Consider the following 72,089-nt stretch of genomic DNA (forward strand, 5'->3'; position numbering starts at 1 on the left):
CTTTTCCCCATTATGTAGATAGGGGAAAAATAGTTTGGTGAATTGGAAAGCGCGGAGTTAAAATTTCGCCTCACAACATAGCCTATGACGCTCTCAGGGTCCAGACGTGTGACTGTGCAAAATTTTGTTGCTGTACCTGCGACGCCTCCAACACTTTTCATTTCACTTTTTCCCCATTATGTAGATAGGGGCAAAATTGTTTGGTGAATTGGAAAGCGCGGGGTTAAAATTTCACCTCACAACGTAGCCTATGACGCTCTCAGGGTCCAGACGTGTGACTGTGCAAAATTTTGTTGCTGTAGCTGCGACGCCTCCAACACTTTTCCTTTCACTTTTTTCCCCATTATGTAGATAGGGGCAAAATTGTTTGGTGAATTGGAACGCGCGGGGTTAAAATTTCGCCTCACAATATAGCCTATGACGCTCTCGGGGTCCAGACGTGTGACTGTGCAAAATTTTGTGGCTGTAGCTGCGACGGTGCAGATGCCAATCCCGGACATACATACATACATACAGTACATACACACATACACACACACACACACACACACATACACACACACATACACACACACACACACACATACACACATTCAGCTTTATATAGTAGATATATAATGCATTAACTGCACATTCCAGAACTAAAATGCATGTTATAGACTCAGGATCAATACGGTGCACTAAATAGATGTGTGAAATCTATATTAAGTGGCAAAATGTGAAAAGTTTTGTCTCTCATGCAGATGTTCTTTTGTGATCTTGCTTCACACATAAGACTAAATGATTGAAGTTAATAATCTACAGTGACGTCTGTGGTTGTTTGTCTTCTTTAATGTCATCTTCCCGTCTTTCCTCTTCTCTTTCTTTCTTCGCTCTGTCAAGAGACAAAATATAAGCAAAGAAAAATTGAATCAATCTGTTGTCACACAATCTTGTCTGAATTATTTTTTGGGACCAGTAAAGAGATCAGAGAAAGTAATAAATGTCTGTCAGTAGATTGTACAGATGAACGCTGCGCTTAATATTCAAGTTAATTTACTCTGGAATAATGCTGTGGAAATCACATATAATGGATAGTCATAGATAGACACACAGATAGATAGATAGATAGATAGATAGATAGATAGATAGATATATAGATAGATGATAGACAGACAGACATGATAGACACACAGAAAGATGATAGATAGCAAGTAACATGTTTTTCTTATCTCATAAAACCATTTCACTTAAAATAAACTATGTACCAGAATAGCAAAGGGGTGTCCGTGTTCAGAGAACACTCAGGAGCTGAGCTCCCTCCACATGCTGTGGCTGCCGGCGATATTACATTACGGTATATACATTATATGTGGATGCTTCTGTGTCTAACAGTAGTAATCAATGCTGAGTTTTGATCACTGCTGTTAACTATTTACATGCTGCTGTCAGTGACAGCAGCATGTAAATAGTTAACAGCCTGTCAATCACTGACCAATGATTAAATGGAATTATTGCTCATTCACACTGGCTCCCATCAACCCTTAGAAACGTGATTGCTAGGCACCTAGGATTTATTATGGCTGTCAGGGATGGCGGCAGAGACAGAGATTCATTTTTAAAGAGGATCTATCAGTTGGATTTTGGACTCTAAATACAAGACTGTAATGGCGTTTAGAAGCTGATTAACATGATACATGACATTGAAGTTTTTTGCTTATGAGGCACAACTTTAGCAGGGCTTGGACCTTGCACTTGATCTTCTTCTGCCTGTCCAGATACTGTTCGCACTCCAGCTGTCTCTGGCTCTGGTTTATGACTAACAGGTTACTGCTTTTTCAGTCAACTGCATCTGACCAAATTTTGCACAGGCACCAGCATTGCCGTAGCTAAGAGAAAAATTGGTCCACCTCTATCAGATGCTAACAATCACATAGATGTATAGATGTGTGGATAGAGCCTTAGATTGCTTCCTTAACATGACATTTTCAGAATGACAGACTTGGTCTCTTAGTATCTATGGAAAAGAGCTATTTTGTACTAATCATAATCATTCCCAAGTTTCAATAATTCTTACCATCTTAAAAATACAAACAGATGCTGCTAAAATGGGAATTATGAGCACAACCTTTCTAACAGATTTTATTTTTTAGTATTTACCCTTTCTTCCTCTTCACGGCTGTGTATGGCACATAGAATAGGAAGATTAGCAGGAGCACTCCACATACCGAAGATAGCACAATCACTGCTATAAATATGGCGTCATCTGCAAAAGGACAAAGCATAAAACAGTTACAGTCAAGAAGAGATCTGTTATATCAGGGTACATGATATACATTTTAATTAAAAACAGTATTACTAAGAACTCTGTGTTATTTAAATGCACTTTTGCTTTTTACTTATTTAAGTTTTACTTATTTAGTTACAGCACGGTTTTTGCTCATTTTGCTTCTTGTAGGTTTTATATGTTTTATGGCCAATGTGAACATGCGTTTATGTGCTGCATGTATACCAACTCAAACCAAGCTCAGTTTTGGGTTTTTTTCTTTGTATTTTTGCATTCTATGCAAGCCGGGGTGTGGCCTCCCTTTCCTGAGCTGGAACTTACACTTAAAGGCTTCCCCAGACTGGTGTCCACTGGTTGGGACCCGGTCCTTTTGTCTGCCCTTATTCACACACTGAGGTCAACTCTGACACATGGTCAAGTTTTTAATATTAGGACCGTCCCGATCTGAGTCACCTTGTCGAGGAGGGATGGCTTTTATGCTATTTTTTTTTATCAAAAACAGCAGTATTACTAAGAAACCTGTGTTATTTAAATGCACTTTTGTTTTTTACTTATTTAGTTACAGCAGGGTTTTTGGTTCTTGTAGGTATTACATGTGTCACTGACAGTCGTTATACTGGAGGTAAAGCAAAGAGATAGTGAGAGAATTAAATAAGTTGTCAAATGCAAACTACACACCCAACAATGTAATGACTAAAAGTACAACTCAATAAAAGTAAAAACCATGTAAGTAAAATAATTGGACTTATTCTAAATTCACAAATATTGACAAGTAGGCCAAATTACTGTACTTAAAGATTACCTGACAGCTGATACATGCTGCATGTTCCACGGGTAGCATGTATCTGACCCTGGCTGTATGACTTCAGCCATGAGTCTTTGACTCTGAAACTCCTACCCCATACTTTAGGATTAAACTTTGTTAAAATTAACAAACCCTGATTTATTGCACCTTAGTTGGGAGTAGGTAAGATATATCAGGACTCTGTTCAGTATGGTTTGATACACCATGATTAAGGCTTTTTGCTGAAACGCATCAGCTTCTATGAATGCTACTCTCTAGGGGGCCAGCTTTTTTATTCCACATGCTGGTACAATAAAGGAGTTTCTTCATCCAACAAGAAAATCATTTTATTCACTGTAAGTTTGCCGCTGGAGAACATTTTCCTTTATCTTATGTGCTGAGAAAATCTTACAGCATGGGATCGCAAATAATTATTTCTGTAAGGCAGAACATTTCACTGGCTGTTTTTAGGAAATGTTTTACCTCACAGAAAGAATCAGCTGCGATCCCGCGCTGTCATGTCTGTATACTCTTTTGCTTCCCCCAGTGCCCAGGAGCTGTGGTATGATCAGACTATGTTCCTGTACGGTCAGACACAGGCATTACACAGTACACAGCGGTGAACATGTATAAGATTATCTCAGCACAGGAACAATTTCTTGAAATACATCCAATCGTGGAATGCATTATTAGTCAAAAATCTATTGATTAAAATGTTGATTAAAATGAACATTATTTGTGGGAAAACTGCTTTACTAATGTCACGTGAGCCCTTGGAGACCAAGTGCTAGAATAGCACCGGTACGGGATGTATCACTTAGTTTTATTTTACTAGAGGTACTCGACTTCCTGGGGCTTACCTGAGGTTTTTATGACATGTGAGCCCAGTGACGAATCTGCACTGTCCCTGCATTTGGAAAAATCGAAAGTCAAGAGGAAGTCAGGGATCAGCTGCAGTACTAACTTCCTGTTGATGTTCAATACATCCGAAGGTGGGGACAGTGTCGCCGGTGATGGTTGGGCGCAGGGCTCACATGACATAACAACCCTGCCGAGCACCGGAAATAATAAACATAATAGTCTAAAAGAAACCAATCTCTGTAGTCAAATGGGGGTAACACTCCACAAAAGCTGAAACATACTAGCCTCTAAAATATCTAATAGAGGACAAAGAAGTGCTTTTTTTCATAAAATGATATTGATAAAACTTTTCACTTTATTAATTCAATTAAATATAGTACAAAGTACTCACTAAAAGGGTGTCTATAGCCCAAAGGGGACACAGCTCCAAATCACTGTATAGATTCTAAATGCTTACAGCAGCAATAAATGCACATTCTTGAAAAAGATATACCAGATCAATAATTAAATGCCAAAAAATAAACATTAATCATGATAGCAAAATATGATAGGAAGTGTCTAGATCAACATTGCATGTATTGACTATGTCAGAAAGATTATACAAAATAAATGCCTGGTATACATTTGCAGTAATTTGCTGTTGATATAATTACATAAGGTAATACAAAATAAATTTGGGCTTTTTCATTATCATATATGTCTATCCGTCATGGCAGACTCTAGATCCAGACATTCAAGCCCTGGGAATGCAAGTGCCGACACCACAGGAAAGGTGAGTATAGGTGTTTTTATTTTACCTAGGCCAAACATGAGGAATGAAAAAGGATTGTCCAAGTGGTGAACAACCTTTTTAGGTCTTTCTGCTAAAGGCTTGGCTGCATATGGGAAAGACCCCGTATTTGCTGCTATTTGAGGATTCACCCTCAAATAAAAATATCAGGTGCAATAATAGTAACTGAGCATGGAGCAGTGTTCAGTATTCTGGATAATAGCTATATTCTATTGAACACATTTTTTTTGTTAAACACAAGTATTAAGTAAACCATGGTCTTGATGTTACTTACTATTTTGGTCATCATTGGTCTCCCCCGGCTCATCTGGCCCGTCTGTGTTACCTGTACTTAAAATCATGTCTTGAGTTACTGCAATCGAGCCGTTGTGTAGCTCTGGAATGACCCCCAAGAGTTTGCACATAAGGGGATATATGTGAATGCTGTCAAATGACTCTGAAATGTAATTCTTTTTAAAGTCGGGGCCAAAGGCGCGAAAAATCATCTTCATGTCCATTTCATTGTTGTCAAATCCATGATCTCCTTTATTAACATAAAATATATATCGCTGAAAAAACAAACAGTAAAAGTGTTATAAAAATGGGGTGGCAGAGAAAAGATAATTTGGAAGTAAATATAATACAAATAATTTCTATGGAAATGCAGTTTCACACTAAAGATATAATGTTTGTGAAATGAATATTGTCAAATGTATTAACATAACCTCATGACACCCTGGACTGAGGAAAGTGGCCTAGTTGCCCCTCCACCTATTTCCTGTCACATTTTCATGAATAAGAAATACAAATCCAGATGTTCCTTGGACTAAAACAGCTGATCATCAATGCAGTAAGTCAGAGGAGTCAAACAAATCTGCAGATTATTGGGCTATCTAAACAGGATTATTTTTGTGAGATTGCCCATTTATAGCACGTTTTGTTGTTCTAGGACTAAGTTGAATTAATAAAATAATAACTATAGATAGTTTGTTGTCAAAGGTTTCATTAAAGGGAACCTGTCAGCAGGATTGTGCTCAGTAACCGACAGACAGTGTCAGGTCGGCGCCATTATACTGATTACAATAATACCAGGTGATGAAATCTGTCTTGTGGTTGTTGTTTAATCTTTATTTTCAGTTTTGAGTTAATGATATGCTCGTGTTCTGGGGCGGCCTGTGAGGGTATTCATGTGGTGCTCTGATTAGCTATTCAGAATGCAGACTGCTGACAGGTCACTGATCCCTCACTGACCTGTCCCCTATTTTATATAATGAATTTTATATATCTTTAATGAAAAAATATCACCTTCTGCAGGAAAGCGCCACAGCCGCATTATCGCATCTATAATGTGCAGTTAATTATTTTTTTTTATGGTATGCATTAATTCATTAAAAATCGGTCTGAAAATGGCCCCGGCCTTGCCTGCTCAGTAGCAACTGTTGGTGCCATCTTGCTACAGAAAAATAAAATTTGCCTCTTCCAAGATGGTGCCGCAGGATCGCCGATAGATGCTACTGTGCAGGCTCGACCGGTGGCATTTTCAGACTGATTTTTTTTTAAAGAATTAATGTATACCATCAAAAAAGATAATTAACTGCACATATATGTAATATTCATTATGTAAAATAGGGGGCGGGTCAGTGAGGGATAAGTGACCTGTCAGAAGCCATACACATGAGTACCTCATCAGAGCACAACATGAAGACCCCCACACCTCCAGGCCCGCTCTGAAGCACAGCATATCATTAACTCAAAACTGAAAGATTATACAACAACCACAAGACGGATTTTATCTCCCAGGTATCATTGTAATCAGTCTAACAGCGCCGACCTGACTCTGTGTGTAGGTTACTGTGCACAATCCTGCTGACAGGTTCCCTTTAAGGCCTTAAGCCCATACTATCATACTCGGTGGCTTAAATATTAATATTTGCCACATTTGATTGTTTACCTTTCTTTGATATAATAAGTATGATAATTTTTTCTTCTGTTCAAAGGATTGCCCATTAATTGTTTCAGCAACAGATAAGTCTCGTACAGAGGTGTCTCCAAGTGGCTTATTTCCCATTATTTTTTAATTATGCTAGCTTATACAGCACCTTCCATATATTGTCCTCATATTCTAATTTTCTTATTAGTCTGTATTTGGAATTCTCGAAGGAGTACCCAGAGAAAACCAAGGCAAATTCATGTAGTTGTGTGTTATGGCTGGCAATCAGGCAACACAGCGTGCAGTAATCAGCGCACATACAGAGATCTGGCAATAACCAAAAACAATAGGACGAGCTCTGAGACGTGGAATCTCTGTAGACTGCAGAACCTGATCTATCCTCACACAACTATAAGCAGCAGTGGATTGCGCCTAACAACTACCTATGCAACTCGGCACTGCCTGAGGAGCTGACTAGCCTGAAGATAGAAATACAAGCCTGACTTACCTCAGAGAAATACCCCAAAGGAATAGGCAGCCCCCCACTTATAATGACTGTTAGCAAGATGAAAAGACAAACGTAGGAATGAAATAGATTCAGCAAAGTGAGGCCCGATATTCTAGACAGAGCGAGGATAGCAAGAGAACTATGCAGTCTACAAAAAACCCTAAAACGAAAACCACGCAAAGGGGCAAAAAGACCCACCGTGCCGAACTAACAGCACGGCGGTGCACCCCTCTGCTTCTCAGAGCTTCCAGCAAAAGACAATAGCAAGCTGGACAGAAAAAAACAGAAAACAAACTAGAAGCACTTATCTAGCAGAGCAGCAGGCCCAAGGAAAGATGCAGTAGCTCAGATCCAACACTGGAACATTGACAATGAGCAAGGAAGACAGACTCAGGTGGAGCTAAATAGCAAGGCAGCCAACGAGCTCACCAAAACACCTGAGGGAGGAAGCCCAGAGACTGCAATACCACTTGTGACCACAGAAGTGAACTCAGCCACAGAATTCACAACAGTACCCCCCCCTTGAGGAGGGGTCACCGAACCCTCACCAGAACCCCCAGGCCGACCAGGATGAGCCACATGAAAGGCACGAACAAGATCTGGGGCATGGACATCAGAGGCAAAAACCCAGGAATTATCTTCCTGAGCATAACCCTTCCATTTGACCAGATACTGGAGTTTCCATCTAGAGACACGAGAATCCAAAATCTTCTCCACAATATACTCCAATTCCCCCTCCACCAAAACAGGGGCAGGAGGCTCCACAGATGGAACCATAGGTGCCACGTATCTCCTCAACAACGACCTATGGAATACATTATGTATGGAAAAGGAGTCTGGGAGGGTCAGACGAAAAGACACCGGATTGAGAATCTCAGAAATCCTATACGGACCAATAAAACGAGGTTTAAATTTAGGAGAGGAAACCTTCATAGGAATATGACGAGAAGATAACCAAACCAAATCCCCAACACGAAGTCGGGGTCCCACACGGCGTCTGCGATTAGCGAAAAGCTGAGCCTTCTCCTGGGACAAGGTCAAATTGTCCACTACCTGAGTCCAGATCTGCTGCAACCTGTCCACCACAGAATCCACACCAGGACAGTCCGAAGACTCAACCTGTCCTGAAGAGAAACGAGGATGGAACCCAGAATTGCAGAAAAATGGAGAGACCAAGGTAGCCGAGCTGGCCCGATTATTAAGGGCGAACTCAGCCAACGGCAAAAATGACACCCAATCATCCTGGTCAGCGGAAACAAAACATCTCAGATATGTTTCCAAGGTCTGATTGGTTCGTTCGGTCTGGCCATTAGTCTGAGGATGGAAGGCCGAGGAGAAAGATAGGTCAATGCCCAACCTACCACAAAAGGCTCGCCAGAACCTCGAGACAAACTGGGAACCTCTGTCAGAAACAATATTCTCAGGAATGCCATGTAAACGAACCACATGCTGGAAGAACAAAGGCACCAAATCAGAGGAGGAAGGCAATTTAACCAAGGGCACCAGATGGACCATTTTAGAAAAGCGATCACAGACCACCCAAATGACCGACATTTTTTGAGAAACGGGAAGGTCAGAAATGAAATCCATCGAAATATGTGTCCAAGGCCTCTTCGGGACCGGCAAGGGCAAAAGCAACCCACTGGCACGTGAACAGCAGGGCTTAGCCCTAGCACAAATTCCACAGGACTGCACAAAAGCACGCACATCCCGTGACAGAGATGGCCACCAGAAGGATCTAGCAACCAACTCCCTGGTACCAAAGATTCCTGGATGACCGGCCAGCACCGAACAATGAAGTTCAGAGATAACTTTACTAGTCCACCTATCAGGGACGAACAGTTTCTCGGCCGGACAACGATCAGGTTTATTAGCCTGAAATTTCTGCAACACTCTCCGCAAATCAGGGGAGATGGCAGACACAATGACTCCTTCCTTGAGGATACTCGCCGGCTCAGATAACCCCGGAGAGTCGGGCACAAAACTCCTAGACAGAGCATCCGCCTTCACATTTTTAGAGCCCGGAAGGTATGAAATCACAAAATCAAAACGAGCAAAAAATAACGACCAACGGGCCTGTCTAGGATTCAAGCGCTTGGCAGACTCGAGATAAGTCAAGTTCTTATGATCAGTCAATACCACCACGCGATGCTTAGCACCCTCAAGCCAATGACGCCACTCCTCGAATGCCCACTTCATGGCCAGCAACTCTCGGTTGCCCACATCATAATTACGCTCAGCAGCAGAAAATTTCCTGGAAAAGAAAGCACATGGTTTGAACACTGAGCAACCAGAACCTCTCTGTGACAAAACCGCCCCTGCACCAATCTCAGAAGCATCAACCTCGACCTGGAACGGAAGAGAAACATCAGGTTGACACAACACAGGGGCACAGCAAAAACGACGCTTCAACTCCTGAAAAGCTTCCACGGCAGCAGAAGACCAATTAACCAAATCAGCACCCTTCTTGGTCAAATCGGTCAATGGTCTGGCAATGCTAGAAAAATTACAGATGAAGCGACGATAAAAATTAGCAAAGCCCAGGAATTTCTGCAGACTTTTTAGAGATGTCGGCTGAGTCCAATCCTGGATGGCCTGAACCTTAACCGGATCCATCTCGATAGTAGAAGGGGAAAAGATGAACCCCAAAAATGAAACTTTCTGCACACCGAAGAGACACTTTGATCCCTTCACGAACAAGGAATTAGCACGCAGTACCTGGAAAACCATTCTGACTTGCTTCACATGAGACTCCCAATCATCTGAGAAGATCAAAATGTCATCCAAGTAAACAATCAAGAATTTATCCAGATACTCACGGAAAATGTCATGCATAAAAGACTGAAAAACAGATGGAGCATTGGCAAGTCCGAACGGCATCACCAGATACTCAAAATGACCCTCGGGCGTATTAAATGCCGTTTTCCATTCATCTCCCTGCCTGATTCTCACCAGATTATACGCACCACGAAGATCAATCTTAGTAAACCAACTAGCCCCCTTAATCCGAGCAAACAAGTCAGAAATCAATGGCAAGGGATACTGAAACTTAACAGTGATCTTATTAAGAAGGCGGTAATCAATACACGGTCTTAGCGAACCATCCTTCTTGGCTACAAAAAAGAACCCTGCTCCCAATGGTGACGACGATGGGCGAATATGTCCCTTCTCCAGGGACTCCTTCACATAACTGCGCATAGCGGTGTGTTCAGGTACGGACAAATTAAATAAACGACCCTTAGGGAATTTACTACCAGGAATCAAATCGATAGCACAATCACAATTCCTATGCGGAGGTAGGGCATCAGACTTGGACTCTTCAAATACATCCTGAAAGTCCGACAAGAACTCTGGGATGTCAGAAGGAATGGATGACGAAATAGACAAAAATGGAACATCACCATGTACTCCCTGACAACCCCAGCTGGTTACCGACATAGAGTTCCAATCCAATACTGGATTATGGGTTTGTAGCCATGGCAACCCCAACACGACCACATCATGCAAATTATGCAGTACCAGAAAGCGAATAACTTCCTGATGTGCAGGAGCCATGCACATGGTCAGCTGGGCCCAGTACTGAGGCTTATTCTTGGCCAAAGGTGTAGCATCAATTCCTCTCAACGGAATAGGACACCGCAAAGGCTCCAAGAAAAATCCACAACGTTTAGCATAATCCAAATCCATCAGATTCAGGGCAGCGCCTGAATCCACAAACGCCATGACAGAATACGATGACAAAGAGCACATTAAGGTAATGGACAAAAGGAATTTGGACTGTACAGTACCAATAACGGCAGAGCTATCGAACCGCCTAGTGCGTTTAGGACAATTAGAAATAGCATGAGTAGAATCACCACAATAGAAACACAGTCTGTTCAGACGTCTGTGTTCTTGCCGTTCTACTTTAGTCATAGTCCTGTCGCACTGCATAGGCTCAGGTTTACTCTCAGGCAGTACCGCCAGATGGTGCACAGATTTACGCTCGCGCAAGCGACGACCGATCTGAATGGCCAAGGACATAGACTCATTCAAACCAGCAGGCATAGGAAATCCCACCATTACATCCTTAAGAGCTTCAGAGAGACCCTTTCTGAACAAAGCCGCTAGTGCAGATTCATTCCACAGAGTGAGTACTGACCATTTCCTAAATTTCTGACAATATACTTCTACATCATCCTGACCCTGGCATAAAGCCAGCAGATTTTTCTCAGCCTGATCCACTGAATTAGGCTCATTGTAAAGCAATCCGAGCGCCAGGAAAAATGCATCAACATTACTCAATGCAGAATCTCCTGGTGCAAGAGAAAACGCCCAGTCCTGTGGGTCGCCGCGCAAAAAAGAAATAATAATCAAAACCTGTTGAATAGGATTACCAGAAGAATGAGGTTTCAAGGCCAAAAATAGCTTACAATTATTTCTGAAGCTCAGGAACTTAGTTCTGTCACCAAAAAACAAATCAGGAATCGGAATTCTTGGTTCTAGCATCGATTTCTGATCAATAGTATCTTGAATCTTTTGTACATTTACAACGAGATTATCCATTGAGGAGCACAGAGCCTGAATATCCATGTCCACAGCTGTGTCCTGAAGCACTCTAATGTCTAGGGGAAAAAAAAGACTGAAGACAGAGCTAAGAAAAAAAAATGATGTCAGGATTTCTTTTTTCCCTCTATTGGGAATCATTGGTGTGGCTCCTTGTACTGTTATGGCTGGCAATCAGGCAACACAGCGTGCAGTAATCAGCGCACATACAGAGATCTGGCAATAACCAAAAACAATAGGACGAGCTCTGAGACGTGGAATCTCTGTAGACTGCAGAACCTGATCTATCCTCACACAACTATAAGCAGCAGTGGATTGCGCCTAACAACTACCTATGCAACTCGGCACTGCCTGAGGAGCTGACTAGCCTGAAGATAGAAATACAAGCCTGACTTACCTCAGAGAAATACCCCAAAGGAATAGGCAGCCCCCCACATATAATGACTGTTTGCAAGATGAAAAGACAAACGTAGGAATGAAATAGATTCAGCAAAGTGAGGCCCGATATTCTAGACAGAGCGAGGATAGCAAGAGAACTATGCAGTCTACAAAAAACCCTAAAACGAAAACCACGCAAAGGGGCAAAAAGACCCACCGTGCCGAACTAACAGCACGGCGGTGCACCCCTCTGCTTCTCAGAGCTTCCAGCAAAAGACAATAGCAAGCTGGACAGAAAAAAACAGAAAACAAACTAGAAGCACTTATCTAGCAGAGCAGCAGGCCCAAGGAAAGATGCAGTAGCTCAGATCCAACACTGGAACATTGACAAGGAGCAAGGAAGACAGACTCAGGTGGAGCTAAATAGCAAGGCAGCCAACGAGCTCACCAAAACACCTGAGGGAGGAAGCCCAGAGACTGCAATACCACTTGTGACCACAGAAGTGAACTCAGCCACAGAATTCACAACAGTTGTGCCCTTGGTGAGATGTGAACCCAGAACTCCAATGCTGCAAGTCAAGGATGCTAACTATTAAGCCACCATGCTGCTCATTGAAATAAATTAGCATACTTAAAGTGGTTTTTCACTTTCAGGAAAACAAACCGAAAAGACCAATGGCCTTGAGAAAATTTTAGAATTTGCTCTATGTCTTGTCGCATCTTTGCCTGCTAAAGGCGAAGTTGTTTCTTGTAGCAAATATTGGACCTTTTTTCATTAAGTGACACATGGCCTTCATCACTTACCAATGGTGGACATCAAGGTAACACAAGCTGAAGTTTCTATGTTACATAATATTACCTGTCTCGTCACAGTCACTACCTGATGTTGATCATACAGATGCTGCAATATTCAGTCGTGAATTCCATCACGCTGCAAATCAGCCATCGGCTCAGTAAGAAATGTTCTGTTGCTGTAAATCTGGTGGCTGTTCTTCAGGTAAGAATGGCCGAAGTACCCACAAACTCTTTTGATAATGAGCACAATCTTGTTTCAGTGAGTCCATTTTATTTTTTTGAATGTGCAATTAACCTGAGGGCATGCGCCATGCAGTGAGCAAGTGTTACTTTGCTTAATTGCATGGCAGCCATGATGCTTTTTCCATTGTCACTTACATGGCTGCTTGATTATAGTTGATAAGGAGATATCCAGTTATGGTGGGGATTAGGAGACGATCATTGAGGAGGATGTGAAAGAAGTCTATGAGAATTGCCTGGTGTGGAGCTATTAGTAAACAATGAGTCTGCTTTTAGTTGTGCAATACCATTGACTGCATGAGTCTGCCATTAGTTGTGCATTTACTCAAAAGGTTTTGGATGTGGATTAGCTACCAGAAACATGTTCATGACTAGAAGTAGGAGGATAGCTTGAGCCTTGCTCATCTGGCTGGCTAGTTTAATTTCCCCACATGTCGTTCCATGTGCTGACCGAGAAATGTAGTTCCTAGTCCATTTGTGCCAAGGTGTATCCTTTTTTACCTAAAAAAATGGAGCCTATATACTGGAATAGATTGGTCCTCATAGAATGTGGAAAATAATTCCGACACCTGAGGTGTCCGTATATTGCTAACACCAGAGCTGCCAGGCACTATTTAGCTTCTTATTGTCACGATCGTTGGTACTTACCTGTCCGGCTGACGCGCTCCCAATGTCCTTCCTCATTCTTCTCTGCCCGGCTTCTATGCTTCTCGGCGCGCCGGCGGTCCACGCATGCGCCGTAGTGTCTCCTCCGCCGCTCGGCTTTCTGGGAGGTCGTGACCCGGTGGCTCCGTCTCCAATATGGCAGCGCCCACCGGGTATTTCTGCTCGACGCTTCCTCAGGTAAAGCGCCTGTGTATCGTCGTTGTTGCTGTTCTGCTTGTCCAGCATCATATTCGGGCCATTCCCTTGTGCTAGTTCCCAGTGCTCCTTTCCTTCCGTGCCTGTTCTGTTTCCTCCGGTTTCCTTTGTTCTCCGCTGCCTTCATACTCCTAGTTCAGCCGTCACCTAATATTTGTATTTTTCTTTCAGCTCACTGCCTCATCATCCTCAACGTTCCTGTTCTGCTGCTTCACCCAGTCGTCCCTTTGGCTCCGGCAGTTGTGGCTCCACCCTCCTTGGGCCTGCTCCTAACACTCCCTGTATAAGGGGTGCGTCCATCAGGTTTGCTCGCCCTTGGGGGCTCTGGGACCGTGATTCAGAGGGTCCACTTTCGGGTTCATCTTTTTCTCTGTCTCACTCCCGTGTAGCGTGATAACTGTCACAATCATCGATACTTACCTGTCCGGCCAGCGCGCTCCCAACGTCCCTCCTCCTTCTTCTCTGCCTGGCTTCTATGCTTCTCGGCGCGTCGGTGGTCCACGCATGCGCAGTAGTGTCTCCTCCGCCGCTCGGATTTCTGGGAGGTCGTGACCCGATGGCTCCGCCTCCAATATGGCGGCGCCCACCGGGTATTTCTGCTCGGCGCTTCCTCAGGTAAAGTGCCTGCGTATCATCGTTGTTGCTGTTCTGCTTGTCCAGCGTCGTATTCAGGCCATTCCCTTGTGCTAGTTCCCAGTGCTCCTTTCCTTCCGTGCTTGTTCTGTTTCCTCCGGCTTCCTTGGTCCTCCGCTGCCTTCATACTCCTAGTTCAGCCGTCACCTAATATTTGTATTTTTCTTTCAGCTCACTGCCTCGTTATCCTCAACGTTCCTGTTCTGCTGCTTCACCCAGTCGTCCCTTTGGCTCCGGCAGTTGTGGTTCCATCCTCCTTGGGCCTGCTCCTAACACTCCCTGTATAGGGGGTGCTTCCATCAGGTTTGCTCGCCCTTGGAGGCTTTGGGACAGCGACCCAGAGGGTCCACTTTCGGGTTCACCTTTTTCTCTGTCTCTCCCGTGTAGCGTGATAACTGTCACGATCGTCGATACTTACCTGTCCGGCCAGCGCGCTCCCAACGTCCCTCCTCCTTCTTCTCTGCCTGGCTTCTATGCTTCTCGGCGCGTCGGTGGTCCACGCATGCGCCGTAGTGTCTCCTCCGCCGCTCGGCTTTCTGGGAGGTCATGACCCGGTTGCTCCGCTTCCAATATGGCGGCACCCACCGGGTATTTCTGCTCGGTGCTTCCTCAGGTAAAGCGCGTGCGTATAATCGTTGTTGCTGTTCTGCTTGTCCAGCGTCGAATTCGGGCCATTCCCTTGTGCTAGTTCCCAGTGCGCCTTAACTGCCGTGCTTGTTCTGTTTCCTCCGGTTTCCTTTGTCCTCCGTTGCCTTCATACTCCTAGTTCAGCCGTCACCTAATATTTGTATTTTTCTTTCAGCTCACTGCCTCGTCATCCTCAACGTTCCTGTTCTGCTGCTTCACCCAGTCATCCCTTTGGCTCCGGTAGTTGCGGTTCCATCCTCCTTGGGCCTGCTCCTAACACTCCCTGTATAAGGGGTGCGTCCATCAGGTTTGCTTGCCCTTGGGGGCTCTGGGACCGCGACCCAGAGGGTCCACTTTCGGGTTCACCTTTTTCTCTGTCTCACTCCCTGTAGCGTGATACCTATACTAACATCAGGCATGACTACACCTGCTCTTCAGCTTACCACAGAAGAAGGAATCTTCCCCTAGAAGATCTTTTTAGCTGGACATTGGCTCTGCTCTGTAATGCCAACTCCACCTACATGACACCATTCAACAGTATTATTAAAATCAGCAGCATTAGCAATAATTTGGCTGACAGTTTTCTCAGTGAGTGAAATGAGTTGAGTTTCTTGCACGAACATGTGATTTGCCCCTGTATATTTGCCCTGGAGTCTAAAATGGCACTGGCAGTAGTAGTAGATTCAGAGTGCCAATACCACTGCCAGTGCCCCTATCACCATGGCTGACAGAGCCAGCAACACCGTGAGGCATTTGAATTATGCACTCCATCTCATCCAGCCCCATGCCATTTCAGGACAAAGGATGGCTGTCATTCTCATCCAATAAATGAATAGGATTCAGTTGCTCTTCTGAAATATCTTCCTTAGCCCTGGGGTGCTGTGAACCAGTGGTCTAAGAGGCTGAATAAATAGAATTATAATTGCCCAAATTGAAAGTCTGTTATGTAAATGTGGTGTTTTGCTGTCAGATGAGGTTGACTGTACAGAATAATGACATAATCTGACTGTGTCGCTGTCAGAGGTAACATCTTCCAGCCGTTAATGAGTTGAATGATGTGCCATATATTCTATTACACGCTCCACTTCTTCCTCACTAATATGCTTCCCAGATGATAAAGAGGCTATTTGTGACCTTTGTTTGGTACCTTCACTTCTGCCATCCTGGCTAGTGACAGCAGTGTCGGTAGTGTTACTGCTAAATCTAGTGGCTCCAATATTTTTTTTAGCTCTTTTATGTTTTTGTTTTCTCTTACAGCATCAAATCCATTGTCAGTGACACTTTTTCGTTTACCATGCATTTTGGACATAAGTATAATGTTTACAAAAAATGCAACCAAACTTATACAACCCTAGAAAATATTTTGAACCAACCAAAAATGCTAATGCAACTATGGCGCTGTTGTGTTATTTGTGTGGCATGTATGTGTCTCCAATTTGCAACCTTACAGGGAACCTGTCACCAAGATTTCCCCATATAAGGTACGGCCAGCACCTGTAAGCCGTCTGTTACAGCATTATAGTGTAGTATGTTGTATACATGTACTCAATCCCCTCTCCAAGGCACAAAAAAGAGCTTTATTATAAAAGATGGTGGTGTCCAGTCTGACGGGCACCTCTGGTTTTGGTCTGGCGCCTCCTTTCTTCTTGTGATCACCAGCCTACTTCCCTGCTTCATGTGAATGACGTGTCCTACACTATCCACACAGTGCGCCCCACTGTGCTCCTGCGTAGTCATACTGCTCTGCCCTGAGCAAACATCTGTAGTACACATTCATGGGGAAAGGCCAAAGATCGCCGATGTTCCTGGTAAAACGGTGCATGTGCACTACTGTACTTTGCTCTGTTTGGATGATGTAGGATGCGTCATTCGCATGAAGTAAGGAAGGAGGATGGCGATCGTAAGAAGAGAGGATGCACCTGATCAAGACCAAGACACCCATTGGACCAGACCGCAGTGTGTGTGAGCATGCATATTTCCTGGCAGATGATATCCGTGTTACACAGCCACAGTGTGCCCACAACAGAAGTGAGCTCCGACTCTACTTAAGCCACATAAATAACATTATGAAACTCTTACAGTTGTATTTAAAGAGCTTTAACCAGAGGGTGAACCGGTCTACATATCCATCAGCACCTAATGACTCGATTGCGGTGTGCCAGTAGATTGCTAGGATGGTTTAGATAGATTGTAGCTTAAGCAATTGATCAATTGCAGGTTTAGCCCTCTAAGGGAACTAAAATATGAAGTAATAAAAATGTGAAAAGTTCTAAGAGAATATAAAAATTGTAATAACCACTTTTTCTCCCATTAAAAATAAAATACAATAAAAATTACAAATAATTTTTGATATCTCGCAATTGTAATAGTCCAATCTATCAAAGTATAATATAAATTAACCCTTTTGGTTAAACACCAGAACTGCTGTATTACAATTGCCACAATTCCACAAAGAATATAATAAAAAGTGATTGAAACTTGATCTTTACACCCAAATGGTATCAATAAAAGCATCAGTTCAGGGCACAAAATACAAGACCTTAAACAGCTCGATTAAGCGAAAAATTAAAATGTGACTGGTCTCAGAAGCTGACAAGAGAAGTAAAAATTTTTCACCACTTAAAAAAACTATACAAGTTTTATATTGCTACAATTGCATTGACTTGGAACATTATGTTGACAAGTCATTTTTACCACGCAAAGTAAAGAGCCTGTAAAAACATAATCCAAAAAAGAATTTCATTTTTTTGTAATTTTACTGAGCTTGAATTTCTTTTTCTTGTATTTCAGTACATTGAATGATAAACTCAGTGGTACTATTCAAAATTGCAATTGACACTTGAGTCTTTAAGTGTCTGAGGATGTGAAATGTTCGTTGATTTGCACAACTATATCCTGTAAATATATCTTGTATGCACTTTATAGCAAATTTTTTGGTGAATTGACTGTATTGAATCTTTCTTACCGACACAGAGCACTACAGTTGAGATATATACAGAAACCTGTGTATTTTTTTCCAACAGATGCTGACTGGCAATATGAGTGCCGACACATTTTACTTCAATTACTAGATGCAATTTCATGCCCATTACGGTCTCTGCCATGTCAGAAAACAGAGCAGGGATCTAGTGAAATATTGCTGCCAACCCAATATCTTCCATTTTAACCAATTTAAAATCATCCCTTTTTTGGGATCAGCAGTAGGTTTGTTGTTTGAACAATGAAAAAGCAGGGTTTTTTTAGACTCAAAAGACTAAACCTAGTTCTGGCTCATAGACTTACATTGAGAAATGATATATTCAGATTGCCGAGCAAACACTGGAGTGATCTGGCCGGTCACAACTTACAGAATACGACTAGAGTGACGCCAATAACAGATGAAACGGTAGCTGGTAAGTAGAAGACTAAGTGCAGGGAATTTAAATTAGTAACACTACTCCAGTGCTAAAATAAGAAAAAAATGCTGGAGTGGTGCTTTAAAGTTATTATAAATCTTGAAAATCTTTAGGCTATGTGCACACGTTGCAGGTATAGATGCAGATGCGCAGCGTTTTTGTGGCCGCACAGATTCGCATCAACTCTGCAGTGTAGTGCACAGACAATGTTAAACTATGGGAAATGGAGATTTGTTATGCACATGCTGTGGAAATGCAACATTTTTTCCCCAGAATGTCAATTCTTTTTGCGGATCTGCAGCGTTTCTGCACCCATTGACTTCCATTGAGTCAGGCCAATCCGCAGCAAAACCGCAGATGTAAAAAAGATCAGCGGATTTGCTGTGAATGTGCCTGCGAGAAACAAAGCAGATTGGGAGGAGGGAAGTGTGTGGGTGGGGTGTGGGTGGAGACTATGTGCGTGTCTGTGTGCGGGGATCTGCGTGTATGTGTATGTGCCGGTGTCTGCGTAAATCTGTGTCTGTGTGCGGGGCTGTGTGTGTGTGCATGCGGGTCTGTGTGTAGGCAGGCATTCTCCGATGGGGCTACTAATTCCATCCGGCTATGCCTGCTGCAGTGACACCATTAGCCAAGGATAGGAAAGTAGTTCCATCATCCAGCTAATGTGTTGAATGTTAAAAAAAAACCAAAAAACACATACAGCACACATATAGTACATACTAACCATATACATGTAATCCCTGAAGCCATCAATCATCTGCAAATAAAATTAAAATAATAAACAAACAATATACTCCCTGTGTCCGACGTAAACCAATTAATAACGACTGTACCACAACGATCTCCCAAGGAGAGCTGTCACATCAGCAGATGTGACCGCTCTCCAGGCGCTCCATGATACAATGACGGAGATAATCCTCTGCACTGTATCACTCTGCCACTGATAGGTCACCTGAGTTCACCTGTCACTTGTGGTACTACAGCGTGAGAATTTTCTCATGGCTCTAGTGCCGTAAAGTGAACTCTGATGATACACTGCGGGAGGGTTATCTCCAGTGAGTGTGTTCTCGGTGGCCCTATAGAGTGGTGACCTCTGCTGATGTGACCACTCTATAGGGGAGATCGTCATAGGACACTGGTTATTAAAGAGGGACTACATTGGAACAGGGAGTATTTGTGGTTGTTTTTTAATTTTTTTTGCAGGTGATCGATGGCTTCGATTGGAATAAAAATTATGAAAAAATGTGTACTGTTTTATTTCATTAAAATACTTTTTTTCTGGCTATGTCTTTTTTTGAACCCATTTATAACTATGGAAGTAATAATGGATAGGTGTCTTATTGACGCCTCCCTATTATTAACCAGGCTTAATGCCACCTTACAATCAAAGGTGACATTAACCCCTTATTACCCCATATGCCACTGCTACAGGGCAGTGGGAAGAGAGAGGCTAAGTGCTGGAATTGGTGCATCTTACAGATGCGCCATTTCTGGGGTGGCTGGGTGCAGGTATTTTTAGCCGGGGGGCCAATATAAATGGCCCCTTTCTAGGCTATGAATATCAGCCCACAGCTGTCTGTGTAGCCTTTCTAGCTATAAATTATAGAGGGACCCCAAGTCATTTTTTGGGGGCTAAATATACACATGTGGGCCAATATTCATAGCCTGGGAAGCTCCATGGGTATTAACCCCTTCCTAGGCTAGAAATATTGGCCCCTGGACGTTGGCTTTCCTTCTCTGGTGCAGAAAATTGTCCAGAAGCCGGCGCCATTTTCTTTTTAATTAAAGATATTGTGTGCAGATTTTTTGTGTGTGTGCCTCTAACTATTTATGTACCATTTTTCTATCTATCTATCTATCTATCTATCTATCTATCTATCTATCTATCTATCTATCTATCTATCTATCTATCTATCTGCCTATCTGTCTGTCTGTGTGTAAACACTATTCTTCCATGGAGTATGTAAAATAAGAGGTCGAACAAAGAAATGACATCACAAATCCTCATCAAAACTGCATAAAAAATGCATCAAAAAGGCATAAAAAACACGCGGATTTTTACCTGCGTTTTCTGTCAAGAGATGCAGATTCTGTTCAGAAAATTCTGCAGGCAAATCTGCAAAGTGTGCACATACCCTCAATGGATTTGTCCGTAGAAAAATCAATACTAGACCTTGAACATCAATAGGTCCTGTCTTCGCACTGGCAAAGTCCTTGCCAATTTATATTCCCCATCCTGTTTTCATCACAATGGAAACAGCCATGGATGCGAGCTCAGCCAAAAACTGGCTGAAGAATGCCACAGGTATAGGCAATAATTGGCATTTCTGGCTATTTCCATAGTCTTGAGGATAGGACTAGGAAGCAAAAAACTTGAAGTGACCAGTTAACGCAACCTTGGAAAGGACTGTGAGGATGAGTATTGATCCCTTCATAATTTTTTTTTTAACTAGCTAGAGGCATTTGAAAAACAATTTACATTCCCTGAACAACCTCTTTATTATCTATCTAATGCCCTATCTAATGATAAGAATAAAAGAAAATAAGTTATAATATGTAGTCCTGGCTTTAACTTCGACTGACCGGGAAAAATTGCGACACTCTAACTAGAAAGTTATGATATGCTGTATAACAAGCAACTCAAATTTTTCCAAACCCAGAAACCAATCGTTCCCTTCTACGCAATTAAAGAGTTAAGTTGTGTATAGAGATGATATTGTATGATTTCCAGAATCAAAGTCGGTTTCCTAAATTTTGTACAGAACGTTAGTATATGATTCTGCTTTCTTATAAACTTAAGTCTGTTCTCACTTTTGGGGGTTAATATATGTTCTTGTAGTTTTACAGTAATTTACCATTGAGCTATGACTCTATTCATTCAGAATGCAATTGGTTTACAATTTGGACAGAACAAATTATAAAATGTTATTCTATGATACACAAAATAATTGCGACGTTTAGCAAATAGCGATGAATTGTAATGGAAGTCTTTAGTGAGTTAATTTGCTGTCTAGAGTATCAGTAGAGTTGTGCTGACTGCCGGAGTGGAACCGTACATTTCATGTCTAATGGAATAAGTTTCTTTTCTTGAACAACTTGTCTTCTGCTGACAATAAGCAGTCTTTGTCTGTTCTGTGGCATTTTATTAATTCCCCCATCTGCTTACTGTAGACTGAGTTTTTTTTCTGCTAGTTCATGAATTGTTAATGCATAATGGACACATTTGTACTTCCTTTAGACTAATTGCAAAATTATGCAACTATGAGTGAGATACAATTTTATCATCCCTTTTGCAGTCAAAGTGATGTTGATTTGTGGCGCCATTAGAGTGACTATAACAATAAGGGAAAAATCATCTGCATTGTTCCGAATAGCGATTCCTCCTGATTTTAACACTTTTTCAATGATTATTTTTGCTACCATTTTTATGTTTATAAAATTTACCTACTTTATAAATTTTACTTTTTGCTTTCGTAAAAAAAAAATCTACCTTAAAGTTTGAAAAAGATTGTTGGGAGGGTATATTTTTACTTTATTTTTTATTTATGTTTATTACTCCTATTTTGTCAACCCCACAAAGACAAAAAAACATTGTGGATTTTAATAATTTATATATTATTTGTTCAAACTACACTTTTGTAAGTGGGGCAGCAGATTTCCCTTCAGTTACCGAGGAAATCAGCGGTGTCAGGGAACATGCACATGACTGTGTTTGCAGTATGAGTGCTGTTTGTGAAAAATATTGATCTCACACAGACAAATATTCAAGTGGGCTGTTTAGGTTAAAGTTTCTTCACATGGACCCAATGTCCTCGTAAAAAAAAATTTCAGCATACGCAGTCTCTTCCATTTATCGGATATGATTCACCTATTCTTTTCTATGGATGTGCAAAATAGAAAAACAATTGGATCCCGGATGGATCATTCATATAGCATCGAATTTTTACATATAAATTGCAATTCTAAACATAAGATTTAGTCTTGTAAATTTAATTAACTCATGGCCTTCTACAGCAATTGTGTGCTATGCCAATCTTGATGAATCAGTCCCATACGTCATTGTTCAATTGTGCATGCGTTCTAATAGAGCAGTGGTGCATTCTTTTAGAAAAGCAGAAATTTGACAGTCCGATCCTTTTTCCTACATCATCATGTCTAGTTGACTTTCCCTTATGTGTGTGTGCATTTTTCTCTACATCAATTACAAGACCAAACATTGCATCTCTACTAAGTAGTGTGTTATTTTATCTACTTAAAGAACCATGAAAACGCCATAGGCAAAAATAAATGTAAAGCAAATAGATTAGTGTAAAATCATACTTACTCCATTTACACTGTAGCCCAGATCGCCATAAAGCAAAATCGGCAAAATCCTTTCATGTTTGGAATAATGGAGACGTTCAGGAAATTCCTGCCTCTTATATACCTTCAAATGATCGTGTGCAGTTTTAAGTGCCTGATATAGTTCTTCTTCCTTGCCTTCTTTTGGAACAATCATTCCAAAGCCTCCATAGTCTAGAATGTCAAACTTAACCAAGTCTGGAAAGGAAATATAATTTGACAGCTTAATTTCTTCTACAAGAGGTTCTTTCTTCACCGTGGTCATGCCATGATCAGATGTAATAATTACATTCAAATTATCTTTAAGATTGCTTTTTTCAATTGCTTGTAAAAGATATCCAATAGTTCTATCTATTTGTTTAATAATTGTCTTTCTCTCTTCAGTTTCTGGCCCATACAGGTGTCCACTTTTATCAGGTTCTCCATAGTAGAGGGTAACAAAGTCCAAACCATCTTCATTGAACCATTTCATGACAATATCTATGTTCTCTCTCCACTCATTCTCGTCACTGTCAGGGTGGTCAGATGTTTCTGCCAGTGCTTTGTTGACTGTTTTACCACTGTAGTTAGCATTTCCTCCTGGATAGTGAAAAGAACCAGCTTTGAAGCCCTGAAAAGACAAAAAAAAGAATAAAGCTAAGAGCTCAACTCCTCTTTCAGCCTTTTTTACTCTCCTTATTATTATTTTTAAACCTAGCACATACTTGCTGGGACTTGAACTATAAAGAGAGCTCATGTACATTGGGTTGTCCATCCATACTAAAAATACTGAAAACCTCTTATAGTGTTATAAAATAACAGTTCTGAGCCCTCTGACAGTCTTTGCACTTCCCCACAGTAGACCATCTAGCCATGAAACGCACCATATAGCCATGTGACCACCATAGCCAACCAAAGATTTTAGAAGTACTAGGAATCATCTTAATCGGTAAGGATTGATAAGATGAGGAAAGAGATTGGTACGGAAGGTATTGCTATTTACTCGCCACTCCTGGTGCTGATGTTCCCACCTTGACTCCACAGGAAGTGATGACAGTAGAGGAGGCTGCAGTGTGATGATTGCTAGATAGTAGGCTCGCTGCACAGCCTGTACTGAATCTGGGTCCTCTGTTTATAGAGTAGTGTCCCCTCCAGTTGGGTAACATGTATCCCTCACTGTCAAACCTCACTAAGCCCTCCAGTGTAGGAGAAAAGATTATCTCCCCACCCCACAAACTTTCACACCCTCGCAGAAATCTTAAACATCTTGACCTACATTCATTCTCTGAATCCCTCCTCCCTCTCACAGACATAAGTTCCCTACACAATGCAGATGATGCTGCCGCTCTATATAACACCACAATAGCTGTAGCTTTGGAATCTGCTGCCCCACTTACACATACAAAAGCTCGCAAAATCAACAGACAGCCCTGGCACACCAGCCTGACCAAAGACCTGAGGCGAGCTTCCAGGGCTGCTGAGCGCAGAAGGAAAAGATCCCACTCTAATGAGCACTTCATCGCATTCAAACAGTCCCTCACTACTTTCAAGACCACACTCACCACAGCTAAACAAACCTACTTCTCATCTCTCATATCCTCTCTGTCTCACAACCCTAAACAGTTATTCGACACCTTCAATTCTCTCCTCCGTGCCCCAGCACCTCCTCCCTCCCCACTTATCTCCGCTGAAGACTTTGCCTCATTTTTCAAGCAGAAGATTGATAGCATTAGAGACAGTTTTGGTCAACAACCCCCAGAGCCCTTCCTCCCGACTTCCCAGCCCTCCACCTCCAAAACCAACTTCTCCACCATTACAGAAGATCAACACTCCACTCTACTCTCAAGATCGCATCTTGCCACCTGTGCACTTGACCCGCTCCCATCCCACCTCATCCCAAACCTCACCACAGTCTTCATCCCAACCCTAACCCATCTCTTCAACCTATCACTAACAACTGGTGTTTTCCCCTCAAGCTTTAAACATGCCTCCATCACACCTATCCTCAAAAAGCCTTCTCTTGACCCATCCTCTGTATCTAGCTATCGCCCTATATCACTTCTCCCCTATGCCTCCAAACTACTGGAACAACACGTTTACCTTGAACTGTCCTCCCATCTCTCTTCTTGCTCCCTCTTCGACCGCCTACAATCTGGCTTCCGGTCACACCATTCCACTGAAACTGCCCTAACTAAAGTCACCAATGACCTCTTAACCGCCAAGAGCAAGCGACACTACTCTGTCCTCCTCCTCCTCGACCTGTCGGCTGCCTTTGACACAGTGGACCATTCCCTATTATTACAGACCCTCTCATCCCTTGGCATCACAGACTTGGCCCTATCCTGGATCTCATCATACCTAACAGACCGGACATTCAGCGTCTCCCACTCACACACCACCTCCTCACCTCGCCCTCTATCTGTCGGAGTCCCACAAGGTTCAGTCCTTGGGCCCCTGCTCTTCTCCATTTACACCTTTGGCCTGGGACAGCTCATAGAATCTCATGGCTTTCAGTATCACCTCTATGCTGATGACACACAGATCTACATCTCTGGACCAGATATCACCTCCCTTCTAACCAGAATCCCTCAATGTCTGTCCACTATTTCATCCTTCTTCTCCGCTAGATTTCTGAAACTTAACATGGACAAAACAGAATTCATCATCTTTCCCCCATCTCACGCGACCCCCCCAACGAACCTATCCATTACAGTAAATGGCTGCCTACTCTCCCCAGTCCCACAAGCTCGCTGCCTCGGGGTAATCCTTGACGCTGATCTCTCCTTCAAACCACATATCCAAGCCCTTTCCACTTCCTGCCGACTTCAACTCAAAAATATTTCCCCTCTAACACTCTCGCACCCCTCCAATCTATTCTAAACGCTGCTGCCCGACTAATCCACCTGTCCCCCGCTATTCCCCGACCTCTCCCCTCTGTCAATCCCTTCACTGGCTCCCCATTGCCCAGAGACTCCACTACAAAACCCTAACCATGACGTACAAAGCCATCCACAACCTGTCTCCTCCATACATCTGTGACCTCGTCTCCCGGTACTTACCTATACGCAACCTCCGATCCTCACAAGATCTCCTACTCTACTCCCCTCTTATCTCCTCTTCCCACAATCGTATACAAGATTTCTCTCGCGTATCACCCTTACTCTGGAACCCTCTACCACAACACATCAGACTCTCGCCTACCATCGAAACCTTCAAAAAGAACCTGAAGACCCACCTCTTCCGACAAGCCTACAACCTGCAGTAACCACCGATTGACCAAACCGCTGCATGACCAGCTCTATCCTCTCCTACTGTATCCTCACCCATCCCTTGTAGATTGTGAGCCTTCGCGGGCAGGGTCCTCACTCCTCCGGTACCAGTTATGACTTGTATTGTTTAAGATTATTGTACTTGTTTTTATTTTGTATACCCCTCCTCACATGTAAAGCGCCATGGAATAGATGGCGCTATAACAATAAATAATAATAATAATCTTCCTGGTGGGTGGAGTGTTCACTGCCAGGCCATTTACTTATTGCCTATTACATTTATGTCAGGCCAAGCTGACGAGGCAATTTTAGAAGTCAGTCACTGAATCAATGGCAAAATGATTTTGGTGCCAATGGGGATTAAAGGTGCTCAATTTAAACTCCTATTTTACACCTGTTTCTTTACTGATACTGCACCATTTTATCTCCTCTGCCAGACTTTATTTTTTATTGACTACTTTGCTTATTAATTCATTTATTGCCTAATTGGATTTGATCTTGGACTGTTTAACAGCTCTTGTGCGTCATATCTTTGCCTCACCTCTGAATTTGACCCAAGCTTTTCCCTTGACCTGGTCTTTGACTTTGTATCTTTCTAGTACTGACCTGACTTGTGAACAATTCCACCATCCACTTGCTCCACTAGCCAGCAGCTACTCAGTGAGTACAACCTAGGTGCCTCGTCAGTAAATTTCAGATCCTTTTATATAGACTGACAGTGTAAACTTAAGTGTCACTGGGACATGCTAGTCAAAGTTTCTGGCCATGAAACACTGTTTGAGTTGGTGATTTGTAACAAGTTTGACATTTTTAATTGATAACATCCTAATATGGTTTCAGAAATGTCGTGGCCATTAAGACTTAAAGGGAATCTGTCAGTAGGATTGTCCCTCGGAAACCATCTATATGGTCACGTAGGTCATAGGAAGCTGAATAAAATGATACCCTGATATTTATTGTCCAATGTCTAATTCTAGAGAAATCTATGTTTTCCTTATATGTAAATGAGCTATTAAGATCTATGGGCCAGACAGAGATCTGTATGAGAATCTGCCTCCAGTGATTATTTTACATGGAGGGAGGCATTACCAGTGCTCTTTTAATCTCACTGCGGAGCTGTTGTGATTGTGCCTGACACATCTGCAGGTTAGGCTCAGCATCCAGCTCTCAGGTTGACAGGGCTTCAATATTGTTGCAATACAGCAGAGCTCAAGAGCTGCAAAACATATGTTTGCAAGGAGACAAAGTTCAGTTTTACTGTTCTGTGTTAGTTACTTATCTCTGGAGGGAGATTCTCATACAGATCAGTGTCCGACCTACAGTTCTTTACACTTGATTTACATGTAAGAAAAATCTGTATTTCTCTGGAATACAACATTCGCAAGGAGTCATTTTATTCAGCTTCATTTTTAATAACTGACCCTCTATATATTATATCAAAGACAACTCATCAAAATATTTATTTTACTGTTCTTTGACCATTTCTCATATAATTATTCACCTACAGTCACATATATGCTGACACATACAATCAGCATAAATAAGGTAATAAATACTGCAGTTAGAAATGTAGGTCATCGGGTGATATATGACATGCTGCTGATAAAACTTGCTTTGTTTTACCGCTATATATTAGAAGAATATCACTATTAATGTATGATTTCCTGCATATATTCATACATGTGTGCTGTCTGTGCACACCACAGGCCACATGCGGAGGACACACAGACCAATTAAAGACAATCTACCAGTACACATGGTCGATTTCCACATGGACCAATGGTCGACATGTAAGAAATTGCAGCATGCACTGTCCTTGCCTGATTTATGCTACCAGACTAGATCTTACAAATAGCTGTGAGCTCCTGCACTTGTCTGCTCTGTGGACGAACACACGGAGACAGTCATACCCGTAAAAATTCCAACACTGCAACAACATGTGAATGTCGCATTAGTGAACTACAGGATGTCCCACTTAAGCAATCAATTTAGTGGGCAGTGTTTGCATTATGTCATGCAACATTGTGGGATCTTAATCAGTGGCTGTTGGATAGTGATCAGTGGGTCCACCCTTTTTTGCAGTATGCTTTGTTGTTAAAAATATGATGATGAATACTAACACATGCAGCATAAAAAGGTATGTGTGATTGAAATAACACAGGGTGCTGTAGAACAAGCTTCAAGAAAACTGCTTTGTCACGCACATGACACCTTATTTTAATTCTGAGCATATGAATTCAGCTTAAAGTGAGTCTGTGACCCCCAAGATGTGATTCGGACTACTGATACAGTCCTATAGAGGACTTAGCCCTTGCTGAGACTAATTACTGCAGCATACAGTAAAGGTACCTTCACACTGACCAACTTAACAACGATATCGCTAGCGATCCGTGACGTTGCAGCGTCCTGGATAGCAATATCGTTGTGTTTGACACGCAGCAGCGATCTGGATCCTGCTGTGACATCGTTGGTCGGAGCAGAAAGGCCAGAACTTTATTTCGTCGCTGGATCCCCCGCAGACATCGCTGAATGGGCGTGTGTGACGCCGATTCAGCGATGTCTTCACTGGTAACCAGGGTAAACATCGGGTTACTAAGCGCAGGGCCGCGCTTAGTAACCCGATGTTTACCCTGGTTACCAGTGTAAATGTAAAAAAAATCAAACACTACATACTTACATTCCGGTGTCTGTCCCCCGGCGTTCTGCTTCCCTGCACTGTGAGCGCCGGCCGGCCGTAAAGCACAGCAGTGACGTCACCGCTCTGCTTTACGGCTGGCGCTCACATAGTGCAGGGAAGCAGAACGCCGGGGGACGCGACAGACACCGGAATGTAAGTATGTAGTGTTTGTTTTTTTTACATTTACACTGGTAACCAGGGTAAACATCGGGTTACTAAGCGCGGCCCTGCGCTTAGTAACCCGATGTTTACCCTGGTTACCCGGGGACTTCGGCATCGTTGGTCGCTGGAGAGCTGTCTGTGTGACAGCTCTCCAGCGACCACACAGCAACGCTGCAGCGATCGGCATCGTTGTCTAGATCGCTGCAGCGTCGCTAAATGTGACGGTACCTTAAGTTTTACTTTTGTAGCTGGATGTTTTGACTCCTATATAATGGGCTCCTTGGTGCACCCTTTCAGTTTCCATGGGCTTATTGCACAGTCCAGCCCTCTCACTCAACATACCCAGAGCGAGCACTACCAGAATTTAATTCCAGGCCCTGCACGTCGGAACTGACACGAGAGTAAGTGAGTAGATCTACATTGTGTCATTGCGGGTGCACTCTCCTCCCTCTCCCAACTCCTGCTCACTGCAGACAGGATATCAGAGTGGTGAGTGGCTATGTGATCCTGTCTGCAGCAATTGGGTGCTGTAGACAGGAGCGAGAGATAAGAGCGTGGCCGCACTGACACTGCGAATATGCACTCAGTTCTTGCATTGTCTCTACGGCCCTGCAGCACAAATGCTCTCAATTAAGCTAAGGGGAGGCAGGCAGCATGTTAATCGAGGGGGCGGAATGATTCACTGAACCATTGACCATACCAAGGGGGCACCGAGGAGTCCTTAGTCTTCTGTTCAGCTTAAGAAGTAAAATCTACACTTGAAGTATGATCATTAGTGATGAGCGAACATGCTCGCCACTACTCGTTACTCGCCCGAGTATCGCTGTTCTCGGCGTACTCGGCGAGCAGCGAGCATTTCCGGGATTATTCAGTGGTAACCACAGTCTCCACCCAGCAGTTTTGGCGGACTTTCGAGACCCAATCACGGTGCAGGGATTGTCTGCCAGGCCATGAAACACCGCAGCCATCTTTGTTGTGGTCGTGCAGTGATTGGCTGGACCGTACGGCATCATCCCGAGTATAAGAGACCAGGCGTCGCCCTGCTCACACCGCATTCTGTTCCTGATTCAGCGAGAGTAGGGGGAGCTGCTGCCAAGATAAGGTCAGAATCGTGGTTTTAGAGTTAGTGTAGGTCTGCAACTCTTACATCCACAACTCCTCAGAAACCAACAGTTCTTTTTAGGGCTAATTCATGGGTCCCGATATTGCAGCGCTAGGCAGGCAGGGCACAGCATATCCACCTCAATGGAAGGCCTGCAGACACTGTATGTGCGTCCATTGCTCCCATCCTTCACAAAGTTCCATAACTGCCTGCTGCTGCTAAAATATACAGTCTGCTCTGTCAGACTGAGGCCTGTTGAAAAGTGATAGTTTGTCAGGCATACTGTACATAGCATAGTTGTGTTGCTACCATTGTGCCCCCTTTTGTTTTGGTGTTTTAAATTCACTGAAAAAGGCCTCATATATCTCTGTGCTCCACGTTTGGTCATTGGAGGCCGGTGTACTTATTTTGTGGCTGTGTGATACTCAAATTCTATACAACGCTATTTAGCCTCCCAAAAAATTGAAAGGCCACAGATTTGCCAGTGTGGTATTTCTGTTACAGCCGTCATATATCTCTGTGCTCCAAGTTAGGTCATTCGAGGCCGGTATACTTACTTTGTGGCTGTGTGATACTCAAATTCTATATAGCGCTATTTAGCCTCCCAAAAAATTCAAAGGCCACAGATTTGCCAGTGTGGTATTTCTGTTACAGCCGTCATATATCTCTGTGCTCCAAGTTAGGTCATTCGAGGCCGGTGTACTTATTTTGTGGCTGTGTGATACTCAAATTCTATACAGCGCTATTTAGCCTCCCAAAAAATTCAAAGGCCGCAGATTTGCCAGTGTGGTATTTGCGTTACAGCCATCATATTGTTACCGCTGCTGCTGCTCGCTGCGGTCGTTCTGCCGGATCCGGGTGCGTCCGTTCTTCCTCTCCTGCTGGGGGGCCTGCTCGGGCTGCTGCGCGCTCTCGTCGCTCTGTCTCTCCCCCTGCAGCGGCGTGCTCCCAGCGTTCCACTTCCGGGTTTGGGCATCTCACCGGCTCCTCTTCACTTCCGGGGTCTTCTGTCGCTGGAGGCATGCTGACCCTGCGCAGGCGCTCTGGTTTCCTCAATAGGTGCAGGCGCATTGTACCCAATACTATTACCTAGGGTTCAAGGTCAGTGTAGCCTCAACCAATCCCTACCTTTGTCTTTGCTATATAAGGCGGTCTCCTTCTGTGCCTCATTGCCTGTTTGTCATAGCATTGTCTGTGCTTCTGGCTCCTCTCCGGTGCTTGAGTTTTGTTCTCTGTTCCTCTGATTCCGTGTCGGATTTGGTTCCTCTCTGTTTTCATCCCTTGTTCCTTAGTTTCCCTTTTCTGTTTTGCCTAGTTTCCTTACTCCTTCCTTTTGTTTGTTTCCACAGTCCTTTGCTTCTTCCGGAGTCCTGCCTCCAGTGTTTCCAGTCTTTCCGGGTGTTCCTTCTGTGCCTTCTGGTTCTTCTCCTTAGAGCCGTCCCTCTCGGTACTACCACCGTGGGTAAGAGACCTCTGGGCCTGCCCCTGATGGTCCCTGTATAGGGGTCGGTTCTTCTCTAGGTACGCTCGCCCAGGGGTAGGTCTACCCACGGTCCAGAGGGTCCACTCTCAGTTCTAGTTTAGACCGTTATACATATATCTCTGTTCTCCAAGTTAGGTCATTGTAGGCCGGTGTACTTATTTTGTGGCTGTGTGATACTCAAATTTATACAGCGCTATTTAGCCTCCCAAAAATTTCAAAGGCCACAGATTTGCCAGTGTGGTATTTCCGTTACAGCTGTCATATATCTCTGTGCTCTAAGTGGGTCATTGGAGGCCGGTGTACTTATTTTGTGGTTATGTGATACTCAAATTCTATACAGCGCTATTTAGCATAAATTAACTTTAAAAAAAATAAAATAAAAAATTGAATAGTCTGTTAGGTCTGGCTGAGTCCTACCTGGTGTTTGGGTTTGAAAAATCGTAGATTTGCAGGCATACACGGCGTGCAGAATTATTAGACAAGTTGTATTTCAGAGGATTATTTTTATTATTGATCAACAACTATGTTCTCAATCAACCCAAAAGACTCATAAATATCAAAGCTTAATATTTTTGGAAGTTGGAGTGGTTTTTTTTCAGATTTGGCTATCTTAGGAGGATATCTGTTTGTGCAGGTAACTATTACTGTGCAGAATTATTAGGCAACCTAATAAAAACCAAATATATTCCTACCTCACTTGTTTATTTTCACCAGGTAAACCAATATAACTGCACAAAATTTAGAAATAAATATTTCCGACATGCAAAAACAAAACCAAAAAAAATTAGTTACCAATATAGCCACCTTTCTTTATGATGACACTCAACAGCCTTCCGTCCATAGATTCTGTCAGTTGCTTGATCTGTTTACGATCAACATTGCGTGCAGCAGCCACCACAGCCTCCCAGACACTGTTCCGAGAGGTGTACTGTTTTTCCTCCCAGTAGATCTCACATTTTATGAGGGACCACAGGTTCTCTATGGGGTTCAGATCAGGTGAATAAGGGGGCCATGTCATTATTTTTTCTTCTTTGAGACCTTTACTGGCCAGCCACGCCGTGGAATAGTTGGAGGCATGTGATGGAGCATTGTCCTGCATGAAAGTCATGTTTTTCTTGAACGATACCGACTTCTTCCTGTACTACTGCTTGAAGAAGTTGTTTTCCAGAAACTGGCAGTAGGTCTGGGAGTTGAGCTTCACTCCATCCTCAATCCGAAAAGATCCCACAAGTTCATCTTTGATGATACCAGCCCATACCAGTACCCCACCTCCACCTTGCATCTGAGTTGGAGTGGAGCTATCTGCCCTTTACTGATCCAGCCTCTGGTCCATCCATCTGGCCAATCAAGAGTCACTCTCATTTCATCAGTCCATAAAACCTTTGAAAAGTCAGTCTTATGATATTTCTTGGCCCAGTCTTGACATTTTATCTTATGTTTCTTGTTCAAAGGTGGTCGTTTTTCAGCCTTCCTCACTTTGGCCATGTCCCTGAGTATCGCACACCTTGTGCTTTTTGATACTCCAGTAACGTTGCATCTCTGAAATATGGCAAAACTGGTGGCAAATGGCATCTTTGCAGCTTCACGCTTGATTTTCCTAAATTCATGGCCAGTTATTCTGCGCATTTTTTGCCCAGCACGCTTCTTGTGACCCTGTTGGCTATTTGCCATGAAACGCTTGATTGTTCGGTGATCACGCTTCAAAGGTTTGGCAATTTAAACACTGCTGCATCTCTCTGCAAGACATCTCACAATTTTGGACTTTTCAGAGCCCGTCAAATCTCTCTTCTGACCCATTTTGCCAAAGGAAAGAAAGTTGCCTAATAATTAAGCACACCTTATATAGGGTGTTGATGTCATTAGACAACACACCTCCTCATTACAGAGACGCACATCACTTTATTTACTTAATTTGTAGTTGGCTCTCAAGCCTGAACAGCTTGGAGTAGGACAACATGTAAAAAAAAGTATCATGTGATCCAAAAAACAACTTGCCTAATAATTCTGCACGCAGTGCACTGATCACATATTATTTTGCTAGTAATGAAGACATTTGTGTTGAGCATTTGAAATAGTGCAGTAGTCCATTTAAAATGGTTAAGGCCAGGGGCAAGGGACGGGGAAGTGGACGTGATGCTGATGGTGCATCCAGAGGACGATGCCGTGGGCAAGGTGAAAGTGGGCAACAACAAAGACCCACATCTTCTCGCTCAACCTTCCTGTCCCAGTTTCTGTCCCAGTGGGCAGCACACTACTATTGAAGCTAGAGCAGTGTGAAACGGTTGTTGGTTGGATAGCGTTTAATGCTTCCAGTGACTTGGCCAGGATATTCCTCACCCGGATCCTCCTTCCTCCCACCATGCCGAGTGCCCTGACACAACTGATCCCACAGTTGGACACTCTGAAGAGCTGTTCAGTTTTCCATTCCAAGATTCAGAAATCTCTGCCGGTCAACTTGAAGTGGGGAAAGATGAGATCGCATGTAGAGCTGCCCAAAGCTTTGACCAGCCCCGGTCACACGAAGACGATGGTGGGAAAGTGTCACAAGAGGTGGATGATGATGAGACACAATTGCCAGAAAGTCAGGAGGAGGAGAAAGGGTGCGGATGTGGAAGATGAGGTGGTGGATGACATAGTGACTGACCCAACCTGGCAGGAGGACATGCATAGCGAGGACAGCAGCACAAATGGGGAAGGAGGAAGCAGTGTGGTGGCCACAGACAGAAGGCGTGCATCCATTCCCCGTAACACCAACATGAGTGAAGTTGCCATTCCACCTGTGAGATCTTCCCAAGTCTGGCTATTTTTTAAAGACTCTGCCGATAACACAAAACAGGCCATTTGCAGCACCTGTCATGCCCGCATCAGCAGGGGTAGCAAAACAACCAGCCTGACCAACACCAGCATGATCAGGCACATGCAAGCAAAGCACCCTACTTTGTGGGCCGAACCCCAGGCTCAGGACCACTGCCTGCTGGTCACACCACTGCTTCTTCCACTGTTTTGTGTAGAAGCCAATCCCCAGTACACTGTGTAAGTGAAGATGTCTTTAGCCCTGCACCTGTTGTGGCCCACAGTCAAGCAGCACCATCAGCAAGCGCATTCATGTCCTTGTCCCAGCACAGCGTTCAGTTTTCCATAACCCTGTCTTTGGAACGCATGCGGAAATACCCTGCCAACGCCCCACAGGCCACAGTCCTCAATTCTAATATTTCTCTTCTGCTTGCACTAGAAATGCTGCTTTTTAGGCTTGTTGAGCCCGTTGAACCTACAGTCAGGCATGGTCATGTGTGACAATGGCCGTAATCTGGTGGCAGCTCTGAGGCAAGGTGAGCTCACACACGTACCTTGCTTGGCCCATGTGCTTAACCTCGTGGTTCAACGTTTTATGAAAAGCTACCAGGAGCTGCCTGATCTGCTAGTGAAAGTATGCCATTTTTTCAGAAAGTCACCTACAGCTTCAGCTGGCCTTGCCGTGCTTCAGCAACGGTTTCAGCTTTCAGCTCACTGACTGTTGTGTGATGTCCCCACGTGCTGGAACTCTACGCTGCATATGTTGGAAAGGAGTTGTAAGCAGAAGAGGGCCGTTGTTGACTACCAACATCAACAAGGACGTCAAATTTATTATTATTTATTATTATAGCGCCATTTATTCCATGGCTCTTTACATGTGAGGATGGGTGTACAATACATAATAAAAATAAGTACAATAATCTTTAACAATACAAGTCACAACTGGTACAGGAGGAGAGAGGACCCTGCCCGCGAGGGCTCACAATCTACAAGAGATGGGTGAGGATACAGTAGGTGAGGATAGAGCTGGTCGTGCAGTGGTTTGGTCGATCGGTGGTTACTGCAGGTTGTAGGCTTGTCGGAAGAGGTGGGTCTTCAGGTTCTTTTTGAAGGTTTCGATGGTAGGTGAGAGTCTGATATGCTGTGGTAGAGAGTTCCAGAGTAGGGGTGATGCGCGAGATAGATCTTGTATGCGATTGTGGGAAGAGGAGATAAGAGGAGAGTAGAGAAGGAGATCTTGTGAGGATCGCAGGTTGCGTGCAGGAAAGTATCGGGAGACGAGGTCACAGATGTTTGGAGAAGACAGGTTGTGGATGGCTTTGTATGTCATGGTTAGGGTTTTGTCCTGGAGTCTCTGGGTAATGGGGAGCCAGTGAAGGGATTGACAGAGGGGAGAGGCCGGGGAATAGTGGCGGGACAGGTGGATTAGTCGGGCAGCTGAGTTTAGAATAGATTGGAAAGGTGCGAGAGTGTTAGAGGGGAGGCCACAGAGCAGGAGGTTATAGTAGTCGAAGAGAGAGATGATGAGGGTATGGACTAGGGTTTTTCAGGTCAGACTCCACACATAAGACCTCAGGAGTGGACATGGATGTCAGACATATGTAACATCCTCCAAAACTCTGATGAAAGCACCAAGATGGTGAGCGGCGATCACGCCATAATTAGCATCACCATCCCGCTTCTCAGCATTCTGAAAAACTCTCTGCTCACAATCAAAAAGGATGCATTGCAGGTAAAGCATGAGGACATGGAGCAAAGAAACATGCATGGGGATTACACTTAGCCCAGCCTCATGTTTTCTCAAAGTGGATTGGAATGCAATGAGGAGGAGGAGGAGGAAGAACAGGAGTTACTTTCATGCGCTATAGACGGTACTACAAACACATCTGTATTAGCTTCTGTTCAGCGGGGATGGCCTGAGGACAGGGAGGAGGAGGACAGCATGGTCAGTCGTCCTGTTGGGGAGGACCTAGAAGTCTTGCCTGTTAGCAGTCTGGCACGCATGGCTGACTTTTATGTTGTGCTGCATTTCACGTGACCCTCGGATTATCAAAATTTTGGGTGACACTCATTACTGGTTCGTGACATTTCTAGACCCACACTACAAGGAGAAGTTTCAATCTCTTCTGCCTGAAGCAGAGAGGTGTACTAAAATGTTGCAGTACCACAGGGCCCTTGTAGCGGAATTAGTTATAGAAAATTCCCATGTGAGAACGCTGGCAGCAGACATCAAAGTTTGTTGTACAACCAAGGACTCCAAGCGAGAGAGACAGAAGTACAATCCAGCTCAGGGAGGGGAAAAATGGCCAAGTTCTGGGACAGTTTTCTCAGACCCTCCCATCGTGGCAGCACAGAGGAAAGGTGTGCTGTCACAAGAAGTGCAATGTTTGGGAAGATGGTGAGGGAGTACCTTGCAGATTGTACAAACGTCCTCTGTGATTCCTCTGTGCCTTATAATTATTGGGTATCCAAGCTGGACACATGGCATGAACTGGCTCTGTATGCCTTGGAGGTCCTGGCCTGCACTGCTGCTAGCGTTCTGTCAGAGAAGGTTTCTAGTACCACTGGTGGAATTATCACAGATAAGCGCATCCGCCTGTCAACTGAAAATGCTGACAGGCTGACTCTTATCAAAATGAACAAGGCCTGGATTGGGAAAGACTTCTGTACACCACCAAGTGAAAACAGCGAAACATTTCCTCAAATACATTCTCTCTCTTGTGGAGGTGTACTCTCATGCACCTCTTCACAACCACACATGGGTATACGCTTCCAGATTAGGTCTGTTGGTTTTTATCCTCCTCCTTATCCTGATCCTTCTCATCCAGAACCCTATATCACCAGGGCGAACGTGTTCTGTACGGTGCATTGTGGCCAAGGGGTCTGTGATGGCACTCTTTTATTTAAAAAAAAAAAGGATTTTACATTGGGGACTTGGGCATGACATTACATTGGGCCAACTTCTTAACTCTGTCTCCTGCAATCTGACCTGTACCTGCCAGTAGATCACCAAGGTGAACGTGGTCTGTACGGTGCATGTTTGCCAAGGGGCCTGTGATGGCACTCTTTTATTTTTTAAAAAATGGACCCCACATTGGGGATTTGGACATGACATTACATTGGGCCTACTTCTTAACTCTGTCCCCTGCAATCTGTCCTGTACCTGCCAGTAGATCTCCAGGGTGAACGTGCTCTGTAAGGTGCATGTTGGCCAAGGGGCCTGTGATGGCACTCTTTTATTTTTTTAAAAAAGGATTTTACATTGGGGAATTGGGCATGACATTACATTGGGCCGACTTCTTAACTCTGTCTCCTGCAATCTAAAATGTACCTACCACTAGATCACCAGGGTGAACGTGCTCTGTACAGTGCATTTTGGCCAAGGGAGCTGTGATGGCACTCTTATTTTTTAATTAAAGGATTTTACATTGGGGAATTGGACATGACATTACATTGGGCCTACTTCTTAACTCTGTCTCCTGCAATCTGACCTGTACCTGCCAGTAGATCAGTAGGGTGAATGTGGTCTGTACACTGCATTGTGGCCAAGGGGCCTGTGATGGCACTCTTTTATTTTTTGAAAAAAGGATTTTACATTGGGGAATTGGGCATGACATTACATTGGGCCTACTTCTTAACTCTGTCTCCTGCAATCTGACCTGTACCTGCCAGTAGATCACCAAGGTGAACGTGGTCTGTACGGTGCATGTTTGCCAAGGAACCTGTGATGGCACTCTTTTATTTTTAAAAAATGGACCCCACATTGGGAAATTGAGCATGACATTACTTTGGGACTACTTGTTAACTCGATCTCCTGCAATCTAAAATATACCTGCCACTAGATCACCAGGGTGAACGTGCTCAGTACTGTTAAAGGCTGGTGAAGTTTGGTCAAGGGGGCTGTGATTGCACTAGTCTATTTTTACAAAAGGTACCCCCATTGGTGAAACCACATCCTTGTTGGCAAACACTTTATAACATTTGTGTAGCTGAAAGAGCTCACTTGAAAAGTTCCTTTTTGTGTTGCCTGGTTGCTAACATTGGACACAATACACTTCATATAAATTTGATAAAGCAATGCTGTTACTTTGCCTCAGTAGTTCATTAAAAATATAGCTTTGAACACTATATTTGTTTCTCTCCTTGCGTGCCTTAACTTTGTCTGCCTCAAATGTACAAATGGAGAATATACAAATGGGGATTTGTTAACAAGATTGAAATACTGTATACCAAATGCATTCAGACAATCACATAGCTGCATTTCTTGTAAAACATTTAGAGATGTGACAGACAATGCTCATAGTCACACAATCTTGATAAATGTTTGTTTATTCACTTCACAAACAGTTCTAAGCCTCTATATGTTTGCTGTTTGTCATTGTAAAATATTAAGGTTTACTGAAACTATGCCGGTGGTGGTTTGATCTAAATCCTTGTGGCTTTTATTTTCTAGGGGTTTATGGCCCCTCGTCTAATGACTCCATGATATCTCAGTTTCATCCAACCTTGAAAAGTGGCCACTTGAAGGTGTGGGTGAAACTAGAGTTACTATATAGTGTTATTCACTATATACAGTCATGGCCAAAAGTATTGACACCCCTGCAATTCTGTCAGATAATACTCAGTTTCTTCCTGAAAATGATTGAAATCACAAATTATTTGGTATTATTATCTTCATTTAATTTGTCTTAAATGAAAAAACACAAAAGAGAACGAAGCAAAAAGCAAAACATTGATCATTTCACACAAGACTCTAAAAATGGGCCAGACAAAAGTATTGGCACCCTCAGCCTAATACTTGGTTGCACAACCTTTCGCCAAAATAACTGCGACCAACCACTTCCGGTAACCATCAATGAGTTTCTTACAATGCTCTGCTGGAATTTTAGACCATTCTTCTTTGGCAAACTGCTCCAGGCCACTGATATTTGAAGGGTGCCATCTCCAAACTGCCATTTTTAGATCTCTCCACAGGCGTTCTATGGGGTTCAGGTCTGGACTCATTGCTGGCCACCTTAGAAGTCTCCAGTGCTTTCTCTCAAACCATTTTCTAGTGCTTTTTGAAGTGTGTTTTGGGTCATTGTCCTGCTTGAAGACCCATGACCTCTGAAGGAGACCCAGCTTTCTCACACTGGGCCCTACATTATGCTGCAAAATTTGTTGGTAGTCTTCAGACTTCGTAATGCCATGCACACGATCAAGTAGTCCAGTGCCAGACTAGGCAAAGCAACCCCAAAACATCAGGGAACCTCCGCCATGTTTGACTGTAGGGACCGTGTTCTTTTCTTTGAATGCCTCTTTTTTTTCCAAAAAGCTCTACTTTTTTCTCATCTGACCAGAGAACATTTTTCCAAAACGTTTTAGGCCTTTTCAGGTAAGTTTTGGCAAACTCCAGCCTGGCTTTTTTATGTCTCGGGGTAAGAAGTGGGGTCTTCCTGAGTCTCCTACCTTACAGTCCCTTTTCATTCAGACACCAATGGATAGTACGGGTTGACACTGTTGTACCCTTGGACTGCAGGGCAGCTTGAACTTCTTTGGATGTTAGTCGGGGTTCTTTATTCAACATCCGCACAATCTTGCGTTGAAATCTCTTGTCAAATTTTCTTTTCAGTCCACATCTAGGGAGGTTAGCCACAGTGCCATGGGCTTTAAACTTCTTGATGACACTGCGCACGGTAGACACAGGAACATTCAGGTCTCTGAAGATGGACTTGTAGCCTTAAGATTGCTCATGCTTCCTCACAATTTGGTTTCTCAAGTCCTCAGACAGTTCTTTGGTCTTCCTTCTTTTCTCCATGCTCAATGTGGTACAAGGACACAGGACAGAGGTTGAGTCAACTTTAATCCATGTCAACTGGCTGCAAGTGTGATTTAGTTATTGCCAACACCTGTTAGGTGCCACAGGTAAGTTACAGGTGCTGTTAATTACACAAATTACAGAAGCATCACATGATTTTTCGAAAAGTGTGAATACTTTTGTCCACCCCCTTTTTTATATTTGGTGTGGAATTATATCCAATTTGGCTTTAGGACAATTCTTTTTGTGTTTTTTCACTTAAGACAAATTAAATGAAGATAATAATAACAAATAATTTGTGTTTGCAATCATTTTCAGGAAAAAACTGAGTATTATCTGACAGAATTGCAGGGGTGTGAATACTTTTGGCCATGACTGTAACACCAGAGAAACATGACTAAGACAGATGCCAAAACTGGGGTACCTGTACATGTACAGTGTGCTGATACCTGCATAAATGTGGATGCCCATGCAATGTAGGTAATCTCCCAGGGGTTCTCTATCTCGGTGTTTCTTCTCTGATATTCCAGATGGATGATGTTTAAAAGCCTCTTGGTGAGGATCTAACTATACTGTATGTAGTTAATCTTCATATATACGTAATTACTATATGTATTTAATCCTTATATGCACTTATTAACCTGTGTATGTTAACACATACAAAAGTGTACACACTCACACTATTCAATCATACTATTCCTTTAATTTTTTAGCTTGCAATAAAATTGCCCTGTATCGCAAGTATTTGTCTTTTTTAAAGCCGTATCTGAACCTTAGTGTTATAAATATGTCAAATAAAATTGCCAACTTCTCCTGTAAATAATTGTGCAAAGAGGGAACCATCATACCATTAAAAAATATGAGTGGATTTTCCTGGGCTTATCCACTATGTGGGTTCCAAGGCCTAATGGGGTGCATATGACTGACTATGCAGCAGAGCTGGCCTTGCCGCCAATGTGTAAAACCAAGGAGTATGGGAGTATAAAATGCATATTGTGAAGTGGATTTTCATGGGCACTTCCAGTATGTGGGTTCCAAGGCCTAATGGGGTGCATATGACTGACTATGCAGCAGGGCTTGTCTTGCCGCCAATGAATAAAACAATGGCGTATGGAGCACAAAATGCATATTGTGAAGTGAATTTTCCTGGGCCCATCCAGTATGTGGGTTCAAAGGCTTATTAGGGTGCATATGAATTGGTAGCAGGGCAGGCCTTGAATTCAATGCAACACTTTTTCAGGAGTCCCCCCTGGACATCTTATGGCAGGGGTATTGTGGTGCGTCATAATTCTTGGCAGCCCATCCACTCACAGCATAGGCTACAACAGCTTAGGAGACCCACTGTTTCATAATGGCCCTTTAAGAAGATTAATGCTGGCTGATGCACCAGTAAAAATAGGCTCTGTGACTTTAAGAGTCCCTCCTTCATAAATGAAACAAGATGGGTCTGTTATGTGTCACACACCACATGGCCAGCTAGGGGGGTGTTAAATGTTACAATGACATTTCCCAGTGAATGTATTTGTAGTGGTTGAAAGCAATGTTAAAGTTGAAAAATGCTTCAAAAACGCAGCGTGTGAACTAAGCCTAAGTGGGAGAGGAAATTTTCAGTCTGGGGTTAAATATTTGGCCTTACAGGCAAGTCATTAACCTGCAAAGGTTGTACCTTGACATATTTCCCAGCAAAATCCGTTTTAGTTTTGTTTTCATTGTTTTGTTTTCATGTGTTTTTTGTGGCAGCGGGAAAAATGGCATGAATCTCGGAAAAAAATGATTAAGGCTGTGAACTAGGAGTCAGGAATGCTTCCAGGGGCGATCCCCATGATGTTTCTGTATCATTTGAGCAGTGTTTCCATCATTTTCAGATGTTTTTAGACCTTAAAAGAACCCCCGGGGATCGCGGTAAAAATACTCGGGTCTCCCATAGACTTACATTGGGCTCGTTGTTCTGGCCGAGTACCCGAGTATTCCAATTTGCTCGACACGCGCACCCGAGCATTTTAGTGCTCGCCCATCACTAATGATTATTAAGCCCCCTAGATACTTGAATAATTGAAATGTGATTTATGTGATGTAAGAACTAGCATATACAGTATTTACAGTGCTGAATGTCACCTGATTCTGTGCCGTGATCCATAGTGGAAGCACTCCATTGTCCCACCATTCTGACATATTTTGGGTTTGTTTGTAAGTAAACTTTTCAAGGGTTTCAGTATTAAACTTCATATTGTGGATAACACCATGATCTTCAATCCAGCGGCCTGAAAGAGTCATAAAATCCAGGTTAGATGATGATGCAGGGGGAAACTTTCGGAAACAGTAAAGAAAATAGGCAAAACAAGTAGGTGGTTGAACAGTTTTACGTAGAACATAATTAAATCGTATTATATTTTTAAAGCTTGGAAATTGCATTGGGACATAATTTACTGTAATGGAAATGTGTAATTTGCTTTGAGGGAATTTCCAATTATGAATTTCACAAATAACAAATTCAACAAAAGAAATTATCTGCAGTGTGATCAGCAGATTTAATGTGGAGAAAGCGGAATACATCTGCCCGAGGTTATTTGGTAGCAGCAGGAAACTGAATGAAAAACTATGAGACAGAGATGAGGATGGTGTTTACTAGGAAATATGGTCTCATTGGTTTTGTTTATAAAACCATTTTTTTCATGCAGCCCATGTTAAAGGGGTGTTCCATGGAATATTTTTTTCAATTCTTCAAAATGCTTTAACATTATAAAATAAATCATACCCTCCTCATTTTCCCATAGGTTCTGTTTGGGTGCACTTCTGCTCCTTGCTGGTCTTAGTTTCCTTGTCCCGTACTAAACGCTCAAGAAATGGGCAAAAATGCCCACTCAGCCAAATCCATGGCAAATATGAATCATTGCTACCAATGATAGGCTGAGCTGATCTTTGCAGCCATTTTAAGTTTGTTAAGTATAGGACCAGGAACCCTAGAGAAGTAGGTCCCAGATAAGTTCCAGAATGGGAGCTGTGGTTAATCAAGGGGATTTGAATAATTTCTTCTAATGTGTTAAAACAGTCTAAAAAAAGTTTCCTAAAACATATCTTTAACAATTCTATTCACTTTGCATGTTTAGCCTGCAGTTTCTACTAAGATGGGAATTGAAGCACCTATGCCCTAATGTATATCGCCGAAATATGCCCACTTCCCAACTACCCTGAAATGTCTAGAACAGCGTTTCTCAACTCCAGTCTTTAACACCCACCAACAGGTCAAGTTTTCAAGATATCCTTAGTATTGCACAGATGATAATTTAATCACCTGCTCAAAGATTAATTCTATCACCTATACAATACTAAGGAAATTCTGAAAACATGACCTGTTGGTAGGTCTTCAGGACTGGAGTTGAGAAACCCTGGTCTAGAAGGATCCTGGAGAAGAAAAAGCAGACCTTCTAGAATTTCACGCAAATAGGTAAATTTCCGAAACCCGTTCTCGACCTGTGACGCCACGCAGGCATCATGAAAGTTGGTGCCAATCCGACCTGTGATGCCTATGTGGCGTCATGGCGGGATCGTGTTCCTGCAGGTCGGGTGAACGGGTCAACTTAAATGTCACCTGACCTGCAGGTACAGGGGGACTTGTAGTTGAGCCCAGGGGGAGTGGCTTTGCCCCCCCCCCATGGCTACGATCACTCCTGGTGACCTTTTTGTCACCACCCCCAGATCTGATTGGAGCTAGTGTCCATGTGACGCTATCTCTTCAATCAGATGTGGAGTGGCGGAGTAAAGTATGGTTGCCATTGTTCTTCAGCTTCATCTCGTCCCTGGAAGCTGAAAAGCGACGTGCCTGCTTGCTGTGCTGCCACTGACCTTTATCACTGACTGAATGCCATCACCGCCACCGCTGCCCCTGCCGCCCCTGTCGCCCCTGCTGCTGCCATCAGATACTCCCCTCTGCTGCCCTCCACTCTCCCCACACATCTAGACAAGTTCCCTGGGGGGTGTAGCTTCCAAAATGCGGTCACTTGTGGTAGGTTTCCACTGTTTAGGCACATCAGGAGCTCTCCAAATGTGAGATGACACCCGCGGACCATTCTTTTAAATTCTGCATTCCAAAACGTCACTTCTTCACTTCCGAGCCCCGATGTTTGCCCAAACAGTAGTTTTCTCCCACATTATCTGGAAAAAGGGAAATTGTGATCTGATCTTATTGTACATTATAATTGGCTTGTCAGTGTACTCTTTTTGGTATTTTCCTGTAATAAGTATTGTGGACCCGCTACCTCTACCTGTGTGGTGGGGGGCCTTTTAACTGTTTTTAAAGATGTATATTTTTGGTACTTTAATTTTGTGTTGGTGATCCCATCTTTCTGCATACACCTTTTTCTTTTTTTGGTTGCACTGTAATTTTGTATGCAATAGGAGATCCCCTTGGCCATTAGTAGACGGTGCCCGCTCACAACTGTGTTTGGACTTTCTCTCACATATGGGGTATCAGTGTACTCAGGACAAATTGTCTAGTTTCCAAAATGGGGTTATATGTGGGGGAGCTCCAATGTTTAGGCACACAGGGGCTCTCCATACGCGACATGGTGTCCGCTAACTATTGGAGCTAATTTTCCATTCAAAAAGTCAAATGGCACTCCTTCCCTTCCGAGCCCTCCCGTGCACCTAAACAGTGATTTATGACCACGTATGATGTATCGGTGTACTCAGGAGAAAGTGCCCAACAAATTTTAGGATCCGATTTTCCTGTTGCCAATGTGAAATTGAAAAAATTGAGGCTAAAAAATTTTTTTGTGATAAAAAGTACTTTTTCATTTTTACGGATCAATTTGTGAAGCCCCTGGGGGTTCAAAGTGCTCACTAAGCATCTAGATAAGTTTCATGGGGGGTTTAGTTTCCAAAATTGGGTCACTTGTGGGGTGGCTCCAATGTTTAGGCACACAGGGGCTCTCCATATGCGACATGGTGTCCGCTAACGATTGGAGCAAATTTTCCATTCAAAAAGTCAAATGGCGCTCTTTCCCTTCCGAGCCCTGCTGTGCGCCCAAACAGTGGTTTAAACCCACATATGAGGTATCTGTGTACTCAGGAGAAATTGCCCAACAAATAACGCTGCCACTCCATGAATTTTTTATGCATGATGCTGTGCAATACTTTTTGAGTGGTTCACCATTATCCATGTTTTAAATATGAAGAAATAAATGAGTTTTACTTGAATTTCCTGCTGGACCTATCATATTTTTTTCTTGTGGACTGTGTCCTCCTACCTCCATGCAGGAACAGATGAGAGGTGGCAGATTTCCAGGTGAGCTGACTACTTGTGTGTTTTTTTTAAAACATTTTATCCTGTTGCCCATGTGAAAATTTCAAAAATGGAGGCTAAGAGAACAATTAAAATGTCCATTTTTTCCTTCGACGTTGCGTTAGTTCCTGTGAAGCACCTGAAGGGTTAATAATCTTCTTGAATGTAGTTTTGAGTAGCTTGAGGGATGCAGTTTTTGGAATGGTGTCACTTTTGGGTGTTTTCTGTCATGTATGCCCCAAAAAAGGACTTCAAATGTGATGTGGTAACTAAAAAAATGGTTTTGAAAATGTTTCTGGAAAAATGAATAATTGCTGATAAACTTTGAACCCTTCTAACTTCCTAACACATTTTTTTCCCCAAAATTGTGCAGATGTAAAGTAGACATGTAGGAAATGTTATATTATTTATTAACAATTGTGTTTCACATAACCCTCTTCTTTAACAGAATAAAAATTCAAAAATAGAAAATTGCAAAATTTTCAAAATTTTTGACAGTTTTCCAATTTTTCCACAAATAAACGCAAAAATTATTGACCTAAATTTACCGCTAACATGAAGCCCAATATGTCACGAAAAAAACATACCTCATAAAGGGACTCTGGTCAGAATTGCAAAAAAGGGTCAGGTCATTAAGGTCAGAATAGGCTAGGTCAATTCCAACATAAGTCTTCCAGGTGCTACAGATGTGCATGAATTGAGCATCATGGAGACTGAAAATTAACAGAGGCTTATGGGGGCATAATAAAGGTGGGGAGGGAAAGGGAATTAACGGGAAAACTCTTCTGGGAATAAGTTTCTGCAGCCTATCAGCTTGTGCTAGAATAAAATTATAGTGTCTGTTACTCACTCTCGCTGTTCCAGCGCTGCCTCTCTGCCGCTGCTCCAGTCTTTGTTCACAGGCTGCAGCAGTGACATCACCACTACAGTGCACATCAGCGCTGCAGGCAATCACTGGGCTCAGTGTCTCCTACTGGATAAAGTTCAGCTATTTATGGCAGTCCCATTGACAATTAATGAAGTGGACATAGAGCACGCACATATCTTCTCCAATCAAGATGGAGCTCTGTAGAGAATTCTATGAATAAGGAAAAACTTACTATCTTTGGAGTAACACTTAATATTTACATACATTAGGGTTAGGGTTAATGTGGTTGAACAATAGTAAATTGAGCACACCTTTATACATTGTTAAGCCTTACATTAGAGCTGTCTATGTTATATACTGCTCTCCCTGGTGAAAGCAACCTCTGAACTCTTCTCTTTCAATGCCTACATTATACTGTTTCCTGTGAATCGATCAGCAATTACTAATGGTCTGCAAACCGTATCCATGCCAGATAATGAAAAATTTTCATATTCATCTAGTAAAATGATGAAATCTGCAAGATCTGGCTCTTCTCAGATGTTACTTTCTCCTTATTAACATTATTAACCATTGACATGCGTAAAGGCCTATGGATTGCACAGTTTAATCTATATATATATATATATATATATATATATATAATTGTCTAAGGGGTACTTCCGTCTTTCTGTCCTCAACTTCCGTAACGGAAATCCCGCGTCGCTGATTGGTCTCGCCAGCTGCCTGTCATGGCTGCCGCGACCAATCAGTGACGAGCATAGTCCGATTAGTCCCTCCCTCAGTTCCCGGCACCCGCATACTCCCCTCCGGTCACCGCTAACAGGGTTAATGCCAGCGGTAACGGACCGTGTTATGCCCCGGGTAACGCACTCCGTTATCGCTGCTATTAACCCTGTGTGTCCCCAACGTTTTACTATTGATGCTGCCTGTGCAGCATCAATACTAATAAAATGTAATGTTAAAAATAATAAGAAAAACAAAAAACCTGCTATTCTCACCCTCCGTAGTCCGCTGAGCCGCACACGGCTGTTGCCATCTTCCGTTCCCAGAGATGCATTGCAAAATTACCCAGAAGACTTAGCGGTCTCGCGAGACCGCTAAGTCATGTGGATAATTTTGCAATGCATCCTGGGAACGGAAGATGGCGGTAGCCGTGCGCTTCGCTGGATTGGATCCCGGCGGGTGAGTATAGAACTATTTTTTTTAACAGGGATATGGTGCCCACAATGCTATATACTACGTGGGCTGTGTTATATTCCGTGTGGCTGCTATATACTACCTGGCCAGTGTTACATACTATGTGGGCTGTGTTAAGTACTGTGTGGGCTGTGCTATATATTATTTGACCAGTGTTATGTACTGCATGGGCTGTGTTATATATTACGTGGCCAGTGTTATGTACTGCATGGGCTGTGCTATATATTACGTGGCCAGTGTTATATACTGCATGAGCTGTGCTATATATTACGTGGCAAGTGTTATATACCGCGTATGCTGTGTTATATATTACGTGGCCATTGTTATATACTGAGTGGGCTGTGCTATATATTACGTGACCAGTGTTATATACTGCGTGGGCTGTGTTATATACTGTGTGGGCTGTGCTATATATTACATGACCAGTGTTATGTACTGCGTGGGCTGTGCTACATATTACGTGGCCAGTGTTAAATACTGCGAGGGCTGTGTTATATATTACGTGACCAGTATTATGTACTGCGTGGGCTGTGCTATATATTACGTGGCCAGTTTTATATACTGCGTGGGCTGTGTTATATATTACGTGACCAGTGTTATGTACTGCGTGGGCTATGTTATATATTACGTGGCCAGTGTTATGTGCTGTGTGGGCTGTGCTATATATTATGTGGCCAGTGTTATATACTGCGTGGGCTGTGTGATATATTACCTGACCAGTGTTATGTACTGCATGGGCTGTGCTATATATTACGTGGCCAGTGTTATATACTGCGTGGGCTGTGTTATATATTACGTGACCAGTGTTATGTACTGCGTGGGCTGTGTTATATATTACGTGGCCAGTGTTATGTGCTGTGTGGGCTGTGCTATATATTACGTGGCCAGTGTTATATACTGCTTGAGCTGTGCTATATATTACATGGCCAGTGTTATATACTGCGTGGGGGGCTATATATTACATGACCAGTGTTATGTACTGCGTGGGCTGTGCTACATATTACGTGGCCAGTGTTAAATACTGCGAGGGCTGTGTTATATATTACGTGACCAGTATTATGTACTGCGTGGGCTGTGCTATATATTACGTGGCCAGTTTTATATACTGCGTGGGCTGTGTTATATATTACGTGGCCAGTGTTATATACTGCGTGGGCTGTGATATATATTGTGTGGCCAGTGTTATGTACTGCGTGGGCTGTGCTATATATTACGTGGCCAGTGTTATATACTGCGTGAGCTGGGCTATATATTTTGTGGCCAGTGTTATATACTGTGTGGTCTGTGTTATATACAGGTCCTTCTCAAAAAATTAGCATATAGTGTTAAATTTCATTATTTACCATAATGTAATGATTACAATTAAACTTTCATATATTATAGATTCATTATCCACCAACTGAAATTTGTCACGTCTTTTATTGTTTTAATACTGATGATTTTGGCATACAACTCCTGATAACCCAAAAAACCTGTCTCAATAAATTAGCATATCAAGAAAAGGTTCTCTAAACGACCTATTACCCTAATCTTCTGAATCAACTAATTAACTCTAAACACATGCAAAAGATACCTGAGGCTTTTATAAACTCCCTGCCTGTTTCACTACTCAAAACCCCCATCATGGGTAAGACTAGCGACCTGACAGATGTCAAGAAGGCCATCATTGACACCCTCAAGCAAGAGGGTAAGACCCAGAAAGAAATTTCTCAACAAATAGGCTGTTCCCAGAGTGCTGTATCAAGGCACCTCAATGGTAAGTCTGTTGGAAGGAAACAATGTGGCAGAAAACGCTGTACAACGAGAAGAGGAGACCGGACCCTGAGGAAGATTGTGGAGATGGACCGATTCCAGACCTTGGGGAACCTGAGGAAGCAGTGGACTGAGTCTGGTGTGGAAACATCCAGAGCCACCGTGCACAGGCGTGTGCAGGAAATGGGCTACAGGTGCCGAAATGGGCTACAGAGAAGCAGCACTGGACTGTTGCTAAGTGGTCCCAAGTACTTTTTTCTGATGAAAGCAAATTTTGCATGTCATTCGGAAATCAAGGTGCCAGAGTCTGGAGGAAGACTGGGGAGAAGGAAATGCCAAAATGCCTGAAGTCCAGTGTCAAGTACCCACAGTCAGTGATGGTGTGGGGTGCCATGTCAGCTGCTGGTGTTGGTCCACTGTGTTTCATCAAGGGCAGGGTCAATGCAGCTAGCTATCAGGAGATTTTGGAGCACTTCATGCTTCCATCGGCTGAAATGCTTTATGGAGATGAAGATTTCATTTTTCAGCACGACCTGGCACCTGCTCACAGTGCCAAAACCACTGGTAAATGGTTTACTGACCATGGTATTACTGTGCTCAATTGGCCTGCCAACTCTCCTGACCTGAACCCCATAGAGAATCTGTGGGATATTGTGAAGAGAAAGTTGAGAGACGCAAGACCCAACACTCTGGATGAGCTTAAGGCCGCTATTGAAGCATCCTGGGCCTCCATAACATCTCAGCAGTGTCACAGGCTGATTGCCTTCATGCCACGCCGCATTGAAGCAGTCATTTCTGCCAAAGGATTCCCGACCAAGTATTGAGTGCATAACTGAACATTATTATTTGATGGTTTTTTTTGTTTGTTATTAAAAAACACTTTTATTTGATTGGATGGGTGAAATATGCTAATTTATTGAGACAGGTTTTTTGGGTTATCAGGAGTTGTATGCCAAAATCATCAGTATTAAAACAATAAAAGACGTGACAAATTTCAGTTGGTGGATAATGAATCTATAATATATGAAAGTTTAATTGTAATCATTACATTATGGTAAATAATGAAATTTAACACTATATGCTAATTTTTTGAGAAGGACCTGTATTACGTGTTAGGGCTAGCGGAACGCACCAAATAATAAGACTGATAGTGTACGGTGCGTTCGTAGCCCGGGGTCCACCGTGCAGAGATGGAACCTGCTGCTGAGTAATGACGGACTATATGGCGGTACTCATAAGTATACTTGCGTGGGTTAAACTTCACCCAACGTGAAGGAAGCGATCCTGTTGCGTCACAGGATCGCGGTACCGCACATAGAAGGCGAGCAAGCAGTCAGCGAACTTAACCCCAACTAGGATTGAAGTCCGATTAGACCACTTGCTGACACAACACCGCAACAGGGTGTGTTAGGCAACTCTTATAATTAGAGCACCGAAGTGCGAACTGTGCCGTGCTGGCAGGCACCACTAAGCACCCAGACGTGGGTCAGGAAGCGCACTACTGGCGCGTGGCGCCGCACTGGCGGTCACAGCAATAGACGCTGATACGTGTGTGACACGTTGAGTGATTTGTCGGGCGCTAGATAGCAGCCATACTCCATACGCGAACAGTCATACAATAGGGTAGGGGTATTTAATGAACGACTTGCACTCACAACAAACACACGTATTCAATTGTACACTAGCGCATGGCTGTGCGGTCATGCGCAGTTTATATAATTGCAGAACAGGAAGTGGCCACAGAAACTTTGCCCTTCCAGGGCCTGCCAAGAGGACCAATGGAATGCGCTGCAGAGCCAGAGCACATGACCCTCGATCTCCAACGGGAGATCTTGCTCTGGGCATGCTCAGTGTGCGCAAACAAGGACTTAGTCCCAGGGAAGTCCGCTCGCCGCTGACCAGCACTGACTTTAATGGCAGGAGCTGAAGAAGCAGCAGTAACTCTCTGTACAGAGTGAGAGCGAGCAAGACACTGGGAGCAACGTCCCTGCTGAGCAGACTCCACTGCGGCTGGAGGAGAATGGGAGACCGCAGCGGAGACGGATCGAGATTCCCCCTGTGCAGCAGAGGAAACTCGACTCCTAACATTACCCCCCCTCCTAGGGCCCCCCCCTCCTTGGGCCTCGCTACGCTCGAAGGCAGCAATGAGCTGTGGGGCCCGAATGTTTTCAGCAGGCTCCCAAGACCTGTCCTCTGGACCATAACCCTTCCAATCCACCAAATAAAACTTTTTGCTGCGTACCACCTTGCACCCCAAAATAGCGTTCACCTCGTAATCGTCCGTAGACGAACCCGATGTCCCGGCAGATGACTCGGAAAACCGGGACATGTATACGGGTTTCAAGAAGGACACATGAAAGGTGTCGGTGATACCCAAGCGTGGAGGAAGAGCCAGGCGGTAGACCACAGGATTAACCTGTTCGAGAACCTTGAAGGGACCCAAGTAGCGAGGAGCAAACTTAGTGGACTCAACTCGCAGCCTGATGTTACGGGCGGAGAGCCACACCAAGTCGCCAGGGGCAAAAGTCGGAGCGGGGCGCCGATGAACATCGGCGGAGGACCTCATTCTCTCCTTGGAGGCCCGAATGGCATCCTGCGTGCGATCCCAAATGTCCCGTGCCTCCACAGCCCAGTCTGCCACCCTGGGATCAGCGGAAGACACAGGCATGGGCACAGGAACACGCGGATGCTGGCCGTAATTTAAGAGGAATGGAGTCTGACCGGTAGAGTCGGCTACGGCATTGTTAAGTGCAAACTCTGCCCATGGTAGCAAGGATGCCCAGTCATCCTGTCTGGCAGAAACAAAATGTCGCAGATATGTGACCAAGGTCTGGTTGGCCCTTTCTACCAACCCATTCGTCTCGGGATGATATGCCGAAGAGAGATTTAACTCAATACTGAGTAGACGACATAGCTCCCTCCAGAATCGAGATGCAAACTGGGGACCCCGGTCACTAACAATTTTGTCTGGCATACCGTGTAAGCGAAAGATATGCTTGATAAACAAGACAGCCAACGCCCGTGCAGATGGTAGCCGTGGAAGAGGCACCAAATGCACCATTTTGGAAAAATGATCGGTGATCACCCAGATAATGGTGCAATTACGAGACTTGGGTAAGCCAACCACAAAGTCCATCCCGACCATCTCCCAGGGCCTGTCAGCCACGGGCAGAGGATAAAGCAACCCAGCTGGCCGTTGCCGAGGAGTCTTGTTCCTGGCGCAAGAGACACACGCCCGAACGTACTCCGTGACATCACGAGCCATATGCGGCCACCAGTATGTCCTCGCCAGTAACTCTGATGTCCTTTTAGTACCAAAATGTCCACCCACCCTGGACGAGTGCGCCCAAGAGAGAACCTCCGGTCGCAAACTAGATGGAACAAAAGTCTTGCCCGGGGGCACAGACTCCAGTGACACCGGGGCCACGGTTCTCAAACTCTCGGTGGGGACATAGTAACATAGTAACATAGTTAGTAAGGCCGAAAAAAGACATTTGTCCATCCAGTTCAGCCTATATTCCATCATAATAAATCCCCAGATCTACGTCCTTCTACAGAACCTAATAATTGTATGATACAATATTGTTCTGCTCCAGGAAGACATCCAGGCCTCTCTTGAACCCCTCGACTGAGTTCGCCATCACCACCTCCTCAGGCAAGCAATTCCAGATTCTCACTGCCCTAACAGTAAAGAATCCTCTTCTATGTTGGTGGAAAAACCTTCTCTCCTCCAGACGCAAAGAATGCCCCCTTGTGCCCGTCACCTTCCTTGGTATAAACAGATCCTCAGCGAGATATTTGTATTGTCCCCTTATATACTTATACATGGTTATTAGATCGCCCCTCAGTCGTCTTTTTTCTAGACTAAATAATCCTAATTTCGCTAATCTATCTGGGTATTGTAGTTCTCCCATCCCCTTTATTAATTTTGTTGCCCTCCTTTGTACTCTCTCTAGTTCCATTATATCCTTCCTGAGCACCGGTGCCCAAAACTGGACACAGTACTCCATGTGCGGTCTAACTAGGGATTTGTACAGAGGCAGTATAATGCTCTCATCATGTGTATCCAGACCTCTTTTAATGCACCCCATGATCCTGTTTGCCTTGGCAGCTGCTGCCTGGCACTGACTGCTCCAGGTAAGTTTATCATTAACTAGGATCCCCAAGTCCTTCTCCCTGTCAGATTTACCCAGTGGTTTCCCGTTCAGTGTGTAATGGTGATATTGATTCCCTCTTCCCATGTGTATAACCTTACATTTATCATTGTTAAACCTCATCTGCCACCTTTCAGCCCAAGTTTCCAACTTATCCAGATCCATCTGTAGCAGAATACTATCTTCTCTTGTATTAACTGCTTTACATAGTTTTGTATCATCTGCAAATATCGATATTTTACTGTGTAAACCTTCTACCAGATCATTAATGAATATGTTGAAGAGAACAGGTCCCAATACTGACCCCTGCGGTACCCCACTGGTCACAGCGACCCAGTTAGAGACTATACCATTTATAACCACCCTCTGCTTTCTATCACTAAGCCAGTTACTAACCCATTTACACACATTTTCCCCCAGACCAAGCATTCTCATTTTGTGTACCAACCTCTTGTGCGGCACGGTATCAAACGCTTTGGAAAAATCGAGATATACCACGTCCAATGACTCACCGTGGTCCAGTCTATAGCTTACCTCTTCATAAAAACTGATTAGATTGGTTTGACAGGAGCGATTTCTCATAAACCCATGCTGATATGGAGTTAAACAGTTATTCTCATTGAGATAATCCAGAATAACATCCCTCAGAAACCCTTCAAATATTTTACCAACAATAGAGGTTAGACTTACTGGCCTATAATTTCCAGGTTCACTTTTAGAGCCCTTTTTGAATATTGGCACCACATTTGCTATGCTCCAGTCCTGCGGAACAGACCCTGTCGCTATAGAGTCACTAAAAATAAGAAATAATGGTTTATCTATTACATTACTTAGTTCTCTTAGTACTCGTGGGTGTATGCCATCCGGACCCGGAGATTTATCTATTTTAATCTTATTTAGCCGGTTTCGCACCTCTTCTTGGGTTAGATTGGTGACCCTTAATATAGGGTTTTCATTGTTTCTTGGGATTTCACCTAGCATTTCATTTTCCACCGTGAATACCGTGGAGAAGAAGGTGTTTAATATGTTAGCTTTTTCCTCGTCATTTACAACCATTCTTTCCTCACTATTTTTTAAGGGGCCTACATTTTCAGTTTTTATTCTTTTACTATTGATATAGTTGAAGAACAGTTTGGGATTAGTTTTACTCTCCTTAGCAATGTGCTTCTCTGTTTCCTTTTTGGCAGCTTTAATTAGTTTTTTAGATAAAGTATTTTTCTCCCTATAGTTTTTTAGAGCTTCAATGGTGCCATCCTGCTTTAGTAGTGCAAATGCTTTCTTTTTACTGTTAATTGCCTGTCTTACTTCTTTGTTTAGCCACATTGGGTTTTTCCTATTTCTAGTCCTTTTATTCCCACAAGGTATAAACCGCTTACACTGCCTATTTAGGATGTTCTTAAACATTTCCCATTTATTATCTGTATTCTCATTTCTGAGGATATTGTCCCAGTCTACCAGATTAAGGGCATCTCTAAGCTGTTCAAACTTTGCCTTCCTAAAGTTCAATGTTTTTGTGACTCCCTGACAAGTCCCCCTAGTGAAAGACAGGTGAAACTGCACAATATTGTGGTCGCTATTTCCTAAATGCCCAACCACCTGCAGATTTGTTATTCTGTCAGGTCTATTAGATAGTATTAGGTCTAAAAGTGCTGCTCCTCTGGTTGGATTCTGCACCAATTGTGAAAGATAATTTTTCTTGGTTATTAGCAGAAACCTGTTGCCTTTATGGGTTTCACAGGTTTCTGTTTCCCAGTTAATATCCGGGTAGTTAAAGTCCCCCATAACCAGGACCTCATTATGGGTTGCAGCTTCATCTATCTGCTTTAGAAGTAGACTTTCCATGCTTTCTGTTATATTTGGGGGTTTGTAACAGACCCCAATGAGAATTTTGTTACCATTTTTCCCTCCATGAATTTCAACCCATATGGACTCGACATCCTCATTCCCTTCGCTAATATCCTCCCTTAAAGTGGACTTTAGACAAGACTTTACATAGAGACAAACCCCTCCTCCTCTCCGATTTTTACGATCCTTTCTAAACAGACTGTAACCCTGTAAGTTAACTGCCCAGTCATAGCTTTCATCTAACCATGTCTCGGTTATTCCCACTATGTCAAAGTTACTTGTAGATATTTCTGCTTCTAGTTCTTCCATCTTGTTTGTCAGGCTTCTGGCGTTTGCGAGCATGCAGTTTAGAGGATTTTGTTTTGTTCCAATCTCCTCACTGTGGATTGTTTTAGAAATGTTCTTACCTCCCTTCTGAGTATGTTTTCCTGGGTCGTCTTTGTTCGAGTCTAATGTTTTTCTTCCCGTCCCCTCTTCTTCTAGTTTAACGCCCTCCTGATGAGTGTAGCGAGTCTTCTGGCGAATGTGTGTTTCCCAGGTTTGTTGAGGTGTAGTCCGTCTCTGGCGAGGAGTCCATCATACCAGTAATTCACACCGTGGTCCAGGAATCCAAATCCTTGTTGTCTGCACCATCGTCTTAGCCAGTTGTTTGCATCAAGGATTCTGTTCCATCTCCTGGTACCATGCCCGTCTACTGGAAGGATAGAAGAAAAAACTACCTGTGCATCCAGTTCCTTTACCTTCTTCCCCAACTCTTCAAAGTCTTTGCAGATTGTCGGTAGGTCCTTCCTTGCCGTGTCATTGGTGCCAACATGTATCAGAAGAAATGGGTGGACGTCCTTGGAGTTGAAGAGCTTTGGTATCCTATCGGTCACATCCTTGATCATCGCACCTGGAAGGCAGCATACTTCTCTTGCAGTTATGTCTGGTCTGCAGATGGCTGCTTCGGTGCCTCTCAGTAGTGAGTCTCCCACCACCACCACTCTTCGTTGCTTCTTGGCTGTACTTTTTGCTGTCACTTGTTGCTGTGTGCCCTTTTCTTTTTTGCTTGCTGGTATTGCTTCATTCTTAGGTGTGTCATCTTCATCCTCTACAAAGATTTGATATCGGTTCTTCAGTTGTGTGGTTGGTGATTTCTCCATGGTCTTCTTGCTTCTTTTGGTCACATGCTTCCACTCATCTGCTTTTGGAGGTTCTCTGACACTTTTTGCACCTTCTGTGACCAGTAGAGATGCTTCTGTTCTGTCTAGAAAGTCTTCATTCTCTTTGATGAGTTTCAAAGTTGCTATTCTTTCTTCCAGACCCCGCACCTTTTCTTCTAAAAGGGCCACTAGTCTACACTTCTGACAGGTGAAATTGGATTCTTCTTCTGGTCGATCTGTGAACATGTAGCACATGCTGCAGCTCACCATGTAGGTTGTCACATCTGCCATGTTGCTCCTAGATCCTGCTGACTTGCTGTGTGTTTTCCTTCTTGTGTAATCTACTCAGCCAAGCTCTCTTGCAATAATGTCCTACAGGCAAAAATTCGCGCCGTAAGGCGCGCGGTTTGGTGATGCTTTCGAAGCAGCTGGTCCCGGCTGTACCCAACGATCTTCTAGCTTAGGGAGACTTCGCTTCTCCCAGAAGGCACCTGGAATATGCAAATTAGCCTCTTGAAGCTTGAATCCCTGGTTTGGTGATGCTTTCGAAGCAGCTGGTCCCGGCTGTACCCAACGATCTTCTAGCTTAGGGAGACTTCGCTTCTCCCAGAAGGCACCTGGAATATGCAAATTAGCCTCCTGAAGCTTGAATCCCTGGTTTGGTGATGCTTTCGAAGCAGCTGGTCCCGGCTGTACCCAACGATCTTCTAGCTTAGGGAGACTTCGCTTCTCCCAGAAGGCACCTGGAATATGCAAATTAGCCTCCTGAAGCTTGAATCCCTGGTTTGGTGATGCTTTCGAAGCAGCTGGTCCCGGCTGTACCCAACGATCTTCTAGCTTAGGGAGACTTCGCTTCTCCCAGAAGGCACCTGGAATATGCAAATTAGCCTCCTGAAGCTTGAATCCCTGGTTTGGTGATGCTTTCGACAATAAGCCGAGGCTCCTCCTCCTCCGCAGATGACACAACGGAGCGAGAGAGAGCGTCGGCCCGAATGTTCTTCTCCCCAGAAAGGAAATGGAGGGTGAAATGAAACCGGGAGAAGAACAAGGACCATCTGGCCTGGCGAGAATTCAACCGCTGAGCTGTCTGCAGATACACCAAATTTTTGTGATCTGTGAAGACTTGGAAGGGAAAACGTGCTCCCTCCAAGAGATGTCTCCACTCCGAGAAAGCCAACTTCATGGCTAGCAACTCCCTGTCCCCGATGGAATAATTCCTCTCTGCTGGTGCGAAGGTCTTGGAGAAAAAGAAGCAAGGATGCTTCCGACCTTGAGCATCCTTTTGGAAGAGGACTGCTCCACCACCAACAGAAGAGGCATCCACCTCCATGATAAATGGCTTATCAACATCAGGGCGATGAAGAATGGGAGCGCTAGCGAAGTGTGACTTTATAGAGATAAAAGCCTTGGAGACCTCCTCAGACCACAATTTGGGATTCGCCCCCTTCTTGGTGAGGGCAACCAAGGGAGCTACCAAAGTTGAGAAATGCGGGATGAACTGGCGATAATAATTGATGAACCCCATAAAGCGCTGCACCGCTTTAAGAGAATGGGGTTCCTGCCAGTCCATCACAGCCTGTAGTTTGGCAGGATCCATAGCCAATCCCTGGGCTGAGATGATGTAGCCTAGGAAAGGTAAGGACTCCTGCTCAAACATACACTTCTCCAACTTGGCATAGAGGGAGTTTGCCCGTAGGAGGTCGAAGACTTTGCAAACATCTCTCCGGTGGGAACAGGAACACATGGGCTACTTGCACAGTGAACAAGTCTGTATGATCATGTTCACACACCACCAAGAAACCTGAAGACACAAAAGAGAATAGTAAAACCAAAAACACTCAGTTTGAAAAAATGTTGCAGTAATCCGCAAGTGCTAGTAAAAGATGTAAAAAACAGGGTATTTGGTTGATACGTTTTTTGCAAAAAATGTATACTAAGCTGCTCTACCAAACTTCACGGTATACCCTTATCAGAGCAGTCCTAACTAATGTATGCAATCCCTATCTGATGTATTTAAAAACCTGATCATCTGTATATTACCTGTGTGAACAGGGTTCAGAGAGGAAAAATCCATGTGTGCATACAGGGTAGAACAGCTTTTGTGCAGATAGCCCAAGAGGAGTGGTGGAACTCCCCAGTCTTGTAGACACAAGAGAACAATTATGGAAACAGGAACACATGGGCTACTTGCACAGTGAACAAGTCTGTATGATCATGTTCACACACCACCAAGAAACCTGAAGACACAAAAGAGAATAGTAAAACCAAAAACACTCAGTTTGAAAAAATGTTGCAGTAATCCGCAAGTGCTAGTAAAAGATGTAAAAAACAGGGTATTTGGTTGATACGTTTTTTGCAAAAAATGTATACTAAGCTGCTCTACCAAACTTCACGGTATACCCTTATCAGAGCAGTCCTAACTAATGTATGCAATCCCTATCTGATGTATTTAAAAACCTGATCATCTGTATATTACCTGTGTGAACAGGGTTCAGAGAGGAAAAATCCATGTGTGCATACAGGGTAGAACAGCTTTTGTGCAGATAGCCCAAGAGGAGTGGTGGAACTCCCCAGTCTTGTAGACACAAGAGAACAATTATGGAAACAGGAACACATGGGCTACTTGCACAGTGAACAAGTCTGTATGATCATGTTCACACACCACCAAGAAACCTGAAGACACAAAAGAGAATAGTAAAACCAAAAACACTCAGTTTGAAAAAATGTTGCAGTAATCCGCAAGTGCTAGTAAAAGATGTAAAAAACAGGGTATTTGGTTGATACGTTTTTTGCAAAAAATGTATACTAAGCTGCTCTACCAAACTTCACGGTATACCCTTATCAGAGCAGTCCTAACTAATGTATGCAATCCCTATCTGATGTATTTAAAAACCTGATCATCTGTATATTACCTGTGTGAACAGGGTTCAGAGAGGAAAAATCCATGTGTGCATACAGGGTAGAACAGCTTTTGTGCAGATAGCCCAAGAGGAGTGGTGGAACTCCCCAGTCTTGTAGACACAAGAGAACAATTATGGAAACAGGAACACATGGGCTACTTGCACAGTGAACAAGTCTGTATGATCATGTTCACACTGTGTATTAAATGTTCAGACTTACCAGTGATGGTGGTGAAGTGAGACGGGGATGTCATTGTTACGAATGGTGGGCTGACGTATTTTGCCTTTACTCCAATTTCTGCCAAGTAGTCCAAGAGTGGAGTATCAACGTCTTGATCATAATTCCATCGAAATCCATCAAATGAGATCACCAGCAGTTTGTTATTCTTTGCTTTTCCATTCCTCAGGATTGGCTTACTGAAAATGAGCGTAAAAAAAGCAAAAAATAATATTACAGTCTTATGGGTTTTCATGTTGATGTAGTGATGGCAAGCTAATGCTGGGATCTGCTGACTGTCACTGAAGAATCTGTATGCTCATTTTTTATTAATCACTTATCAGGACAAAGCTCACCTAACTCAGAATCATGGGAAAACCTGCTTAAGTATTTTATCTTCAAGGTGTTATTTTCTTGTATTGCTTATCTACATGATAACTACAAACACTACACTGTAATGCACCAATAAAAATCCATTGGTATCAACAATGATACCAATGGATTTTTATTGGTGCATTACAGTGTAGTGTTTGCAGCAAATTATATTCTCCAAAAGTAGTACTAATAACCACATTTGTCTGCCAGATTCAAAAAATGATATAATTAATTAAAAGGTTGTCCAGAATTTATGCAAAATGAGGTAAAAGCTGCAATAATATTGACAATAATAGTGACAATGATAAAAATCAAAATACATTGGAAGAAATAAGTATTTGATTCCTTGCTGATTTTTTTCCCCACTGACAAACATGTGAACAGTCTATAATTTTAAGAGTAGGTTAATTTAACTTTGAGATAGAATATCAAAGATAAAATCCAGAAAATCACATTGTATAAATTATATACATTTATCTGCATTTTGCAGTGAGAAACAAGTATTTGATCCCTCTGGCAAACAAGACTAAATACTTGGTGGCAAAACCGTTGTTGGCAAGCACAGCAGTCTGACATTTTTTGTAGTTAATGATGAGGTTTGCGCACGTCATGAGGAATTTTGGTGCACTCTTCTTTGCAGATCATCTCTAAATCATTAAGATTTTGAAGCTGTCAGTTGGCAACTCGGAGCTTCAACTCCCTCCATAAGTTTTCTATAGGCTTAAGGTCTGGAGACTGGCTAGGCCACTCCAGACCTTAATGTGCTTCTTTTTGAGCCACTCCATTGTTGCCTTGGCTGTATGTTTTTGGGTCATCGTCTTGCTGAAATACTCAGCCACAACCCATTTTTAATGCCCAGGCTGAGGGTAGGAGGTTGTCGCTCAGGATTTTATGGTACATGGCTCGATCAATTCTTCCATTGATGCGGTGAAGTAGTCCTGAGCCCTTAGTAGAGAAATATCACCAAAACATAATGTTTCCACCTCCATACTTGACAGTGGGGACTATGTTCTTTGGGTCATAGACAGCATTTCTCTTCCTCCAAATACGGCAAGCTGAGCTAATGCCAAAGACCTCAATTTTTGTCTCATCTGACCACAGGACCTTCTCCCAATCATTCACAGAATCATCCAGGTGTTCATTGGCAAACTTCAGATGGGCCTGCACATGTGCCTTCTTGAGCAGGGGGACCTTGTGGGCACTGCAGGATTTTAAACCTTAATGGTGTAATGTGTTACTAATAGTGTTGAGCGATACCTTCCAATATCGGAAAATATCGGTATCGGATTGGATCGGCCGATATTCAAAAAATATCGGATATCGCCGATACCGATACCCGATCCCAATGCAAGTCAATGGGACCAAAATATCGGAATTAAAATGAACCCTTTCTTTCCTTGTAGGTTCATTCTACATGAAGGAAAACAACTAAGAATAATGCCGGATGTATTTGGGGAGGTGGCGGAGACATTAAAGTCATAGAGGTTTATCCCAATCAAATAGAATAGCATGTTTTTTGTTTTTTTTTAAGACGTTCGGAGTGACAAAGATATTGACTATGTAAATTTTTTTTTTTATTTTGTCAGATATTGATGTTTCACTATTCCACGCCCTTCCCCTTCTTTTTTTTTTTTCTTTTCCCACACTTTCATCTTCATCATCATCAGCATCTTTGACATCAACTTCTTCTTCACCTTATTCATCTTCTTCTTCATCCTTTACCTTTTTTTTTTTTTTTGATTACATTCTTCATATTCATTTTATTCAACTATTATTATTCTTCCTATTCTACATATTCTTTTTATTCCACTGTTATTATTCTTCCTATTCTACTTCTTCATCATATTCTCATTTGTGACAGGCATTCCCGTAGTTGTTATCTATAAAAGTTGGAAGATTACACCTTCCGTTCTGCCAGTCACAAAAGTTACATTTGTCCGCGTTCAGTTTGGCCTGCAGCATCAGGCTTTATCCAGGGGCACCACGAGGAGGAACGGACTCACCCCCATACACTGCTTAGTCTTCTTCTGCATATAATTTAGATAATATCTTTTGCTCTGATATTAAGTCTTATGCTTAATGTTCTTCTGCTCTTTGTTCTGCAGCCTCTTGTTCTTCTGCTTCTCGGTCTTCCATGTCGTCGTCTCCAGGGTCGTCGTCTCCAGTGTCGTCATCTCCGCCGTCGTCGTCTCAGCCGTCGTCGTCTCCGCCGTCGTCGTCTCCGCCGTCGTCGTTGTCGTCATCGGGGTGGTCTTCCGGGTCGTCGTCGTCGGCATCGGGGTGGTCTTCCGGGTCGTCGACTTTAGGGTCTTCAACTTGGAAATGTAGCAGAAGGTACAAGAAGGCTGAGAAAATGCCAAGAACCAGCTGATGGAACTGGAACTCGGATGGCTACCCGAAGGTTCAAGAGCCTATGGAACTACCGAGGACCAGCTGACGTTACTGGAACCCGGTTACTAAGCAGGAGGTACCCGTGCTAAAAAGCACTACCAAGGACCGCCTGACGTTGGCGGAACTCGGATACCCAGAAGGAGGCACCTAAGCCAAAGGCTCTGCCCGGAACCAGCTGACGGTACTGGAACCAGGATGGGGAGCAGAAGGTACAAGAGCAAAAGACACTGCCGAGAACCAGCTGACGGTACTGGAACCCGGATGGGTAGCCGAAGGTCCAAGAGCCAATGGAACTACCGAGGACCAGCTGACGTTACTGGAACCCGGTTACTAAGCAGGAGGTACCCGTGCCTGAAAGCACTACCAAGGACCACCTGACGTTGGTGGAACTTGGATACCCAGAAGGAGGCACCTAAGCCAAAGGCTCTGCCCGGAACCAGCTGACGGTACTGGAACCAGGATGGGGAGCAGAAGGTACAAGAGCAAAAGACACTGCCGAGAACCAGCTGACGGTGCTGGAACCAGGTGGTGGACCCGAAGGCCCACAGGAGAGGAGAGAACAGCTAGGCCGCGAGGCAGCCGCAGTTACCGAACCCCAACAGTCCTACAGGGGGAGCTGGGCCTACTGGCACTACAGAACCAGCCTTGACTACCAGTTCACGCAGCCCACATAGGAAGCTCCTAAACTGGAGGCACCCTGGAGTTGGCTAACCCGACCGCACCACGACGGGGCAAGCATAGGCGTCTCAGTGAGCTTGACACAACCCGGAAACAGCTGACGGTGCTGAAACCAGGCTTGGCACGAGGGAGTACCTGTGTCAAGAACACTGCCGAGAACCAGCTGGCGGTGCTGGAACCCAGATGCGTTGCCCCAGTGTGCAAGAGCCAATGGCACGACCGAGGACCAGCTGGCGGTGCTGGAACCCGGTTACTAAGCTGTAGGTGCCCGCGCTTAAAAGCACTACCAAGGACCGCCTGACGTTGGCGGAACTCGGATACCCAGGAGGAGGCACCTAAGCCAAAGGCTCGGCCTGGAACCAGCTGACGGTGCTGGAACCAGGAGGTGGACCCGAAGGCCCACAGGAGAGGAGAGAACAGCTAGGCCGCGAGGCAGCCGCAGTTACCGAACCCAACAGTCCTACAGGGGGAGCTGGGCCTACTGGCACTACAGAACCAGCCTTGACTACCAGTTCACGCAGCCCACATAGGAAGCTCCTAAACTGGAGGCACCCTGGAGTTGGCTAACCCGACCGCACCACGACGGGGCAAGCATAGGCGTCTCAGTGAGCTTGACACAACCCGGAAACAGCTGACGGTGCTGAAACCAGGCTTGGCACGAGGGAGTACCTGTGACAAGAACACTGCCGAGAACCAGCTGGCGGTGCTGGAACCCAGATGCGTTGCCCCAGTGTGCAAGAGCCAATGGCACGACCGAGGACCAGCTGGTGGTGCTGGAACCCGGTTACTAAGCTGTAGGTGCCCGCGCTTAAAAGCACTACCAAGGACCGCCTGACGTTGGCGGAACTCGGATACTCAGGAGGAGGCACCTAAGCCAAAGGCTAGGCCCGGAACCAGCTGACGGTGCTGGAACCAGGTGGTGGACCCGAAGGCCCACAGGAGAGGAGAGAACAGCTAGGCCGCGAGGCAGCCGCAGTTACCGAACCCCAACAGTCCTACAGGGGGAGCTGGGCCTACTGGCACTACAGAACCAGCCTTGACTACCAGTTCACGCAGCCCACATAGGAAGCTCCTAAACTGGAGGCACCATGGAGTTGGCTAACCCGACCGCACCACGACGGGGCAAGCATAGGCGTCTCAGGGAGCTTGACACAACCCGGAAACAGCTGACGGTGCTGAAACCAGGCTTGGCACGAGGGAGTACCTGTGTCAAGAACACTGCCGAGAACCAGCTGGCGGTGCTGGAACCCAGATGCGTTGCCCCAGTGTGCAAGAGCCAATGGCACGACCGAGGAACAGCTGGCGGTGCTGGAACCCGGTTACTAAGCTGTAGGTGCCCGCGCTTAAAAGCACTACCAAGGACCGCCTGACGTTGGCGGAACTCGGATACCCAGGAGGAGGCACCTAAGCCAAAGGCTCGGCCCGGAACCAGCTGACGGTGCTGGAACCAGGTGGTGGACCCGAAGGCCCACAGGAGAGGAGAGAACAGCTAGGCCGTGAGGCAGCCGCAGTTACCGAACCCCAACAGTCCTACAGGGGGAGCTGGGCCTACTGGCACTACAGAACCAGCCTTGACTACCAGTTCACGCAGCCCACATAGGAAGCTCCTAAACTGGAGGCACCATGGAGTTGGCTAACCCGACCGCACCACGACGGGGCAAGCATAGGCGTCTCAGTGAGCTTGACACAACCCGGAAACAGCTGACGGTGCTGAAACCAGGCTTGGCACGAGGGAGTACCTGTGTCAAGAACACTGCCGAGAACCAGCTGGCGGTGCTGGAACCCAGATGCGTTGCCCCAGTGTGCAAGAGCCAATGGCACGACCGAGGACCAGCTGGCGGTGCTGGAACCCGGTTACTAAGCTGTAGGTGCCCGCGCTTAAAAGCACTACCAAGGACCGCCTGACGTTGGCGGAACTCGGATACCCAGGAGGAGGCACCTAAGCCAAAGGCTCGGCCTGGAACCAGCTGACGGTGCTGGAACCAGGTGGTGGACCCGAAGGCCCACAGGAGAGGAGAGAACAGCTAGGCCGCGAGGCAGCCACAGTTACCGAACCCCAACAGTCCTACAGGGGGAGCTGGGCCTACTGGCACTACAGAACCAGCCTTGACTACCAGTTCACGCAGCCCACATAGGAAGCTCCTAAACTGGAGGCACCCTGGAGTTGGCTAACCCGACCGCTCCACGACGGGGCAAGCATAGGCGTCTCAGTGAGCTTGACACAACCTGGAAACAGCTGACGGTGCTGAAACCAGGCTTGGCACGAGGGAGTACCTGTGTCAAGAAAACTGCCGAGAACCAGCTGGCGGTGCTGGAACCCAGATGCGTTGCCTATTAAAGATTGTCTTCCTAGAGCCCCAACTAGCGGTGCTGGAGCAAAGGGTAAGCAGGGGGAGCAGAGTGTAGGCCGAAGCCTGCACTGGAGGCAGCTTTGTGTCAGCGTTGCGTTTGCATGACACTTTGCCGGCTACACAGTGTGGGAACAGCTGGCGTTGCTGAACCCCACTAACACAATGGCGGGTGTTTTTCTCTGTGCAGCTAGCACTTGCGGGCAAAAACTAGCGATGTTAGAGCCCGTGGTGAAGCAGGAGGAGGAGGAGGAGAGGAGCAGAGTGTAGGCCGAAGCCTAGTTGAACCAATTTCAAAGGAAACCTTTAACCCCCCCTCAGGTGTTACAAAGTACAAGAGACACACCTTGTGCAGTATTAATGCTGCACAAGTGAAAGGTTGCTCTATTAATTTGTCTACTTGCACACGCTGAATGAAAGACGTACACAATTTTGCCCATTCTACAGTCAAACTGTAGTGGATGCGTGACTTGGCTTTTTAAGGAGACGCAGCACAGGTGTCCCAAATAACGCCTTGGTGCTTGGCGCAGCTTCCTGAGCGTTGTTATTTGCTGTACAGGAGTCAGCACTCTTGTGTTATCCCTTGGCAATGCCCTGTTAGAGCTGCCCGTCTTATGACCTCATTTCATGTTGGCCGGTGCGGTTAACGATGGCCATAAATCCCAGACCCACAGTGCCTTTTCCTAAAGTCACACTGCGGTGCTGGGATTCGTGGCCTTGTGCAGTAAATATGTTCGCCGCTCACACATGTCCTTACACCTGCTTCAGACTGGGCGGCCTCAGCTGATCCCTTATCGCATGCCGCGGCCATGAGGCCGCACAGTCAGAAGAAGGCGGAAGGAGGGGAGTGAAGACAGGGGAACATATGCACTGCTCGTGCCCATCAATCACACCCTCGCAGTCAAAACATATGAGACAACGAGGGGCGTTGTGTCGGGCAGGGCGGACGCACAGGCACAGCCAGCCAACCAATGATGTCAGAAGACGGGCAGCGCTAACAATGGGGGTGCTGCGTGTCATTAGAAAGGAAAGTCACACCTCAGGGACAGTGGAATGGTCTCTAATGAGACACATTTTGTACGTGTTGAGTTCCACGTGGGCAAGGAGAAAAAAGTCAGCCACCTTGCACAAATGCAGCAGTACTGCTGTACAAGGTGGCTGTTATACATAGAAACACCTGGGGGTGGGGGGCAGGCTCCCTTCAATTTCAGTTCATGTGCCTGCGTGGCGTTTGCAGGACACGTTGCCGGCTACACAGCAGGGGAACAGCTGGCGGTGCTGAACCCCACTAACACATTGGCTGGTGTTTTTCTCTGTGCAGCTAGCACTTCCGGGCAGAAACTGGAGGTGTTTGAGCCCAGGGTCAGCAGGAGGAGGAGAGGAGCAGAGTGTAGGCCGAAGCCTGCACTGGTGGCAGCTTTTGGTCAGTTGTGCCAGCGTGGCTTGTGCTGGACACGATGCCGACTACACAGCAGGGGAACAGCTGACGGTGCTGAACCCCACTAACACATTGACTGGTGTTTTTCTCTGTGCAGCTAGCAGTTCCGGGCAAAAACTAGCGGTGTTTGAGCCCAGGGTCAGCAGGAGGAGGAGAGGAGCAGAGTGTAGGCCGAAGCCTGCACTGGTGGCAGCTTTTGGTCGGTTGTGCCAGCGTGGCTTGTGCTGGACACGATGCCGGCTACACAGCAGGGGAACAGCTGGCGGTGCTGAACCCCACTAACACATTGGCTGGTGTTTTTCTCTGTGCAGCTAGCACTTCCAGGCTACAACTGGCGGTGTTATAGCCCAGGGTCAGCAGGAGGAGGAGAGGAGCAGAGTGTAGGCCGAAGCCTAGTTGAACCAATTTCAAAGGTAACCTTTAACCCCCCCTCAGGTGTTGCAAGGTACAAGAGCCACACCTTGAACTGCATTAATGATGCACAAGTCAAAGGTTGCTCTCTTAATTTTGCTCCTTGCACACGCTGAATAAAACACGTACACTATTTAGCCCATTATACTGTCAAACAGTAGTGGAGGCGTGACTTGTCTTTTTAAGGAGATGCAGCACAGGTGTACAAATTTACACCTAGGTGCTGTGCGCAGATTCCTTACCGTTGTTATTTGCAGTACAGGAAACTGCGCTCTTGTGTTATCCCTTGGCAATACCCTGTTAGTGCAGGCCATCTCATGACCTCATTTCATGTTGGCCGGTGCGGTTAACGATGGCCATAAATCCCAGACCCACAGTGCCTTTTCCTAAAGTCACACTGCGGTGCTGGGATTCGTGGCCTTGTGCAGTAAATATGTTCGCCGCTCACACATGTCCTTACACCTGCTTCAGACTGGGCGGCCTCAGCTGATCCCTTATCGCATGCCGCGGCCATGAGGCCGCACAGTCAGAAGAAGGCGGAAGGAGGGGAGTGAAGACAGGGGAACATATGCACTGCTCGTGCCCATCAATCACACCCTCGCAGTCAAAACATATGAGACAACGAGGGGCGTTGTGTCGGGCAGGGCGGACGCACAGGCACAGCCAGCCAACCAATGATGTCAGAAGACGGGCAGCGCTAACAATGGGGGTGCTGCGTGTCATTAGAAAGGAAAGTCACACCTCAGGGACAGTGGAATGGTCTCTAATGAGACACATTTTGTACGTGTTGAGTTCCACGTGGGCAAGGAGAAAAAAGTCAGCCACCTTGCACAAATGCAGCAGTACTGCTGTACAAGGTGGCTGTTATACATAGAAACACCTGGGGGTGGGGTGTTATGCTGTGCTATCAGGCAACACAGTGTGCAGTAATCAGCGCACATACAGTGATATGGCAATAACCCAAAAACAATAGAACAAGCTCTGAGACGTGGAAACTCTGCAGACTGCAATACCTGAACCTATCCTCACACAACTAAAAGCAGCAGTGGATTGCGCCTAACACTACCTATGCAACTCGGCACTGCCTGAGGAGCTGACTAGCCTGAAGATAGAAATACAAGCCTGACTTGCCTCAGAGAAATACCCCAAAGGAATAGGCAGCCCCCCACATATAATGACTGTTAGCAAGATGAAAAGACAAAACGTAGGAATGAAATAGATTCAGCAAAGTGAGGCCCGATATTCTAGACAGAGCGAGGATAGCAAAGAGAACTATGCAGTCTACAAAAAACCCTTAAGCAAAACCACGCAAAGGGGGGCAAAAAGACCCACCGTGCCGAACTAACGGCACGGCGGTGCACCCTTTGCGTCTCAGAGCTTCCAGCAAAAGAGAATAGCACAGCTGGACAGAAAAAACGGAAACAAAAACAAAGTAGCACTTATCTAGCAGAGCAGCAGGCCACAGGAAAGATGCAGTAGCTCAGATCCAACACTGGAACATTGACAAGGAGCAAGGAAGACAGACTCAGGTGGAGTTAAATAGCAAGGCAGCCAACGAGCTCACCAAAACACCTGAGGGAGGAAGCCCAGAGGCTGCAATACCACTTGTGACCACAGGAGTGAATTCAGCCACAGAATTCACAACAGTACCCCCCTTTTGAGGAGGGGTCACTGAACCCTCACCAGAACCCCCAGGCCGACCAGGATGAGCCACATGAAAGGCACGAACAAGATCTGGGGCATGGACATCAGAGGCAAAAACCCAGGAATTATCCTCCTGAGCATAACCCTTCCATTTGACCAGATACTGGAGTTTCCGTCTAGAGACACGAGAATCCAAAATTTTCTCCACAATATACTCCAATTCCCCCTCCACCAAAACAGGGGCAGGAGGCTCCACAGATGGAACCATAGGTGCCACGTATCTTCTCAACAACGACCTATGGAATACATTATGTATGGAAAAGGAGTCTGGGAGGGTCAGACGAAAAGACACCGGATTGAGAATCTCAGAAATCCTATACGGACCAATAAAACGAGGTTTAAATTTAGGAGAGGAAACCTTCATAGGAATATGACGAGAAGATAACCAAACCAGATCCCCAACACGAAGTCGGGGACCCACACGGCGTCTACGATTAGCGAAAAGCTGAGCCTTCTCCTGGGACAAGGTCAAATTGTCCACAACCTGAGTCCAGATCTGCTGCAACCTGTCCACCACAGAATCCACACCAGGACAGTCCGAAGACTCAAGCTGTCCTGAAGAGAAACGAGGATGGAACCCAGAATTGCAGAAAAATGGAGAGACCAAAGTAGCCGAGCTGGCCCGATTATTAAGGGCGAACTCAGCCAACGGCAAAAATGACACCCAATCATCCTGGTCAGCAGAAACAAAACATCTCAGATATGTTTCCAAGGTCTGATTGGTTCGTTCGGTCTGGCCATTAGTCTGAGGATGGAAGGCCGAGGAAAAAGATAGGTCAATGCCCATCCTACCACAAAAGGCTCGCCAGAACCTCGAGACAAACTGGGAACCTCTGTCAGAAACAATATTCTCAGGAATGCCATGCAAACGAACCACATGCTGGAAGAACAAAGGCACCAAATCAGAGGAGGAAGGCAATTTAACCAAGGGCACCAAATGGACCATTTTAGAAAAGCGATCACAGACCACCCAAATGACCGACATCTTTTGAGAAACGGGAAGGTCAGAAATGAAATCCATCGAAATATGTGTCCAAGGCCTCTTCGGGACCGGCAAGGGCAAAAGCAACCCACTGGCACGTGAACAGCAGGGCTTAGCCCTAGCACAAATCCCACAGGACTGCACAAAAGCACGCACATCCCGTGACAGAGATGGCCACCAGAAGGATCTAGCCACTAACTCTCTGGTACCAAAGATTCCTGGATGACCAGCCAGCACCGAACAATGAAGTTCAGAGATAACTTTACTAGTCCACCTATCAGGGACGAACAGTTTCTCGGCCGGACAACGATCAGGTTTATTAGCCTGAAATTTCTGCAACACTCTCCGCAAATCAGGAGAGATGGCAGACACAATGACTCCTTCCTTGAGGATACTCGCCGGCTCAGATAACCCCGGAGAGTCGGGCACAAAACTCCTAGACAGAGCATCCGCCTTCACATTTTTAGAGCCCGGAAGGTACGAAATCACAAAATCAAAACGAGCAAAAAATAACGACCAACGGGCCTGTCTAGGATTCAAGCGCTTGGCAGACTTGAGATAAGTAAGATTCTTATGATCAGTCAATACCACCACGCGATGCTTAGCTCCCTCAAGCCAATGACGCCACTCCTCGAATGCCCACTTCATGGCCAGCAACTCTCGGTTGCCCACATCATAATTACGCTCAGCAGCAGAAAATTTCCTGGAAAAGAAAGCACATGGTTTCAACACTGAGCAACCAGAACCTCTCTGTGACAAAACCGCCCCTGCTCCAATCTCAGAAGCATCAACCTCGACCTGGAACGGAAGAGAAACATCTGGTTGACACAACACAGGGGCACAGCAAAAACGACGCTTCAACTCCTGAAAAGCTTCCACGGCAGCAGAAGACCAATTAACCAAATCAGCACCCTTCTTGGTCAAATCGGTCAATGGTCTGGCAATGCTAGAAAAATTACAGATGAAGCGACGATAAAAATTAGCAAAGCCCAGGAATTTCTGCAGACTTTTCAGAGATGTCGGATGAGTCCAATCCTGGATGGCCTGGACCTTAACCGGATCCATCTCGATAGTAGAAGGGGAAAAGATGAACCCCAAAAATGAAACTTTCTGCACACCGAAGAGACACTTTGATCCCTTCACGAACAAGGAATTAGCACGCAGTACCTGGAAAACCATTCTGACTTGCTTCACATGAGACTCCCAATCATCAGAAAAGATCAAAATGTCATCCAAGTAAACAATCAGGAATTTATCCAGATACTCACGGAAAATGTCATGCATAAAAGACTGAAAAACAGATGGAGCATTGGCAAGTCCGAACGGCATCACCAGATACTCAAAATGACCCTCGGGCGTATTAAATGCCGTTTTCCATTCATCTCCCTGCCTGATTCTCACCAGATTATACGCACCACGAAGATCAATCTTAGTAAACCAACTAGCCCCCTTAATCCGAGCAAACAAGTCAGATATCAATGGCAAGGGATACTGAAACTTAACAGTGATCTTATTAAGAAGGCAGTAATCAATACCCGGTCTTAGCGAACCATCCTTTTTGGCTACAAAAAAGAACCCTGCTCCCAATGGTGATGACGATGGGCGAATATGTCCCTTCTCCAGGGATTCTTTCACATAACTGCGCATAGCGGTGTGTTCAGGCACGGACAAATTAAATAAACGACCCTTAGGGAATTTACTACCAGGAATCAAATTGATAGCACAAACACAATTCCTATGCGGAGGTAGGGCATCAGACTTGGGCTCTTCAAATACATCCTGAAAGTCAGACAAGAACTCTGGGATGTCAGAAGGAATGGATGACGAAATAGACAAAAATGGAACATCACCATGTACTCCCTGACAACCCCAGCTGGTTACCGACATAGAGTTCCAATCTAATACTGGATTATGGGTTTGTAGCCATGGCAACCCCAACACGACCACATCATGCAGATTATGCAACACCAGAAAGCGAATAACTTCCTGATGTGCAGGAGCCATGCACATGGTCAGCTGGGCCCAGTACTGAGGCTTATTCTTGGCCAAAGGTGTAGCATCAATTCCTCTCAACGGAATAGGACACCGCAAAGGCTCCAAGAAAAATCCACAACGTTTAGCATAATCCAAATCCATCAGATTCAGGGCAGCGCCTGAATCCACAAACGCCATGACAGAATACGATGACAAAGAGCATATCAAGGTAATGGA

The 72,089-nt window shown here is 44.6% G+C and overlaps 1 protein-coding gene across 1 annotated transcript; it reads right to left on the reverse strand.

Annotated features, from left to right (window-relative positions):
• Nucleotides 1-633: 633 nt before the first annotated feature.
• On the reverse strand, nucleotides 634-59,858 carry LOC138645005 (ectonucleotide pyrophosphatase/phosphodiesterase family member 7-like). The gene is made up of 6 exons (XM_069733971.1): nucleotides 59,555-59,858; nucleotides 42,311-42,456; nucleotides 22,917-23,543; nucleotides 4,976-5,249; nucleotides 2,140-2,245; nucleotides 634-874 (listed from the first exon to the last, which is right to left on the reverse strand). The coding sequence occupies exons 1-6, from the start codon at nucleotides 59,805-59,807 to the stop codon at nucleotides 799-801; spliced, it is 1,482 nt and encodes a 493-aa protein (XP_069590072.1). The 5' UTR covers nucleotides 59,808-59,858; the 3' UTR covers nucleotides 634-798.
• Between the last annotated feature and the right edge of the window lie 12,231 nt (nucleotides 59,859-72,089).

The sequence above is a fragment of the Ranitomeya imitator genome, chromosome 7 (assembly GCF_032444005.1).
Source record: "Ranitomeya imitator isolate aRanImi1 chromosome 7, aRanImi1.pri, whole genome shotgun sequence".
Classification (NCBI taxonomy): domain Eukaryota; kingdom Metazoa; phylum Chordata; class Amphibia; order Anura; family Dendrobatidae; genus Ranitomeya; species Ranitomeya imitator.

What these genes read in the sequence shown, in the direction of transcription:
- LOC138645005 (XM_069733971.1), bottom strand. Translation starts at nt 59,807, where the DNA reads ATGAAAACCCATAAGACTGTAATATTATTTTTTGCTTTTTTTACGCTC. An exon ending in TCACTTCACCACCATCACTG is followed by an intron (nt 42,457 to 59,554) that starts GTAAGTCTGAAC and finishes TGACTCTTTCAG; the next exon opens with GCCGCTGGATTGAAGATCAT. An exon ending in TGGGCTACAGTGTAAATGGA is followed by an intron (nt 5,250 to 22,916) that starts GTAAGTATGATT and finishes TTGTTTTTTCAG; the next exon opens with CGATATATATTTTATGTTAA.